Here is a 72,089-nt window from a genome sequence, read left to right on the forward strand (position 1 = left end):
AGCAGGTTTTATTAATAACTGCACAGACTCCACTTTGTGTAGCTAGTAAATAATCCAATGCTAGTCTTTTATTGAGAATTACATTTGCCACATTGTCAAGGGACTCTTCAATTCCCTTTAATGCCTGATTTGTGTTTGTGGCTAAGGATTTTAGGGTTTGAGTTAAGTTTTCTTACGGTTGACTCATGGTAGGCAAAGCCAACCCAAGGTGCTACTAGTCCTATTGCTGCCCCAATTTCTGCCAGAATTAATCCAATTCTTCATTTACTTCTGGTATTCCTGGGTCCTGTGGGGTTAGACTTTGACCCCTTGAGGGGCAAGGGTAGTCAATGTAAATTCACCTCTGTTCCAAGTTCTTTATATACAAGGGAAAGCTACTCCTAAAAGAACAGGTGTCTCCCTATGTAGTTGGGAGTGGTTACAGAGTGTGAATTTTTCCATTCAAGGCCACAACAAAAATGAGCACATTTGAAGCAAAAATAGAGGCCCTACAGGGCATGATGTCTATCTATCACTGCCAAGTTCAGTCTATATATTCTTTCCCTATTCCAATTGGGGTGGTGGAACAATCTTTGCTTTCCAGAAGGGTTTGGTATGTCCACCATCTAGATTAGGCAATTATTTTTTTCCCCTTTATGTTCAGATCCAGGAGAAGGCACCATATATGGTCTTCTCACTTACAAGTGGAATTCCATTTACTTTGCTGCAGCGTTGGGAACTTGGCAACTAGAGTTGGTTTACAGCATCACAGAGAAACTCCCCTTTTGGGTCATTAACACAACAGTGGGTGCAAAATATAGAATCATTAGTGCACTTGTGTATTAGTCCATTTTCACACTGCAATGAAGAAATACCCAAGACTGGGTAATTTATTAAAAAAAAAACAGGTTTAATGAACTCACAGTTCCACCTGGCTGGGGAGATTAATCATGACAGAAGGCAAAGGAGGAGCAAAGTCATGTTTTACATGGCGGCAGGCAAGAGAGCATATGCTGGGGAACTGCCCTTTATAAAACCATCAGATCTCATGAAACTTATTCACTATCACCAGAACGGCATGGAAAAAAAACTGCCCCTATTATTCAGTTACCTCCCATTGGGTCCCTCACATGACATGCAAGGATTATGGGAGCTACAATTCAAGATGAGATTTGGGTGGGGACACACAAACCATATCAAGTGGAGATATAGATACCCAACTTCCCAAGTCCAGGTAATAGAGGCAGGGGGTGTTCACATGGAATCCATTAAGTGGAGGTGAGTTCTATATAACAAGTGTGGGGGTTTGGGTACTTTGGGATCACTATGGTTGGCTAGGAGGTCTGGGGAGTTGACTGTGAGATTTTTGGATAGATCAAAAGATAGAATGTTGATGACAAATCCAGAAACTTTGCTTGCCCTAATAGGTATGGAAGACAGGACGAAGCAGGGAAGAGGATCCCACAGCATCAAGTAAGGAAGGGACAGGGTAAACCATGTTGCTCAAAAGGAGACCCTGGAGTCCCCAAGCTGCCATAGAGCTCACCCAGCAGTGAAGACACTGAAGAAAAATGTTAAGGTGGCCACTTCTTTGCCACTGCGAGAAGCTGTCTGTCTCGTCAAGGGTCCAAGACCCCTTTAAACTTACTTGAGCAAGGTAGCTCTTTGGGGCCAATGTAAGAAGGTTAACTGTAGTATTAATGGGGAGTCTTTTTCTCTCTATCACAGGGAACAGTTAGGACAGTCTCATTGTCGATGGTCCTTTTGTTTACAGTAGGCACACTGATTCTGACCCAGTGGTCACCAAGTCAGGGGCTCCTGTCTGGGTCTCCCAAATGCCAATCTCATAACACTTTCTTGGGATGGGTAATTCTGAGACGGCAGGGGGTTTAATGCAACTGCTAACAATTGTGCTTTTTGTCTACCTGTTTTAATTCTTTTTTTCACCTTTTTTGCTCTGTCTGTATTGTTGTAAACTTTTTTCTCTCTCTTTTTTGAGATGGAGTCTCACTGTGTTGCCCAGGTTGGTGTGCAGTGGCACAATCTCAGCTCCCTGCAACCTCTGCCTCCTGAGTTCAAGTGATTCTCCTGCCTCAGCCTCCCGAGTAACTGGGATTATAGGCACATGTTACCATGTCCAGCTAATTTTTGTATTTTCAGTAGAGACAGGTTTTCACCAGGCAGGCTGGTCTCGAACTCCTGACCTCAAGTGATCCACCTGTTCGGCCTCCCAAAGTGCTGGGATTACAGGTGTGAGCCACTGCACCTGGCCTCTTATTGTTGTAAACTTTAAAGGCTATGTTTAAAAGTTGACAATAGGGGTTTGAGGTCCCATTACTGCTTTTCATGGCTTTCTCCTAATGTCAGGGGCAGATTGTGTAACAAAATGTATAACCAAGAGAGCTTGCCCTTTTGGAGAGCCTAGGCCTGCGTTAATATATTTCCTGAGTGCTCTAACCAAATGACCCTGAAACAGGGCAAAATTTTTATTTTTTCCCTCAGTTATTTCTCTAACCTTGTCATAATTGACTGGCTTAATCACTCCTTTTTTAATTCACTCTTTTCTCACAGCACAGCAAGTGGATGAAATATTAGTAAGTCATGACAAGTTAAATTAAAGAACATGGTCAGCTTAAACTCCTCCATAAATTTTTCTAGACCCTCTGAAAGCCGACCAAATTTTTCCTTTTATAAAGCCAAATTAGAGAAAACGGCACATGTACTCTGAGTGTTCCCCCATTCCTATCAGCTACCTCCCTCAATGGACACATGGGCACAGGATTGACTTTAGGGGTTGATATGGGGTTCCACTTCCAGTGGTACTGGTTGGGCTTACTTTCTCAGACAGAGGCGGTATAACATGGAGCTAGTTGAATAAGGAAGAGGTGTGCCTGACAATCTTGGGGTGGGATCCTTCATTAGAAAATTGGTGGGAGCCCCCCTCAGTATTGGGGATCTGAGAAGACTCTGGGGAAAAAGTAGGCCTTCTAGGGGGAGCAGTTAGGAGGTGATCTCTTAGGCCAGGGGTCCCCAACCCCCAGGCTGTGAACTGGTACCAGCCCTTTGCCTGTAGGAACCAGGCCACGCAGCAGGAGATGAATGGCAGGAGCAACAGGCAAGCATTATGGGCTGAGCTCTGCCTCCTGTCAGATCAATGATAGCATTAGATTCTCACAGCAGTGCAAACCCTATTGCAAACTGAGCGTGTGAGGGATCTAAATTGTGCACTCCTTATGAGAATGTAACTAATGCCTGATGATCTGAGGTGGAACAGTTTTATCCTGAAACCATCCTCTCCCAGCCCTGGTCCATGGAAGAACTATCTTCCATGAAGCCAGTCCCTGGTGCCAAAAAGGTTGGCGACTGCTGCCTTAGGCAGAGCTTCCTGGTGCCTGGAAGTAATGTGAGTCAGTAAAGGACCATAAAAAGCCTATACATAAAAGACCTCCTCCCATTTTTCCTTTTTTTTTTTTTTTTTAACCAAGTAAGTTCAATTGCAAAATATCATCATAACATATAGAACCATGTTTAGGCTAAATCTGTTGGTTTTCTAAGTTGTATTGAACCCAAATAATGATGCAATAGAAAATTAATTCCTTTTCTTTAAGGTGAATTTTAAAAATTTGCTCCAATAGCATAAGAGACACGGTAGTAGCGAGTTTTCTGAGATGCTTGTCACTGTCCCCATGACTAATAGAGATTTTTCTGGACACAGAAGTTTTTCTAAATGTAGCAAGAGGGAAAGCAACTGGGCCCCTGTTATTTTTCCCTTTTAGATTTCCACTTCCCAAAGAAAAGGTGTAAGTATAGGTAGCACGGTGTTAACGATTATAAGGATTATAAATGTTTGTCAGGGAACAAAATATAACCAAAGACGTATTTGTATTAAGCAAAGTATAGAAGGAAGAGTAAATAAGGTGACAGTAAAAAAGAACATGCTGTTACAGAAAATAACAACTTCATGGTGGAAAAAAAGAAAGAGCAAGACCAGGATTCTCCTAGGGTGGGCCTCCAACTCAAACCATCATAGAAGGAATGCCAGTGCCAAAAACCCTAGAGCATCTGGAGGGCAGCCAACAATACCAAATGGCAACAACCCAAACTATCTGAGTGTTAGTCAATGAGGGTCCCCACATCAAATGCCAGAAATCCTGGTGTACCTGGGACTGACCAAATGCAGAAAACTCAGGAGCATCTGAGGGACAGCCAACAGCGAACCACAGAGGACTGGTTGAGGACACAGAGCAACGTGAATCTGGCATCCCAGAATCAACACAGCAGGGGACCTCTCACAACCAATTGTCCTGCCTTAAACAGTTGCCCATGGAGTGAAAGCAAAAATAAAATAAAATAAAATGACTGTGAACATAACATACATTTTAAGACTAAAAATAAAATGGTTGTTGGTTGTTGGACCACTAAAACGGCGTCAGAGGACAAAGGACCATGGAAAGGAGTGACAAGGACATGTTTTAGGGCACTCAAATAATGAGGGATTATTAAATGACCACTTAGCCAGAGGCTTTTATACCCTAGCCTACCCCATATTGTGGGGTTAGGAGGAAGACGAGACACTCACCCCATCTGCAAGAGCCAAAAGAGTGCTGACCATTCTTCCATGTGGGACTGGGGTGAAGGTCCCTCCAAGTTTTCTCAGCTCGAGGGAGCTTGGCTGCCATGTGGGGGTCCAGCATGGGGACCAGAGATCTGCAGGCCTGCTGGTAGGAATGACAGGTCTCATACAAGGTGGCAGTATGATGGCTCCTTGCCCTTTCACTCAGCTCTGCTGCCCCTAGGAAAGGTGATGGCTCTTCAAAGAGCCTTTGGCTAGTGTTACAGCTCTGTAGTGTTAGCAACTCGTCAGCGTTACAGCTGTGCCACTTCTGATTGTTGTCTCATTGTCTCCCTCTCTCTCTCTCACCATCCTGTTGTCTCACCGCCTCTTGCTGTCTCACTGTCCCACCACCTCTGTCTCACTCTAGTTGCTGATTGCCACCATCTTTGCTGTCTCATTGTCTCATGTCTCCACTGATGGCCACTATCTCTGCTGTCTTGCTCCCTCTCACTTGCTGTCTTCATCCCTTTGTGGTTGCCAGATGACACAGGGTAGGCAAGCCCCCAAATTGAGGCTGGCTTATGCCCAGAGGGTTCTTGGCTTCACCCAAAAAAGAATTCAAGGGTGAGCTGGTGGTGTTAAACAGCAACTTTTATTGAATCAGCAGTGTACAGCAGCAGCAGAAGTACTGAGCCTTGTGGAACAGGGATACTCCATAGGCAATGTGCCCAGAATAGCAGCTCAGAGGCAGTTCTGCTGTCACATTTATACCCACTTTTAATTACATGCGAATTAAGGAGCAGATGATGCAGATATTTCTAGAAAAAGGGTGGTAACTTCCAGATCATCAGGCCATTACCATGATAAAGGGGCAATAAATTTTGGGTTTTGCCATGGCAATGGCAAACTGACATGGCATTGGTGGGTGTGTCTTATGAAGAGGTGCTTTTGCCTCTTCCTTGTTTCAGTTAGTCTTTAATCTGGTCCAGTGCCCAAGCCCCACCTCCGTAGTCCAGCCCTGCCTCCTACCTCAGTAATGAGTAATGATCTCACTGAAAGTTAAATATATGTTCAGGGAAGGGAGAGTCCAGAATTATCATCTGGGAAAAACTCACAGGGGTTAAGACTTAAGTCTAGCTATAAAGGATGAATAAGGTGTAGAGAAGTAGAGGGAATTTAGGCTAGGCAATAGAGATAAAATAGGATGTATGGGAGCAGTGATTAGACACATCTAGGGTGAAACACTCATTCATTTAATTTTTTTGAGATAATTTATTGAATAATTATCAGAAGCCAGACACTGTGCTCACTCACTCTGGGGATAAAATGATGATTTTAAACTGGCATGCTCTTACTTTCATGGCAATAGGAGATGCCATGTTGCACGTTCTGTGAAAACATGAGAGGGCTAGAGTCGGATGTGAGAATCAGGGTAAAACACAATAAGCAATGAAGCTACTATGGTAGCTCACTCACTCACTATCACAAGAACAGCACCAACAGAGAAATCCAACCCAATAATCCAATCACCTCCCACGAGGCCCCACCCGAAACACTGGGGATTACAATTCAACATGGACACAGATCCAAACGGTGTCAGGATCTATTTTATTGCTCCCCTTAATCCCAATCCTAGAACCCTAATCTTTACATTTAAGGTCTTCTACGTTGTCAGCATTCAAACTCCAAACTCCCTGTGGTGGACACCAGCTAAAATTTCTGCTTAGCTTTTGAAGTCATCCAATCATTGCTTTTTTTGTTGTGCTCCTCGTCGTCTTCTTTGCACACATGTAGTTTTTGTAGCAGACAGATATTTGAGAAAAGTTTATGTGCAAATTTGTGATTTTTCCCTTTGTTTCTCCCTTTTCAGGACATCTTTCTCAATTTCACCCTTTCTGGCAGCCCAAATAGCGTTCTCTGATACCTCGAGTCAAAATGACTGTAGATTTGTATATAAATTGTAGCCATCCCCATTGTGTAGACTGGAAAGAGCCTTTATGGAAAAGTGTTATAAATTTAGTACTTATTCTACAGATTTCCTTCCTTTTACTGCTCATAGTCCCTTTAACTTCATTTATGTTTTTAGTGCCTTCAAAACATTTTTAAATTTTTTTTTCAAAGACTGATCATTTTTATTTATGTGAGATTTAGTTTCTCCATCACTGTCAGAATCACAACTTCTTCATCAGTAGCTCTTTTAAGTATAAAAATGAGGCTTCTAATGTTAGGAGCGAATGGATGCTGCTACTCTAACACTTCATGAAGCTGCCTCTGGATCAATTGACACAGTTGGTCTGTTGCTGAGTTCAGGCCAATTTCTACCATGGATGTTTCCTTTGTGATTTGTTTCTAAAAACCTCTAACTTATTCTTCGTCTCCCTCATAAAACAAGAAGAACGCTATCAATATCCAGCTGCTCTGTAGCTCTTTTCTGACCATGTAAATCACAGTCTTCAGTCTTTTTCTAAGTCCTCTTGATCAAGGTCTCAGCCATAAACAAAGCAGAGTATGCTGCCTTGCATGAAAGCTCATGGTTTTTGCTGCCAGGACTCTCTTCCTACTACATCCTTCTCCCCATATATTTCCTGCCGTGTTTATTTTTAATAAACACTGGTGGGGGGTCATGGTATTTTTATCATGTAATAATTAGCCTTCACAGCTCTTTACATTTGTAACTAGAATGCATTTTTTGGAGCACTTCTATATTTTATGAAAATTTGAGAAATAACATTTTTCATTCTCACAAAGTTCTTTCATATATACTACAGTACTTCAGAGACCATGTAGTATATTGGTTATGAGTACAGGAACTAGATTCTATGATTGTATATCTTGCTACTTGCTAGCAGTTTGACTTTGGAAAAATTACTTAATTTCTTCCTATCTCAGTCTGTTCATCTGTAAAACAAGAATGATAATAAGCAGTACCACTATTTGATCCAAGCAGGTAAAGCCCCTGCCTTGGGTACTGCCTTGTAGAGGGTAGGGAGGAAAAAGGTTCCTTAAAAATTTTTATGTATCCTTCCAGTACCTGCACCTAGCCAGGGCTGGCAGTGCTATCCAGGCAGGGGACCCCAAATCTAGACCAGGATACATATAACCCAGAAGCTCCATTTGTCCCCATAAGAGAGCACTCAACCCCTCTACCATGCATATGGGGTTGACCAGATACAATGCAGACCTCTAGGAATTTCACCTATGAGGTCATCTGGGCCTCCATTTCCAGAAGTATGGCCTGGCATGGAGATTGCTTTTGCTGACGTGAGCAGTGTTTATTTCATGGGATCCCATGATACTGGGTCACCAGTCTCATGGGCTATCTCCCTGACCTCCAACAGAGGACAAGTTAAGGGCTCGAAACTGTGGGTGGTCTGTTGCCAACCCTTGGTTTTAAGTTCTGTATGTGGGCATATTAATTGGTTCTTGCCATTTGGATTCTAATCATGATGCCACCTTTGGTCTATAGCACCCAAGGGGGTAGTGCTAGTGGCAGACATTTTTTATTCTGTGTATCCCTATTGATGACATTCAGAGCAGTCAGCCCATCCCCTCTACAGTCTTCACTCCGTATGTCAAATCCTCCAGGGATGGTCATGGCCCTCTCATTTTGTAAGGTCATTCCTCTGCAATGCCAGTGGGTCCTTCCAATCAATGTCCTTTCTTTCCTCCAATTAATGTAATGGTGTCATGCACATCTACCAGTCCTAAGTCATTCCAGATGAGGACTGACCATTCCTTGCATTAATACAAATGGGACTGCTCTTATCAGTCTGTGCATAATCCTCTTCCCTTCCTCATGATATGGAGATGGCAGAGATGCAGTCAACATTGAAAGAGTTTGGCTGGGCACGGTGGCTCACGCCTGTAATCCCAGCACTTTGGGAGGCCAAGGTGGGTGGATCACTTCAGGTCAGGAGTTTGAAACCAGCCTGGCTAACATGGTGAAACTCCATCTCTACTAAAAATACAAAAAAAAAAGAAAAAAGAAAAAGAAAAAGAAATTAACTGGGCATGGGGCTGAGGCAGGAGAATTGCTGGAACCCAGGAGGCAGAGGTTGCAGGGAGCCAAGATCGCGGCACTGCACTCCAGCCTGGGTGACAGAGCAAGACTCCATCTCAAAAAAAAAAAAAAAAAAAAAAAAGAGTTCACAGTCTAGGGATGCATTGATTACAACCTAAAGATTTCAAGAGGAGATAGAGTTGGAAAATGTGTTTTGTACATTTATGCTAAAAATCTCTGAGTGTTAAATGAACATAACCAGAAAATGAATTATTATTCACATGATTTTTCTGCATATTCTGAGTAAGACTTGTATTTGCAATCATCAACAAAGAATGATAAGCTTTTAGAGAGCTACTGGAAATAACTATTCTTGGGTAGCACATGGATGATGCATGGTTATAAATGATTATATAATCAGCATTAAATAAATGACATTAGGAAAGTATAGTGGTAAGAAGGTCTCTATTGTTTTAATATAAATGGTTCCAAAGAGCTATGGTGTTGGAGGCAGAATTCTGAGACGGCCCCCGCAAGATTCCTGTTCCTGGATGTGCACTGAGACTGTGGAAATGATCTATTTTACCCCTGTGATTAGGTGATATTACATGACACGTTTGACTTTAAGAGAGAGAGATTATCTTGAGTGGACTAGATCTCATCAGATGAGTCCTTAAAAGTCTGAGTTCTTCCTAACAAAAGAAATCTGAAGTACAAGACAGCTTATGGAAAGGAGTGATATAGCAATAAATGGGTGGCCTCTAGGAGCTATGAGCAACCCCTGTGTGACAGCCAGCATCGAAATGAGGACCTCAGTCCGGCAGCCACAAAAAAATACTGTTTTGGAGTGATCCTCATAACAACTTGAAGGTTCTTGGAAGCAGGTCTGTCCCATAACCTCCAGAAAGAACCCTCACATTGTCTGATATTAGTGATACTGTTCAGTTGTTTTCCCAACCAAATCTCGTCTTGAATTGTAGCTCCCTTAATTCCCACATGCTGTGGGAGTGACCCGGTGCAAGGTAATTGAATCATGGGGGCAGGTGTTTCCCATGCTGTTCTCTTGATAGTGAATAAATCTCACAAGATCTGATGGTTTCGCAAGGAGGAGTTCCCCTACGCAAGTTCTCTCTTGCCTGTTGCCATGTGTGCCTTTCACCTTCTGCCATGATTGTGAGACCTCCCCAGCCACGTGGAATCGTGAGTCCATTAAACCTCCTTTTCTTTATAAATGACCCAGCCTCGGATATGTCTTTATCAGCAGCATGAAAATGGACTAACATAATTAGGTTGGTGCAAAAGTAATTGCGGTTTTTGCCATTGAAAGTAGTGGCAAAAACCATTGAAAGTGATGGAAAGAACCGCAATTACTTTTGCCCTAACCTTTTATACCACAGTCAACATCCTGATTGCAGTCTGTGAGACCCAGGCAGGGAACCCAGCTATGCCTTGTCTAGACTTCTGCCCTAGAGAACTGTGAGCTAATACATGGGTGTTGTTTTAAGCCACTTTGAAGTAATTTTTATGTAGCTTGGAAAACCAATGCACATGACATTGCTATTTTTTTTCCTGTGGTGGGAGATATTAAGTTGCCAAGAGTAGTACATTTGATAACAAAGGACATGAAGAGATTCCTTTGATTCCTGGACCTGCCTGAACACTACAAAGAACCTTCACATTGTCCGACTGGGGAATAGACGATACGTATGTTCCTATTCTCCGCTCCTAATTCTAAATCTTCAACTATATTCTTCACATTCTTCATGAACTTTGTAATACAGCTTTAAACCAAATTGGAAATATTTTCCAGAAGCCCCACATACCCTTGGGGTTATGGGGATATGATAATAATAGTTCTTACTTTGTTGAATTGTTACAAATATTAAATGAGGTAATACATTTAAAGGGTTTATCACAGTTTTTGACAAATCCTAAGCACTCAGTTAATGTTAGCCATGCCATTTGATCTTAGAAACTACCCCTGGATATAGCAATACAGAGATTGTTCTATGCATTTTACAACTGAGGAAACTGAGTGTCAAGGACTGAATAACTGAATAACTCATTCAGGGTCACACAGTTAGTAAGTGTAAAACTTGGATCAGTCACAGATCTTATAGATTTACTTTCTACTATTGATTTTCTGTTTGCAGAGACTCTTCATGGTAAAATGGTGTCAAAGTTCTTTATCTCTAACAGACAAATATGCAGAAAGTCATATTTTTAGAGTGGCACAGTAACTGGAGGCCCATGATGTAGAGTCATAAACCAGTTATCACTTTAGACCCTTGCTACTTGAAATGTAACTGCCCAAACAGTAAGCATCTGCCTATTGGAAATTGACTATGTTGGCAGGGCGTGGTGGCTCATGCCTGTGATCCCAGTATTTTGGAAGGCCAAAGCAGGCGAATCACCTGAGGTCAGGAGTTCAAGACCAGCCTGGCCTACATGGTGAAATCTCGTCTCTACAAAACTACAGAAAAAAAAAAAAAATAGCTGGGCATGATCATGGGTGCCTGTAACCCCTGCTACTCAGGAGGCTGAGGTGGGAAAACTGCTTGAACCCGGGAGGTGAAGGTTGCAATGAGCCGAGATCACACCATTGCACTCCAGTTTTGGCAAGAGAGAGAGATTCTATCTAAAAAACAAAACAAAACAAAACAAAAAAACAGAAAAAGAAACTGACCATGTTAGACATGCAGATTCTTGTACCCTACCTAAGAGCTACTGAACCAGCAATACATTTAACAAGACGCCCGGTTGTTCATATGCACACTAAATTTGAGAAACACAGTTTAGAAGTGTTCATCCACTAATCTACTTAATTTTGGCCTCCTTCGTTACTCACTTGGGGTCTCCAAGTGAGTTCAGCTGGGTTCAGATATTTCTCTAGGCTTTCTTAGTGCCTGTTTACATATATTCCACTGTTTTAAAAATAGAATTCCTTTATTCTGGTCACTAATAGTATGCTTCCAATTTTTTTGAACATTTTCCAAAGAAGGAAAGAGTTGGCTTCACTCATTATTGATTTTTTGTGTATTTAATATATTAAAACAAATGCAAAACAATTCAACGTTTACAAGCATTGTTTTATCCAAATCCATATTTAGGACATCCTAAAACACCGTGTCTAATAATAAAGTATCACCAAATACATGTCTAGATTGACTCGGGAAGAATTACCTTAGAATGAAGCTCATCAAATTGGTTTTATTCTTATCCTTTAGTTAATATTGTCAGCCATCTCTCTATTCTAGCCTCTTCTCAGCTCTTTCTAATGGCCAATTATAGATCCCCAGGCTGTTCTGTCTCCCAGGGCCAAGGAGAGACTGGCAGGAGGACGTTTCACACCTCCACCCAGAATCCAAGGGGCATTAGGCATAGTTGTGTTTGTTCCGGGCCATGGGTGATAGCACCAGATTGCACTCAAGTTGTAGCCAGGCGGTTCTCCGGTCTCCTGACGTTGGATGTGTGTGATCATTGTCCAAGAAACCAAGTCCCGATACCGCAGCCAGCTGAGTGGAATGCACTTCCAATACCAATTACACGATGCAGTTTATAGAAATGAGTGCCAAAGTGTCCCTCCTGCGTACAGCTAAGACCTTCCCTTATATCTCTCTGATAAGGGAAAATGGGCTTGGCTGAACAAAGGCAAGTGTTCTGAGTGCCCTTTAGAGAGAAGACAAGGTTTTCAATGAAAGAGAGATGAATAGGACATCTCCCCAGCTGCCACATGCAAACACACACACACACACACACACACGTGCACACACACACATACACACACACATCAGGCTTTCTCAAGATAAGGAGGAATGTTTCTCTCAAATGTCCCTCTCAAACCTTCCTTCCCTTCTTGAGACAATATCCCTAGGTCAGGTCACAAAGGGGTGCTATGCCAGTAGCTCCAAAGCTTTGAAGCTCATGCAAATACATTAAAGATGAAAAAAATCAATAATGAATGAAACCAACTCCTTCTTTTCTTAGAAAATGTCCAAAAATTTTTTGAAACATACTACCAGGCATAGGATAAAGAAATTTTATTATTAAAGAGTAAATATGCATCCATAGGATGTGGTACTACATGTTGGCTTATTTAACTCTGCTTGCCAGTGAGCTGGTGCCCCGTTTTCCCTGCCCTTGTTTTCTCTTTCTCTATAGGGAAACAATATTTGATATAACAGCTTACATTTGATACCCTTTCTGTTTCCAGGTTGACCCATCCATCCCACATACCCAAACTAAATATTCATGCTGAATCGCCTTCCAAACTCCAAAAGGCATTAGCAAATACAGGGTGTCTTCTCTGACCTCCCTTGACTCTAAGTAACTGTGCTTCCTCTGTCATCCCAAAGCATCCTCCCTTTTAACCTGTATCATGGCTGTATTCTGCATTTACCAGAAGATATTTGAATTGTTGACTTGTACATCCCTCTCCCCTCCTAGAACATGAGCTCCTAGAAAAGCAGAGCCAATGATTTCTTCATTTTTTGGAGACTTGTTGAATGAATTGGACTGCCGAATCCCTCCCATCTCCATCCTTGCTCTCCAGGACCTATGTCTCTCCCTCAGTTGCCCTAATAACTCCTTCTCAATCCCCCACACTGGCCTGAACTTTGCCCAGTTTGCTGGAAGACCAGCACAGTGGGTATCATGTGTGAACAGCTTGCTGGGGTAAGTCCTGGCAAATCACCTTGAGACATAGCACAGGGTTTGTCAGATTTCAAGAGCCATCGTTTTCAGCATGTTCACCTGCCTAGTTCCAAACACTTACTGCCTCTAGGCCATTGCATGACTTGGAAAGTGAATTTGTCACTCGCTGGTTATGCTATTGCAGGATGGTCTGCTCTGAGTTCTTCCGGGTCCCCAAGTTCCATTTGCTTTTGGGGTCCTACACTGTAAATTCCTTTCTCCTGACCTTCCACCATCTCTCTACTGATGTTCCCTTCTTGGTAACAACCTTGCCTAATACGTCACAGCTGTGTCCTTGGCTGGAGTGCATGGCTGGGGACAAGTAGCAACAGGTTTTATTTGTTTGTTTGAACAGCTCAAATATCTGTTAAATGGTCTCTTTGTGTGTCTGTGGCTCATGTATATGCAAAGACGTGGTGTGATTTCTGCTGAGTCTAGGCAAGGCACAAATGTTCAGGAACAGGAGCTTCTCAAATGAAGGAAGTGTGCAATTAGCGCAATTTGGTGACCCTTTCTTTCCAGAGTAAATTTGACATTCTGTTGTTACTAAAGGTGTTGCCTAGTGACAGCAGAAGCTGTCAGCGTCCCCTCTGCTCACCTCATAGGTTACCAGATAGGTTCCTTTCTGGGTATAGGATCTTGCTCGGCCAAAATGAACACAGGGTAGGCAGAAGCAAGAGAAATTAATGCCCCAGGGGTGCCCCTCAAGCAGTGACAAGTTTTCTAGCTCTGTTGCCTCCTGGAAGTAAATTTTGAGTTATTTTCTACACAGTCTCGTAGAAGATCCCCAGTAGTACTGAACCCCAAATGTCCAAAGCAGTGACCCACTTATCAAGTCACCCTCTATTGATTTTCCTCCTTTCCCTCTCTCACTTCTCCACTCCTCAAATAAGCTTGCACTGAAATCCTTGATTCAGGATCTGCTTTTAGTAAGCCAAAATTATCCATGTATGTCCAAAGCTATGCACTCTGACTAACCACTCACTATTGATGATTTAGCAGGTTGTGGTCCAGCATTGTGAATCTTATTGTTAAGGGAAACGGGTTAAACTTAATGTGCCCATCTGTATGTGCTATCGAATGTGCCAGATGTTTTATATACATACGTGGTTTTATTTCTTCCTAATGGTACTTTCCTCTTGGATTCAATGTAAGAATTAAATGAGGTAATATAAAGTGTTTGACATAGTGCCTGGTCATTTTTATTTTCGTTATTGTCATTTACTTTCCATAAACAAATTTAGGCTCAAAGAGGTGCAATATATTTGGATTTGTTTCCATACAGATAATATGCATTGGATAAAGGATTCAAACCCAGCTTTGTTTAATTCCAAAGTTGGCCACACTCTCTCTATGCTGCCTTCCATTTCAATGATGGTTCAATCAACTTAATTTACAAATGCAAATGCTTTTCCTCTGAAGTGTCAGATACTCCTAGGCTCCTTTCAGCATTAAAATAATACCTTGTCCTCATTTAAATAGGCTGGCACCCTCACATGAATCATCACGCAACATGTTTTTCTTTAAGATTTCCACTATAAAAGAGCAGCCTTCACCAAATTCTCCACTGGCAGGGATATATTTTAAAATGTCAAATCTCTAAGAGAAGAAAATAGATTCATCTCTATTTCTGTCTCCCGTCCTAACAAAATCCAATTATGGTAACAATAACCGCTCATCTGCTTACTACCAAGATCAGCCAGGATTGGGCTTTTAAGATGACAGATGACTCAAGTGTCCCCACATCACCCTTAGAACAGGGCCTACCTTTCTGGAGAAATTTTTGGCAAACTTTGAATAATTATTTTAAAGACATTGCAATTCCCACCAAAACTTATCTACATTTTTAGTTTTCATCTGACAGAACACAACTAAATTGATCTGATAATAACGTGCCCAATGTGTTCTTTTTTCCTATGTTGGTAATAAATTTTTTATTCTTATTTAGAGACTCTACTAGGGGAGAAGAGTTAATCCTATATCCTTAATCCAAGAGATCCCTCTTCTCTCTAGGACTGCGGGCCTTTGATTAAACCCAAAACTTTCAGAGAAAATAATGCATACCTAGCTAGCATTGGGATTTAGCCTTGGGATCACAGTGATGTTGCTACTCAAGAAATAATTCTCATTACAAAAACAGTATTGGCTTATTAAAGAGCATTTGGAAATATACTGTCCAAAGAAATAATAGACGGAGTGGAGAAGGGGTTAATTTCCTATAACCTCCATCACCAAAACACACTTACTTAAAACAGTCTGACTTGCCCCCAGTCAACATGTTCATGCATTTTTGTAATAACAATTACTTTATGTATTCAGTTTTATGTTTTGCTTCTTTAACTCAACCTTGTATCATAAACATTTTTGTTATATATTCTTTGAAACATCATTTTCAAAGTATTTATAGGATTTAATTAAGAAGATAGACACAGTTTACTCAATGATTAACCTGTGATTGGATAGCTTGGTGGCTGCCAAGTTTTTGATATTATCCATGTAGTGGTGTGAATGTTCTGTAGAGTTATTTTGTTAGAATCCATTTTTAAAATAGAATTACTACACCAAAGGCATTAAAAAGTTTAACTTCTTGATACATATTGCCAACTTGTCCACAGTATTTGTATAGATTCTGTCGAAGTTGCCAGCTTCTCTTATGTCTCTTCCAAAACCTTGGCTTCTGCCTCTCTCTTTCTCCGTTGCCCCTGTGTCCTATTTCCTACCCTGACTCAGTTCTTCACCATGCCCCAACTTGCCGATTGATCTCAGGTTAATCTCTGTCTCCCCCTCCATACCCGCTTTCCTTTGTGTTGCCTCTCCTGATTCTCTTAGCAGTCTTGGATCTCTTTCCCTTGAAAAACTGCTCTTCCAAGGTATTCATGCTTACATGACCTCAGGTATTACCCCTGTCAGATATTTCCATTTCAACAAATACCTTCTATATCAAAGGAATATGGAATGTGAGAACCACATACTTTGTGGTCAAAGTAGCAGAAAAGAAATTTAGGACAAGAATCTTCCTTATGGAATCATTTATATTATGCTATATAGGAAGTTGTCCAATTGGTCTATGGGTTATGAGATATCATCTTTTTTAACAGGCTACTTTTGATGAATATTGACATTTTCTCAGGGTATCTGGTCTCATGGGTGCATATCAGCAGCATTTAAGCTAATGAAAATTCTGATTCTTCAGGTGGGAGACTGGGAGGGATACCATACAATATTATCAGTCTTTTTCCCTTTGTAGTTTATCGATAATATTCAATGATTGATGTGGCTGTGAAATTATCTGAACTGGCTTTAATTCATAATGTACTATTGATAGGTTTCTAAGCTTGCTCAAATGTCAGGAAACCAGTTGGTAGCTATTAGTATTTCTTAGCAACTACTCATTTCTTTTTTCCCTAACATGAAGAAGAAAATTAGACCAGGGAAATGTTGAGTCAACCTCTAAAATTTGTTATTATACAGCTAAAGTTACTATCAGTGCTAAAAAGGGGAAATAAAACATACTAAAATGTTAGGGTAAATTTCAGACCACAATATTTGTCAGTTAGACCTTGATTAGAGATGATTTCCTGTCTATTCCTCAATCTAAACTGTTTTTAGATCAGTTTACAGTCTAAAATGTTAACGAATGAAACAGAAGGCCAAACTCAAACTGTAAATCATCCATTAAAGATAGAACATCCTGTGCTTATCAGATCTAGTTGCTAAGTACCCACTCTTTATGACTCAGGGGCCCACACAGACCCGAGGCGCCAGCTGCAGTTTGAGATAGCAGATTGGGGAGACAGCAATACTAATGTGTTGGAAATGGATGAGGGGAAAACTGTCCCGGATTTTCAGGTGGTTCAGACAAATGAGGTGAGGAAAACATTCAACAATGTGAATGGTGTATTCAACACTGGGATAGTATGAGGCAATAGCCCATCAGGAACAATCTAGAACTTGTCTTGAGCTGCCAGAGGATATTTCAGGCATAAAGCATTCATGCCTTCTCCATGCTGTGCAACAACATTTTTTTCCCTCCCAAATCCCACCCAACATTTGTTTAAATAGAACCCAAAATAAATAGGTTATTTAACTTGGCATATTTTTTCCTATGCAAAAAAAGAAAAAAGAAAAAAGAAAAGAAAGAAATAGTTACACCTAAGCTGGAAATCACAGTGGTCTCAGGATGACTCTAGAGCTTTGGCTCAGAACCAGTCACTAGCTGTGGGGCCTCAAGCCAACTGGTTAGCGTTCTGTGCCTCAGTTTCTTCGTCTTGCAAAACAGGCTCTCTCAAGTGTGAGGATTAAACAAGAAAAAGTATGGAAGGCACTTGGCCCAGTATTAGGGTCATAATATGTGTGTAATCAATATTAGTGATGACAGCTATTTCTTTCTGGAGGTGTATGGGCAATTATCTCAACATAGAGAGGGTATTTTCTATTGCATTCCGTTTTATCTCCCTAAACTCAGGCAGGAGGATTATAATGAAGATACTATACCTATTTACTATATTGAAGAACCCATGCTTTAGAATGGCACTCTCCTCTTCAATTTTATCAGAGAGCTTTGAATATGAGTTGTTAATTTTCAGATACTTAAAAGGGATAATGTTGTGACTAACAGCTGTGTTTCCAGAGTCCTGTAGAGCTGAATCTAAATCCCTAATTTTCAACCTACTACTTGGGCAAATTAGTTCAATTCTTTGTGCTTCAATCTCCTCATCTGAGAAGTAGGGATGGTAAAGATACCTCCCTTATGGTGTCTGTGGAAATGTCTGAAATTATGTATTTAAGTGGCATAAGGCATGGAACCTGGAATATAATAAATCCTTCACAAATGTTAGCTGTTTTTATATTAGGAATTTAAGAAGTAAAGCAGCAGAGGTTAAATAAGCAGAGCTATTTGAAAGAATTGCCCTCCACTGTTCTTTTAAATCAAGACTGTCTCTCTCTTAATTGAAGGATTTAGCAATATAAAGTCATCACAACTTTGGTCAACCTGTATATATTTTTGTCACTTTAGTTTGTCATGTATTGAACTTATTACAGAGGAGTCCCATCTTCGGATGGTCTGTTTTAACAAAAAGTGTTGTAATACTAGTCAAACTAAAAGCTTTTATATACACCTTACCAAAGGAATTGTTACATAACTGCTATTATATTAAATAGCATCAATATATAATCATCCAAACATTTATAAACTCACTTTTTTATTTTGTCCCCACCAGTGTCTTAAATTTTTGTGAATAGGTCTGAACTCATATAACCTACTAGTATTTTCTACTTGCAAGAGTCTTTAATTCTTTCAATTCTTGCAGGAAGAAATAAAAGGACTTTTCTGGGTGAATTCTACTTTAAACTAACATCTGCTCCAGTGTTTCTGGCTTCTTTGTTGTCAGGCTATTGAATTGCTTCTTCCTTCTCTCTCGACCATCCACTTTTATTTTATATACTGTCTGTATTTTTAAGACTAAGCTGTGTTGCTACTGGTAGAAAATCTTTAAGAAACTTGTGGGCTTCCTGTGTATATCACAGAGATTCACTTCATTAGATGAGAGGCTTCTCTACAGATCTTTCCTAGATAATCCCATCTCTGTTTTTAACTTCTTCTGAGATGCCTGAGGAGATAAGTAAGTCATACATTTAATCTCTTCAAATAGCTTTTTTGTAACTGAACATTCTGACATTTTGCAATATGAATAGGCTGAGAATTTCATGAACATCAATCCTGGTTTCTCAGTTTAACAGTGTACTTTTTTCTTCTTACTTTTTAAAAAATTTTTATTTTAAGTTCTGGGGTACATGTGCAGGATGTGCAGGTTTGTTACATAGGTAAATGTGTGCCATGATGGTTTGCTGCGCCTATCAACCCATCACCTAGGTATTAAGCCCAGCATGCATTAGCTATTTTTCCTAATGCTCTCCTTCCCCCCACCTAACCCCTCAACAACCCAAATGCCCACCAATGATAGACTGGATAAAGAAAATGTGGTACATATATACCATGGAATACTATGCATAAAAAGGAATGAAATCATGTCCTTTGCAGGGACATGGATGGAGCTGGAAGCTATTATCCTCAGTAAACTAATGCAGGACCATATGTTCTCACTTATAAGTGGGAGCTGAACAATGAGAACATACGGACACAGGGAGGAGAACAACATACACTGGGGTCCTCTTGCATTTTACTGGAGGCTGCAGAAGTCACCAGGCCACACCTTTAATGCACTATTTAGAATTTCCTCAGCCAAATGTCCAATTTTATCTTTTATAAATTCTGCTTTCCACACACCTGTAGGACATAATCCTGATAAGTTTTTTACCACTATACAAGAATCCCATTTCTTCCAGTTTTCAGTAACATGTGCCTCTCTTCCTTCCACACCCTCACTAGCAGAGTCATGAACATACAGACTCATATTTAGTGTGTTTAAGGCAATCCACGCATTTTTCTATCATCCTCCTCAAAATTCTTCCAGAATCTTCCTGCTGCCCAGTTCCAAAGTCACTTCGACATTTGTAGACATGTGTTCCAACAGCACCCCAGTCTATTCATTTTAGTTTCCCATTGCTGCCATAACAAGTTAGCACAAACTTAATGATTTAGTGTAAATTTGTTATCTTGCCATTTTGTTTGTCACAAGTCTGACATAGCTCTCACTGGGCTAAAATCAGTGCATCTGCAGGACTGCGTTCCTTTCCAGAGCCTTTGGTGGAGCATCTGTTTTCTACATTTTCTAGCTTCTAGAGGCTGCCTTTACTCTTTGGCTCATGGTCCCTTCCCTCTATCTTCAAGATGAGCAATGAGGGTTTAGTACCTTGCACATTGCATTACTCTGACCTCACTTTTTTACTATACCTCCTTGTCTGACTCTGGCCCCTCTGCCTCCCTCTTCTACATTTAAGAACACTTGTGATTCCATTGGACCTACCTGGATAATCTAGGATGATCTCCCTCTCTAAGGTCAGCTGATTAGCAACTCTAATTTCATTTGCAACTTTAATTTTCCTTTGCCATGTAACCGAACATATTTACAGGTTCCAAGGATTAGGACGTGGAAAACTTTAGGGGTGGGGGTAATTATCCTGCCTACCACAACATCTGTTCTATCAAATTCCAAGTCATGAATGCTCCAACTTTCCAGGCCTCCATGGGGGTACAGTAGAATGTTTTCAACTGACAATTGAGGGCTCCAAAAGACATCTTCCCACATTTAAGTATCTCCTCTCCAATCTCTGTTCTGGTTTCCTGGAACGCGTATGCGTAAGTGTGTGTGTAACGCAGAGGTTAGAAACATTTAGACAAAGGAATTACAAAGCTAAATTTTGGCTAGCAGTCAGAGTGAAAATTCTGGTGTTTTAGAGAAGCACACTTACCAGATTTCTTAAAAGGTCAATCCTCAGTGATTGTTGTATCTAATATAATTTAATCTAAATTGTTTTTGTAGCAATCTAAATGCGTTCTCTCTAAAGGTTGATGGTAAATTAGATGTTTCTCTGCCTTTGTAATTTTTCCCTCTCTTCCCAGGCAAATGGTGGATACTTATTGCAAATTTGGTAGGTTAACAGTAAAGAGAGATTTTTTTTTTCAAAAATATTCCTATTTCTATTTGGTTCTACCCTACATTTAAAAACACATTAACTGACACAAACAAACAAAAAAGCAGTAATAGTATTTAAAAATCACCTGGGCCAGGCACAGGGGCTCACACCTGTAATCCCAGCACTTTGGGAGGCTTAGGTGGGTGGATCACCTGAGGCCAGGAGTTTGAGACCAGCCTGAATAGCATGGTGAAGCCCCATCTCTACTAAAAATACAAAAATTTGTCAAACATAGTGGTGGGCACCTGTAATCCCAGCTACTCTGGAGGATGAGGCAGGAGAAAAGCTTGCTTCACCTCTGCGGAGGTGGCAGTGAGCTGAAATTGCGCCATTGCACTCCAGCCTGGATGACAAGAGCAAAACTACGCCAAAAGAAAAAAGAAAAAGAAAGAAAGAAAGAGAAAGAAAAGAAAGAAAAAAAGAAAGAAAGAAGAAAAAGAAAGAAGAGAGAAAAAGAAAGAGAAAACGAAAATGAAAAAGAAAATCACCTGTAGTGCAAAAGTCCATAAATTCAGAATATGTTAGGTTCAGAATGTGTAATAGTCAACTGGAACCAAATTTGGCATACTGTTGATAATTTAGCCATGATTACCCACTAATTTCAACTAACCCAAGTTTGTTTATATGCTCTGACACAGTATATTTCGAATAGACTTAGTCATGTTTTAAGATAACAATCAAATTTAAAAGTGTGTGTATTTACCATGTCTTTGAGTAATATCATGAACACATCATGTGAGCCAGCAGCTATTCCGTAATTGCCAAAGCTTTAAGAAATAGTTCAACCTTTTAATCCACTGTTTTATGGTTAGGCGTATCCCTCATAAGACACTACATTGGTTTGTACTGGTGCCTGTACAAGCTTTTACCTACTTGCCAAATCCTAACAGCAAGTCAATTTACATTCTATAATCATGTCCCATTCTCATTTTAAGTATCCTTTTTAGATCTCGCCAATGTGAAGAAATATATGAACATTCATCATACAGTCTTGGATTTGCTCTCTACCTCTCTTTGAAAGAGGTGGAAGCATTAAGACTTATCTTACTAAATTGCAGGTAGCTACTATTGGAAGATTTTTATTGATGGCTCTAGATTAATAAAGTGCAATTGTATTTTGATTTTATGATGACATCCATTTTCATTCCTGGGATGGAGAATGCTGTCTATGTTTTCTGCTCTTTCTCTCATTAGCACATTGATTTGTTTTGATTATTGAAGGCAACTCATTTCTCTCTTGCTTGTTTCTATTTGCATGGAAATAAAGAAAAAGAGCCTTGAGGCGTTTATAGCAGAGGCATTTAATCTTGGGGCTTGCAGACTCATGGCAGTAACTTTGGGAAAATGGTTATGATTCCTATCCTTGCGTTTCCTCACTTTTGCCTTGCTCTTATACTTCCTACCCATCTTAAATTTATCACGAAATGGCCCACTGCAGTTTTACATTATGAACTGGAGGGAATAGAAAATCCTTACTCTATAAATGCATTTTACTGCCATATAACCTCTGGTAAACTTGTAAATAAAAATACCCTAGATTCAACACTGCCTTTCAAAAATGAATGTCTACTACCCAACATTTTAGAGTTTTTGAGTATTGGATGAGAAAATTGGCCTGCTTACCCACTGAAACACTAGAGCTCCCAAGCTAATTAATTTGTACCAGCGCATTGTTTAGGAGTTTTAGAGTTGCTTCATTGATTTTAGCCAACATGTATTTTCTATAAAGAACTCAGTAAGTGAATAGAAACAGGAGATCTGAGTCAGAGTGGGAAATTGCAATTTTATGTTCTCTAAAACAGAACAGATTTTTGGATTTTCCCCTTGAATAGAAATGCACAGGGGGAGAATCTGGTCTAAGCTACTTAAAATACAGTTCCATGTGGACTGAACAAAACAGTCATCACAATGTGGTTAAATCATTAGTCTTATTCAGATTAATTATTAATAATAACCACCGACTTGTGTTACCCAAAATAGATTTTACTTCATTGTCAAACAAATGTCATTAGATATTTACTTTGCTATGTTAATATATTAATTACTGTTAATTTATAAGTCTAAGACTATAGCTTTAGGAACATATATTTATAGAAATACATATATTAATATTAAAAAGTAAATGAGAAAATCATATACTTTGTGACTTCTGCTTTGAACTCTTTAAGCACTAAGAGTCAACTGATCTCAGAACCAAAATAACAAAACAAAATACATTAGCATCAAAGGATTTGTTCATCAAATTGGTTCACAGCTGCTCTGTAGAAGGCTATTGCATCTATAATGGAGGAAGATGAGTAGTTAACTGGATACTTCAGTGATTTGCACTGATTCTTTTCCCCACCAAGTGAAAAACTGCATAGTTTACATGCTGATGAATGACCACAGACGATGAATTATGTTACAAAATACTTTTATTGCATACTTGTTATATATAAGGACTCATATTTGGTGCTAGGGAAAATATAAAGATTAATAAGATCAAGAAATTAGTAACCTGGGCCTGAATTTGAGCATATGAAAAAAGATAAATTAGTCACCATGTTTTTTTCTAATTCAGTAAGTATAAAAAAAGAAATTAATAATCAGAGTCTCCAAAAATAACTCTAATTCAAAGTAAGGGGAAGTGCTTAGCATGACATTGATGTACAGATTTTATAGCATGGGCCTACATCAAAGTACTGAAATAGTGAGGTAGCAAGTTTGCATGAATCTTGGAAGAGAAGGTACAGTCTAATGAAATGACTAATTTTAGACTTCAACCCACAAGCAGCAAGTTGGTGTTAAAGAGCAATGCCCAAAGTGAATTAAGGATAGATAACAAATACTCGATTCTGTCAAGAAAATGATAAGATCAGTACTACCCTAAATAGTAGTAGAAATATAAATCCATTGAAACATAATATTGAAACCATTTCTGAAAAGCAGTTTAGCAACATATGTTGAAATTCTTGACGGAGTTTATATTCTTGGACTCAGTAATTCCTCTTCTGAGGATATAACCTCATGAAATAAGCTTAAGTGGTCAAAGATTTATAAAGCTGTTTGAGGCCATCATGGTATTATTTGGGTATGGAAAAACTAGAAACAACATAAATATTGAATAGTTAGAGAGTGGTTAAATAAATTATGACACATCCATTTATTGAAATATGATGAAATCGGCTGGGTGGAGTGGCTCACGCCTATAATCCCAGCACTTTGGGAGGCCAAGGAGGGCGGATCACAAGGTCAGGAGATTGAGACCATCCTGGCTAACACGGCGAAAACCCATCTCCACTAAAAATACAAAAAATTAGCTGGGCGTGGTGGCGGGCGCCTGTAGTCCCAACTACTCAGGAGGCTGAGGCAGGAGAATGGCGTGAATCCGGGAGGTGGAGCTTGCAGTGAGCTGAGACCACGCCACTGCACTCCAGCCTGGGCGACAGAACGAGACTCCATCTCAAAAAACAAAACAAAACAAAACAAAATGAAACAAAACAGAAATGTTATGAAATTACTAAATAATGTGTACTTTAAAAATGAATCAACAAAATTAAAATGCTCAAAATATAAATAAGATTACAAAATGCATATATATTGAGTGTGATCCCAATTTGGCAAAATATACACACAAAATATATGTTTAGGCTTTGTGTCCCTACCCAGATCTCATCTTGAATTATAATCCCTATAATCCCCACGTGTCAAGGGAGAGACCCCAGGTGGAGGTAATGGGATCATGGGTACGGTTTCCCCCATTTTGTTCTCGTGATAGTGAGTGAGTTCTCACGAGATCTGATGGCTTTATATGGGGCTCTTCCCCCTTCATTCAGCACTTCTCCTTCCTGCCACCTTGTGAAGGAGGTGCCTTGCTTTCCCCTTAGCCTTCTACCATGATTGTACGTTTCCAGAGGCCTCCCCCCAGCCGTGCTGCACGGTGAGTCAATTAAACCTCTTTCCTTTATAAATTACCCAGTCTCAGGCAGTTCTTTACAGCAGTATGAAAGTGGACTAATACAGAAAGATATACCAAAATGATAAAGGATGCTGTTCCTAGAGATAGACTTTGCCTGCGCAGAGATTTTCTTTGGAATTGATCTATGGGATTAGTCATCATGGAAGAGAGGGAAGCAGGACTGGGCAGAGGGAGAAGCTGTGCTGCAATGTGATTGCAATGGATGCTTCAGACAGTCCCACAGGGTGTTCCAGAATGGGAAAGGCCCTTCAGAGTTTCTCCAAATTTAGACAATGAAGCCAGAACTTTTTTTTTTTTTTTTTTTAAAGACAGAATCTCACTCTGTCACCCAGGCTGGAGTGCAGTGGCGCCATCTCGGCTCACTGCAACTTCCACCTCCCCGGTTCAAGCAGTTCTCCTGCCTCAACCTCCAGTGTAGCTGGGATAGCAGGCGTGCACCACCATGCCTGGCTAATTTTTTGTATTATTTTTAGTAGAGACGGAGTTTCACCGTGTTAGCCAGGATAGTTTCAATCTCCCGACCTTGTGATCTACCCACCTCGGCCTCCCAAAGTGCTGGGATTACAGGCATGAGCCACCACACCCGGCTGAAGCCAGAACTTTTATAACTACACCAACCAGCCATTAACTGGAGCAATAGACTGAATGTTTATATCCCCCTCAAAATTTGTATGTTGAAATTTTAACTCCAAAGATGATGGTATTAGGAGAGGAGACTTTGGGAGGCAATTACATGATGAGGGTGGAGGCATCATTAATAGGATTAATGCCCTTATAAAGGACCCCCCGGAGAGCTGGTTTGCACCTTCTACCATGTGAAGACACAGCAAGAAGTTGGCAGCCTGAAACCTAAAAGAGTGCCCTCACTAGAATCCAACCATACTGGCACCCTGATGGACTAAGACAGAGTGTGAACTTGGTGAAGCAATACCCTGCAGCTAAGGGCAATTTCCAGTTTGGAGCAAAGCTATGAGCTGTCAGCAGCCAGATTCTCCACAGCTGCGGCATGGGTGCATAGCCATGGCAGAGGGTTCTGAGCAGATTACTATAGTGTCTTCTACGAGCACTCATTTCTAGAAATTACCAGTGATTTCTATTCCTCTCACCCCAGACTCTCTCTCTCTTTTAAAAATACATTACAGTACACTCCTTTTTCTAGTATGATTTTGTTGTACAATCAGAATATGATTGCTAAACGTTAATATAAAAAATATTAACTTAGTCAAGCCTTTGCATTTGGAGCTCTTACTTGAATCTCCTTAGTTTTATAAAACACTGGGACAAAAGAGATCAGAATTTGGCTCAGTTGTCTTTACCAGACATTATTTTTACAGTGGCACAAATAGCTTTCTTTTTCATAATGGCAAGAATGACACTTTCTGAAACATGAAAATGAGATTGTTATAATGTGTTTTGCTTCTAATGACTAAATACTCGTTGCAGATATCATTATAAAGCTTTTCACCATTTTCTTTTTTTTTTTTTTTTGAGACGGAGTCTCGCTCTGCCGCCCAGGCTGGAGTGCAGTGGCTGGATCTCAGCTCACTGCAGGCTCCGCCTCCGGGGTTCACGCAATTCTCCTGCCTCAGCCTCCCCAGTAGCTGGGACTACAGGCGCCCGCCACCTCGCCTGGCTAGTTTTTTTTTTTTTTTTTTGTATTTTTTTAGTAGAGACGGGGTTTCACCGTGTCAGCCAGGATGGTCTCGATCTCCTGACCTCGTGATCCGCCCGCCTCGGCCTCCCAAAGTGCTGGGATTACAGGCTTGAGCCACCGCGCCCGGCCGCGCTTTTCACCATTTTCATCTGAGAGTCAATCAGTTGGTCATCCATTCAAGATTATGGCCAATAGAATGAATGGATTTGGGGTGCCCTTTCCTCTCCCCTGTATTTACTCAAATAGCTCAGCCTCAAACCCTCCTCTCTGAGGTTTTCCACAAGTACTTGTGCCCCATTTAATAACACCTTTCAGTGGACTCTTATGGCATTTAGTTCACATAATTCTATAGCCAGTACTGAAAGTAGACAGGTTGTCTCTCTTACAAACCAGGCAAAAAATTGGGAATGATGAATGAAGGACAATGAACACATTTTTTCATTCTACCTGATTTTGCTAAGGATGAACCCTAGTAGAAAAGAGGCATTATGTTGCCTCTCAACAAGAGCTACTCAAGAATTTTATGATTCAAGAGGGAAACAATGAAAAGTTCTGAATTAGCAATGATATGAGAACATCTGTAGTGCCTCCTACCTCCTCTCTATTTTCCTGAGGGGCAGCAAGAGTGGCCCAGTTAGAAGGTGTGGAAATGACAGTGCATGTGGACAGTGAAGGTGAGTCCGGTACAGGAGGGTATGCAGCATCTCCAGGATAGGTAGCCGGTGTGATATATTCCTCCTTCCAGGAGATCTCCACTTATGCCATTTTCTAACATCGCTAAAAAAACAGCAACAATTGAAGACGGTTGATATCAAAAGAGACCGCACATCTAGCGTAATCGTGGAGTCTTTTTGACACTCTGTTTTTCCTCAATATTTCTAAGGGCAAATGTTAGAAATATTTCTATTTCTAGCATTTATGTGTGGGCAGGTTTCTGTTGGCTTCATCTCCTACTGAGGGTAGGAAATTCCTTAGGCCAAGCATAACTGATACTGAATTGTCTTCTTCTTGTTCCAGGGAAAGGAGGACATCTTGTAGCAGCAGTGACCAAAATGAGGGTGAAAGCGGTCTACCATAGAATGGAATAGCTATATAATTCCTGACCTCATGTGAGTTCCTGAGACTGAATGCTTCCTTCTCTGTATTTCTCCTTCTAAAACTCTACCAGTCAGAGACTAGTGTTAACTCTGAAGAATCACCCATCTTTGTTTTCATTTTCAGTCTTTATTTAGATGGAAGTTTGAGCCTGTTCTTCCTCAGAAGAATGTTATGTGATATTGTGACATATAAAGTGACCTTTTCCAAAATGTCACACACTAGAAGAGGAAAGAATTTCAATATTCTCAAGCTCTGCTTTTATGTTGAATAGTAATCAAGAGACATTCTGTCAAGTACAAAATATCTACCTGATAGTCCTGATTCTTATCATAGGTGATTTAGAGCTAGTGGAATCAGGTGACTGAAAATTCACCCACTCTTACAGAGCCTTGTTGTATATAACTCGTTTAGGGAGATTTAATACTAGACATTGCTGGGTGCTACGTTCTTATTTAATATCTGAAATTGTCCATGGTATTTTATACATTTTTGCGTGTTCAAACAAGTTAATGCAGCCCGAGGCTAAAAAATTTTTTTTTCAAAAAGCAATTTCAGTGGAAGGACAATCTAATTTTGGGCAAATCTAAATGTCATAGACTAGAATTACAAGCCTCTAAACTACACAATCAAAAATTCAGTCACTATTGGCTGTTTGCTATTTTTCAGTTAGAGGCTTTAAAAGGTGAAATTTTTGATATAGTTGATTCAATTAACTTAATATTCAACAGACAGAACCTGAAAAATACAGAAACACCCAGTAGACGACAGATCCAAAGAGTGAATTTCGGTGAATGGCACATGTTGATCCAATACTAAGGAGTATTAACAGCCAAACAAATGGAATATTTATGAATCAGATCATTAAAGCTGTTCTTTTATGATACAAGCTCTATAAAAGTATTTTTAATACAAATTATATTACATTGGGGTCAGAGGATTCAGCTCTATCAAGGCTGAGTGCATACCAGGGAGATGATAGGGATAACAATTTGCATTTTTGTGATGTTTTATAGCTTCCAAACTGCTTTTTGGAAAAAGAGGAGACATAAAGGCAGAAAGAGAGTATATTAGCCAATTGACTGAGATCAGACATGCCTGGGTTTGATTCCCATCCCTGCCACCATGACAGAGACAATTGGCCGATATCATCAAACCCTCTGCTTCCTCAGCACACAACAATGCTACATTTCCTGGCCTCCTTTGCAGGTAAGTGTGACCATAACTACATTCTAGTCAATGAAACATCAACACAAGTGCGGTGCAGCTTAGCCTTGCCTGTATAACATATGTAATTCTTCACATTCTTTCTCCTTCTGCCTTCTTGAGGCAGAGAAACAATGGTGGCCTTGGAGACCAAATGTGAAAAACTGTAAAACCGCAATAGAGAAAGATCCTAAATCTTTGCATCACTGCTTAGAGGAGGGCTTCTCACCAATTAGAATCACCCATTTTGGATTTTATGTGAAAAATAATATTCTATTACATTAAGCCACTAAGAGCTATGGGTTTATCCTTCATAGCAGCACACGATATTATAATGAATATGACCACTTTCTTTCCTGAATTTTGGTCAAGTTACTTCTCTATGCCTCAATTATTTCCTCAGTAAAATAGTGCTATTACTAGTCCTACCTCAAAGAGTTGCTGGGAGGATGTGGGTAAAGCACTTTCACAGTGCTTGCCATGAGGTAAGCTCACAACAAATGGCAACTGTTATTAATCACTTTTGCTGGTGCTTAATTTTTGTTCAGCATCGTGCTATATATACACATTGACACACACATATGTTCTTATTTAACCCTCAAAAATGACACTGCAATGCAGGGACTTTCATTCCTACTCTGTCCATAATAATAAATGTTATTTTAAAAAAATGGGCATTTTCTGCATGGTCAGTACTGTTCCAAGCACTCTGCATGCACTGATACCACAAGCAACTCTATGCAGTATGTATGTATTATTATCTTCATTTTACAGATGAGGAAACAGAGACACTGAGCTTATTCTTTGTCCCCACGCCCGTATAGCTAGTAAGTGACAGAACCAGGATTCCGCTTGGGAAATCCAGCTGTAGAGTCAGATTTAACCACATTCTAGAGCCGGCCATAACTGCAATGCTGGTCTCTTAACCAGCGCTGGTCAGTGAGGTGCCTGAAGTTCATCAAGATCAAGTGAAATGCCTGAGATCTAGATATGAGTACCCATGGTCTTAGAACCTGAGGGCTCAAATCGGAAGTGAATGCAATTGAATCAGCCCATCCTAACTGAGGAATTTACTAGAGTATAAATCTACTAAAGCAGTGCTGGTCCTGCATGTTGGCCTAGTACAATAGTTAGGAAGCTGGTGGTGTTTACGCGGAGCTATATAATGCTGCTAGCTCTCTAAACACTGGTATCACTTAGAGCTTTGTTTTAATCTTAGAACATATTCCAAATTCACAAACTCTTGCTGACCAGGATACATGAACGGCATTGCCGGGTACTTCAGTTTCTGTGGATTTTTGTGGTTGGTAGGATTTTTAACCCAAGTGCTGCTGGTAGGTTGGTCCAGCAGCAGGACTGGAAGCAGGTACAGTGAGACCAGATTTTTGCCTTCTGTGTCTCTGTCATTGAGTCTAAGATGAGTCATCACAGAAAGCCTACAAAGCAGCCTGGTTTCTGGCTTTCTTAGGGAGATTCTAGAACATTAATGATGCTTAATAATTTAAGTGCAAATGTTGCATGGACTGTAAATGCAACCAATTAGCTGAATTTAATTTTTCTCATGAGGAATATTGTGATGCTGCAACAGTGGTGAATCTGCTTGCCTTACAGCTCTTGGATAAAAGGTCTGTTTTACTGGTAAATGTTTTTGCTTTTATATAGGCAAATAAGGTTTCCTTCTGCAGCAAACTCTGCATTTAAATTATCCATTGAACATTGCAGAACAACTGATTCATTGTCTAAATACATGATTGAGTTTTATCACTTTAAGGGTAAGTTCATTATCCGCCTGCTGCTCAAACTCAGTGATAAAAATAGTGCAAAGAAAAAGATGTGTTGAAATATAACACTATATTTTTCTGCTCTTGAAAAGCACTCTGCAAAATTATCTCATCAGTCCTCCAAGACTTATACAGCAAAGAGCTATTACTCTATTATCAATTAAAGGTATAGTCAAGCTCTAAGTTAGATAGAGGATGGCTCTAGAAACTATCTAGGTCACACAAACTGATTAATTAAAGGATATATAAAAATTAAGGGAGAGATACTTGGGGCCAATATATTTTATAAATGCCTTTGTTTTATAAAATAGGATTATGTACTAAATACTGCAATATGTTTATTATGTTTATCTAAGACTGTGTTTACCATATAAAAATCCAAAGCATTTTAAATTAGTGAAATATATGCTGTTAATAATGATACCAAGTGTCTCCTTGGAGAACATAGTAGAACACGAGGGTGAAGCTTGGTCTATGCAGCCTGTGCAACCTTGGGCAAGCCAGCTGGCTTCTCTGTGTCTCAGTCTCCTCATGTGCAAAATGTGGAAATACTATCTCCTGCATAATGTTGCTACAAGATGAACTAAGTCAATGTATATAAAAGTTTAGGGCAATGCATAGCCTAAAATAACTGCTTGATGAATGCAAAAAGAATAAATGTTATTTAGCTTTTACAGTTTCAATCATAAGATAAATAAATTCTGGATATCTAATGTACAGTATGATGGCCATTGTTAATTATACTTTATTGTGTACTCAAAATTTGCTAAAGAAAAGTAGATCTTATCAACACATACACACGCATGGTAACTATGTGAGGGTATTTGTTTGTGTTCATTAATTTGTTTATGGTAAAATCATTTTACAATGTATACATCAATCAAATCAAATTGTATACCTTAAATATATATAACTTTTATTTATCAAATAAGCTGGAAAAGTATATTAGCTAGCTTTTCCTGGGGGAGCATGCATTGCTTTTTTTCAATAAAGATTAAGAATAATTTTATTAAAAATTAATGCCAAAAGAAGATGCTTCAATTCCAAAAGGTATGAAAGAGATAATTGAATGTTAAAAATAAACATTTCCTACCTTACCTACTGAAACTCTGTATTAAGAGAAATTAAAACTGGGATGACAAAGAGGCCAATATTTCCATTCATTACTTGTCATTGTCCAACCTGGAAGTGTTTTGGGGTGAGGAGGAACACTCTAGGTATCATTCCCAAATTCTAGAAATTAAGATTAATTTGGGTGGTTTCCATTTTTAATGCAACTTATCTCTAGGAGAATCATTCACATTTATTCAGAACATACTTTACCTGTTCAGTTTGTTTTAATGAAGCCATTTGGAGAGTTTCAGTTGTTAAGGAATATAAACTACAAGTTTATAACATGGGAAATTTTAGGTGAAAATTATGAGAGAACATCTCAGTGAAGCAATTTGGATAGTATGTCACTTATCTCCTGCTGCTTAAAAAAAACAAAAACAAAAACAAAAAAACCTCCCCAAAACTTACAAGCATGAAGCAACGACCATTAGCCCAGCTTATATATCTTTTGGGTGACAAAGTAGATTGGGCTCAGCTGGGTGATTCTTCTGATCTGGGCTAGTTTGGGGGCATTCTTGGCTGTCTTAGGTCACATTTCTGGAGGCTTGGCTGGAACAATTCAACTGACTTCTCCATATGAGCTCTCATCATACAGCAGGCTGGCCTGAGTTTGTTCAAATGATGCATATGGGGAGCCAAGAGCAAGTGGAGGCCTGCAAAATATTTTGGTTCTAGGATGGGCACTGGAATGATTCCACAGCATTTCTTGGATCAAAGCAAGTCACAAGACCAGTGCAATCTCTGGGACTGAAGAAATAGACTCCACCACTTGATTGGAGGAGCTGCGAAGTCATGTCATAAATGATGAGGAGAGAGCCAAAGGAAGGATTAGTGGTCTAAATGTGCAATCTATCACAGGTAGCCAATGTCATTCCTATGTTAGCAAGAAGAAGGCTGAAGAGGACCCCATCAAAATCAGAGAATCAAAGTGCATTTTGCAAGTTGGCTGGGACCCTCATAGCCTTAAAATGGATGAAGCTGGAAACCATCATTCTAAGCAAACTATCACAAGGACAGAAAACCAAACACCGCATGTTCTCACTCATAGATGGGAGTTGAACACTGACAACACATGGACACAGAGTGGGGAACATCACACACTGGGGGACTGGGGGAGGGATAGCATTAGGAGAACTACATAATGTAAATGACGAGTTGATGGGTACAGCAAACCAACATGGCACATGTATACCTATGTAACAAACCTGCACGTTGTGCACATGTACCTTAGAACTTAAAGTATAATAATAAATAAATATTAAAATATATATATAATTTCTATTTTTCTGACATCTTATTTCATTCTATTGTCTAATGTGAAGCAAAATTTCATGTAAGTGGAATTACTGGCCAGACCAAAACATTCATGTGTGTGTGGTTCAGGCTAATTCAACCCATATGACTGGAAAAGCTGAGAGATCCTTAATTTTCCTACTATTAGGTGAAAATTAACAATTCTTTAAGAATATAGATAATAAATTATTTGCATATCATTGCTTTTGCTTTAGTTTTGTTAAGTGTGACAGACAACTTTTCATAAAGTACTTCCCCACATTGGAGAGGGTGGAGAGAAGGGCAGCTTCAGTAATTCAGTGCATTAATCCAATGACCTAGTATCATTAACTAAGGCAAAAACACCTTTGCAACGGATACCTCTGGAACTCTTCCTTTTGGTATTATGTAATTGTATTGTAAATTTAACTAAGATTTATTTTTAGAATGTCAGCATTTTAGCAACCACATCTATCAGTCCACCAACTACAAAGCCAAGACTCTTTTTGAAAAAGGTCTCATGAATACACGTTAAGAAGTTGCTAATGCTTTTAACTAAACAGCATAAATACATAATGCAAACAAAGATAATTCTTCAAGATGAACATAGAGAGAAAATATAACCTTCAAGGTTTGGAAAATGTCAGATGCTTTAAAATTAAATGGTATGAGAAATAGAAAAAGCTAGAGGTAGTCCAGAAAAATAGGAGAAATAAACAACATTTGTTAAAGTAATTAGAGATGATAGTATTAATTAAAGTAATTAAAGATCATAGTATTAATCTTACAGTTTCCTCTGGCACAATAAATGTGGATTACATTCTCTTTGTCTCTTCAGACCAAAACTATATAGAGGAGAAAGCAGGACAACTTTAGAAGTTTATGTGATGACATGAAAATGAGACATGAAAACAATCCAAGTAGGTAACTTAACATCTTGAAGTGTTATAGCTGAAAAGATTAATAGAGATAAGATTACATAATCCCTCATTTTAAAGCTGAAGAAACTAAGTTGTTTGCCCAAGTTCGCACAGCTAACAGGTAACTCATCTACTCCCCAATAACTGATTTGACTATACTTGCCTTAGAGCCTGATCATAATTGCTTAGTAAGTTCCCAGTCACGCTCATCCAGTTTTTATGACCTTATTTTAACATATGTGAAAGATTTTTAAATTAACTTCTGAAAATTTTAGCATGCTGGAGAATGATGGGCTCGTAGCTAGAATAAAAGACTTCATTGAGAGATATTGTTTGGATGTGGGTTCCCTCCAAATCTTATATTGAAATTTTTACCCCCATGTTGGAGTGGGGCAATAGTAGAAGGTGGCGGTGATGGAGGCAGATCCCTCATGCTATCCTCACAGCAATGAGTGAGTTCTCACTCTATTAGTTCATGTGAGAGCTGGTTGTTTAAAGAGTGTGGCACCTTCTCCTCTCACTCCTTCTCTCACCATCTTCCCCCTTTACCTTCCACCATGACTGGAAGCTTCCTGAGGACTCACTAGAAGCTGAGCAGATGCTGGTGCCATGCTTATACAGTCTGCAGAACCATGAGCCAACTACCCAGTCTCAGGTATTTTTTATAGCAACACAAAATGGATTAACACATTGAACTTCTAACTTAAATCTAAACTCACCCCATCACTGGGTTTTTGCAGATGAGATATGGGTAAGTTGGGTATCTGGAAAAATGTAGGAAGGGCTTCCACTTCTATAAACATGTTCAGCTACATCTCTCTTCTCACTGAAGGTCCAACACTGCTTCAAACTGGATAAATAAGCTATGACTCAGGCAATCAAGTGAGCAGAGGAACCTTAAACTTTTCATTTCTTTACAGCATAAATAGGCATCAAAAGAGGTTTTTTTTTTTTTTTTTTAGAATCACTTGAGTTGTTGACACTCTAAGGACAAAGTGTTGCCCACTAGAAGGAAGGACCATGGGAAAACCATACCTAATTATATCAGACATCTCAAACCTTGGTAGCCCCCATGGCATAAGTACTTCACTCTCATAACCCACAGAAGTACAGTTGTTCTCTGTAGTAAATATGTCATGTAAATTTGTGGAAATAGGAAAGGATGGAAGAAAGAAAGGATTCGAAAAGGAAGAGGGAAGGGGAGAAAAATAAAAAGCAAGCATCATTTAACAGGAACTTTGGGTGTTCTTGGGTGGGCAGAGAAGAGGAGCTGAGAGTTAATAGAGAGAAAAAAAATATGGCTACAGATGAAGGAGGTGAGAGGATTCTAGAGTGAAGATTAATGTGATAAAGGGGGCATTACATAATGTGTTGATGGGTTATAAATTAGTCCTCTTTGTCATTATTTTTAAAAAATAAGTAAATAATGCAATTATTTCTATTATTATTGCTTGCCTGATAGTACTTCTTTGTATCCCACAAGGCCTTGACTTTTATGGAATGATATCACCTGTTTCTTTCTGAGTTTTCATCAATTTCTAGAGCTGTGTTTTCCTCCACAAAGCCTCTTGTTCTTAGTAATGGCTACTCACTCTACCTCTGGCTCTGCCTATAACTCTGTTGGCTCATGCTGCCAGATACCTCTCTGTTGATATGGAGAACTGAGAAACAACAACATGATAGTACAGCTTAAAATAAATACTACCAGAGAGGGAAAAAAATGTAAAATATAAGGATCTGGGGAGAAAGTACATTTGTGGGAAACAAAGAAAATGAGAAGACTATGAAGTGTTGCTACAATTAAAATGTTGATTCTAAATCTGTTTGAACTTCAGTTTTTCTTCTCATTATTTTTCTGAGCGATCAGATGACTCATATTCTGAATGTGTTAGCTTAGGCATTCAGCTTAAAATACACGTTGATTAATTCTGAATTATTCAGCGTTAATCAGGTATTGCTTCAAGTTTTCTTCTTTGTGCTTCATGTCTCCAAAGTCACAAAGTTGAGCTTAAATACTTCTGAATAAAGTAATTCTTAAATGAAATGTGAGCTTGGCTCTACCAAATAGGAGGCGTATTAGCTATGCAAGGCTGGGCCGCCAAAGGGCAGTTTGGAAAGAAAAGGAAGCAGCTTCTCAAAAAATGGATGGAATCGACCTCAGGATATAATCCTGTCTGTTTAAAATGAGTTAGATGGCACAGTGCTTAAAGGCAGCATTGCCGATGGGCTCTGGGACCAATACAGTGTTCCTGAGAGCTGCAGAGAGCTATGGGACTCTGAGTATTATGATATCCCAGCCTTGGGATAATGTTCGGGAAAGAATGCCCTGGTGAAACTGATAATGTTTGCTATTAATGAAGGGGATTGGGAAAAGTACCTAATGCAGTGGAGAAAAAAAGTGTGATTTAGGTATGGATGGCCCTACACCCAATCCTGATTCTACCTTTTACCAGTCATGTGGCTTATTCCATCTGAATAACTAAGCTTCGGTTTTTTATATTCCATTTGGCACCTAGTGGATATCCAAATACTGGTAACTATTAATATGACTTTAAATATAGGTTTCAGTGCATAGAGCAATGGTTTGAAGTCACATGGTTCTCCCACACTTCTTTGGGGTTGGCCTTTAATGCATGAATGAGCTCACCTGATTGGAAGGGGACACAGTTTCCTGCATAAAAATAGGAATTTCATCTCCAGCTCCTTCTAACTCAAACTATCCTGCATCATAAAGGGATAGAGATGTGGTATTGGTGACTCAAAGATACCACAGCAACATGGAGGTGTCCTAGGGAGGAAGGCTTGGCCTCGGAGCTTAGACATGGAGACATGCCTGAGATCCAACCCCTTTACTTTGTCCCTGCACTGATGAAAACAGCAGCAAGCTGGGTCAGGAGAAGCCAGTGCTGGAAATTGTGCGGCCTATGAAGAAAGTCAGTTTTATTCAAAGTATTCATGCTCTTATCAGATTCTAAAGTTGACAGAATTGGCACGAAATAAGATCTGCATGTTTATGTCTGAGAATGTCTCTTCTGGGCCTCTAAACTCATAAAGTCTTTAAAGATCAGATTTGACTTTAACTTTTTTTTTCCATTTTGGCCATGCAGTTTATCCAGTGGAATGTGGTAAAATGTGAACTAAATTTCATGGGCCAAAATAAATCTCTTTGTTAAAGTTGTGCCATTTCTAACCTATTCTTTCCAAATGACTTTTTTTTATTACTTCTTAGTATTTCTTGGTTGGCCAATTTAAACTTGTCATCTTAATCAAATTTGATTTATTTGGTTATATTTTTTAAAAGCAGTGTACTCTTTCCATCACTTCTCCTTCCCCAGAAATATTTTTTTAATGTTTTTCTAAAAAGCAAAACAAAAAAATTTTTACTTTTTACTCCATCCATTGGTTCACTCCCTGGGCACCACTTGTCCAGCCTCCTATTTATTTCTTAGCATCTCCCTACCTATCCCCCCTATTTTTCCTAAAAATGCTTTCTTTGGGAAAGGAGCATCATCTGCTCATCAGCTATACAAACTGAAAGGCTCAAGTTTCTTCTACTCTACCTTCGCCTTCCTCCTCCACAACCAGAGGACACTAAGATCTGTCCATTTTACTTGCTGAATGTCCTTTTTTAAAATAATGGCATTATAGATACATAATTCATATACCACAAAAATCACCCTTTTAAAATGTAGTCAAGTGGCTCTCAGTATATTCAAAGAGTTGTGAAACCATCACCACTCTCTATTTCCAGAACATTTTCTTCATTACCCCAAAAAGAAATCCTGTACCCATTAACAGTCAGTCCCTGTATTCCCCCTCCCAAGTGCCTACCAATTGACTTTTTGTCTCCAGGATTTGACTATTCGGAATACTTCATATAAATGAAATCATACAATATGTGGTCTGTTGTGACTGGCTTCTTTCACTTAGCGTAATGTTTTCAAGGTTCATCCACCTAATAACATGTATCAGTTCTTTATCCCTTTTTATGGCTGAATAATATTCCACTGTAGGGAGGATATACCATATTGTGTTTATCCTTCCATCTGTTGATGGACATTTAGGTTGTTTCCACTTTGGGCCATTATGAATACTGCTGCTGTGAACATTTATATGCATGTTTTTGTATGGATGTGTTTTCAATTCTATTGGGTGGATACTTAAGGAGTCAGATTTCTGGATCACATGGTACTCCAATATTTAATATTTGAGCAACTGGCAAACAGTTTTCCAAAGTTACTGTGCCATTTTACGACCCCACTGGAAGTGTATGAAGGTTTGACTTGCTGAATATTGAAATTTCTGCACCTTCCTTTCCATCATACTATCAATATCTTATTCGGGTCCTCACCATCTCTAACCTGAAATATGACCATCAACTGATTGACCTAGCCATTTCTGCCAGGCTTCCCAATGCATCTTCCCCACTTCCACCAGGGAGATTTCTTTGTAACACACAAACCTGGCCAAATCACTTCATGTTAAAGATCAAAGATATTTCACATGACCAAAAGGACTAAACATAATCTGGTGCCAGCTGCTCAGCCTCTGTTTCCTCTCCTTACACCTCACACATCCTTTATGCTCAGCTTCTAAGACTCTTCCCTTACAATGAATTTATTTGAATTTTAGGAGCAACTTGAGAATATATATTTCACTGGGAGCATGTCCTCTGCTATCCATAGCTGTCATCCAGCAAATATTTATTGAATATCCACTACTCTATTAGAAAATGATCATAACTCTGCTCCCTCTTACATTATCCATTATTTGGACCTGAGGTAAAGTGTTGAATCGATCAAAAGTATTTATCACATTTTTGGTCTTTATTTGATGGAAAATGCTCAATAAATTGGACTATTCACTGGACTTGAGCTTAAGATCTATTATTGATTGATATTATTTCATGTGTTCAAAAAATACTTATTGAGCACTTACTATATGCCAGATACTGTTCTAGACACCTGGGATACAAAAGAGATGAAATTATCTGTTGTCATGAGCTTCCCTTCTAGAAGGGAACAATAGGCAATGAACAAATAAGTAAAATACCTCATTTTAAATGACAATAAGTGCTACAGAAAATGCAAAGCAGGACTGGGGAAAAGGACTGCTTGGAGAAGGTTGTACTTTTAAATAACGTGGTCAGGAAAGGCCATATGGACAAAGTGATGTTGGAGAAAAGATCTGAAAGAAATCAAAGTTTGCACCACGTGGGTATCTGTGAGAGGCGTCGCCCAGGGTGAGAGGACCCTGAGGCAGGAGGGTGTTTGATGTGTTCTAGTAACGGCCAGGAGGCTAGTGCCCATAGAACCACAAATAACAGTATGTGTTGAATGAGGAGTCCAACTGTTTCGTGATAAAACTCATCATTACATGGATCCACCTTTTTACAAAGCAGGCAGCCCTAAGACCTCCTCAGAACAAGAACCTAAGAAGCAGTAGGAGAAGAGCAAGCCAGGCTCTGTTGCTGTTTAGTGAACACCATGACCACTTGGGCTAGAACTTACTCTGAGAGATGCTTAGAGCCCAGTCATTTCCCTAACGTTGGTTATTTTTGTCATTCCCCATCTGCTCTCTGAAGAAGGGAGATATAAAAAGTCCAAGACGCCAAAAGAGGTTGCTTGCTTACTTCAGAAACAGCAGGGAGGCAAGAAGCTGGAAAGGTTTTCCATGTGTTCTAGCAGCCACAGGGCAGTGGGGGCTGCTGATCTGGAGAAGTAGGTGGCAGCAGTGAAGGAAGAATTGGACTAAATTCCCATGTGTCCGGGTCAGAAGGCAAGGAAGATGAGATGCGGGCTGGCCAGGGAAGAGGACCGCACTCCAGGGTTTGACTGGCAGGTGTTCATGAGCCCTCTGGCAAGTTTTGCGACTATTTTGCAGGAGGACTCCAGCTCACTGGTTACCATGCATGCCCTTCTGCAATAGAAGCTATTTCCTGCCCTGAAGAATTTAATGATTAAAACCTAGATTGTCAGATTAAGTTACTGATTTGTGTTTCTCCAGAATATTACAGTAAAAGAAAATTGTGCATATCAGAAGCCAAACAACTGCATTTGTCTTTGCTTTTTTAAGCATCCATTTTTAAAGCAAAAATAAAACATGCACATGGCTTCTAAAGTTAAGTTCTACCAGGTTTATGGTTGGGGAAAAAAAAATCATCTCTTTTTGCCCCACCCCTCTTCGTTGACATTCACTGTCATTTTCTTTAGCTATTTCTTTAAATCTGCATCTCAAAACTTTCAAATAACACAATCACATAGCTATTTTTCCAGTTTTATAAGTTATCTATTAAATTCTTTCTTAGAAGAAAATGGGAAATGTCCCTCTTCCTAGTTCTCTTATTATCTCCCATTCTCCTAAAACAGTTATATGACTCTTTTGGGTTAAATTGATTCTCAGTGATTACTAATTATAACGACTCAAGTTTTATTCCCAGGTAAGTCATGAAGTCCACTTTCCTCTCCCATCACTTTCCCTCAATCTCTGCCTTACACTACTGTTTTGATTGTGGTTGATGATAATGAAGTTTGTTTTGTTTTGTTTGTTTTTAAAGCTTACATTTCCCTGTCTTCGATTCCTTGTGCACACTCTTATGTCTCATGGAAAGTTCCTCTCCCACCCTCTCTCAACCCTCCACTCCTCAGTCCACACAGGTTACTCAACAGTTCCGTCTTGAACTCTCCTGTCCTCTGGGAAATCTTCCTTGACACTCCAACCTAGGTTAACCTCCTTGGGATACACCTGTCACACTTCACTTCTTTAAAACACTCATCCTAGACATCAGGTTTCATAAGGATGGGACTGTGTTGGTTTCCTTTCTCAGCACCAAAACACTTTCAGACACATAGTAGACTTTAAATAAATATTTGTGAAAGAAAGGGAAGGAGGGAGAGAAAAGATAAATGAAGGAGGAAGGAAAGGGCTCAAGGAGACAGAAAGAGAAAAGGAAGGAGAAAGTGGGGAGACTTACTATCCAATTTAGTGACTATTCTCATCTCATTACACATTAAGTACACCTTTCTAAGGATTTTGGTCAGCTATGGCCACGATGAGGCTAGATTAAACAATGTATAGCAAAATGTAGGGCTTACATATGTTACATAAAGACAAACTTTATTACAAAAAAGAAATGTTATGTCTTTTGTATCCCAAGTGACTAGAGCAGTATCTGGCACATAGTAAGTGATCAATAACTATTTTTTGAATACATGAGTCTAAAGGATGGATAAAAGGGTGCTGCATTGGGCTTCAGGTCACCTGGGCTTGATTGAAAGCCCTGGGCTGGGTTCACATCTGCTCAACATGACTCTTCATTCTCATCGAAACAGCAGCAATGCAGGGTATGTCCTGGTGACAAATCATAGAACGCAGGTCTCAACCTGGCACTGCCACTTCCACTAACATTGTGTTAGCTAAAGTAAGTCACAAAATCCGGTCCAGCATCACTGGGTAGGAAAACAGATTTCAACCATATTGGTGGGTGGTTCTGCAGAGTCACACTGCAATGCACATAGATACAGAATTTGGATGCAGGGAGGGCATAAAGAATTTCAAACAATAATTCAATCTTGAATATTTAGCTTCTTGTTATGTCAAGTTCACATTTTAAAATCTGTGGTTTGGGCCGGGCACCGTGGCTCATGCCTGTAATCCCAGCATTTTGGGAGGCCGAGGCGGGTAGATCACCTGAGGTCAGGAGTTCGAGACCAGCCTGACCAACATGGTGAAACCCCATCTCTACTAAAAAAATACAAAATCTAGCTGGACATGGTGGCTGGCACCTGTAATCCCAGCTACTCGGGAGGCTGAGGCAGGAGTATCACTTGAACCTGGGAGACAGAGGTTGCAGTGAGCTGAGATTGCGCCATTGCACTCCAGCCTGGATGACAGAGCAAGATTCTGTCTCAAAATAAAATAGAATAAAATAAAATAACTGTCTGCTTTTCTTAATTTCCTTTGGTTTCCAGATAATCTTGGATATGCAGATAACCATGGGAGCCAGCCACCCTCCTGAGTACCCCTAAATAGGTTGAGAAGGACTGGGGGCAACACATCAGACCATTTATCTTTCATGAGGACACCATGTCATGGCTATGATTCCACTCTGTCCTGCACAATTTCCATGAGGTATGTTTGCCCATAACTAAGTTACTATCTTTATTGTTTTGTCCTTCTTTCAGCACTACCTGAGGGAAGCTGTTTATGTTTTTGTTTTTTTGGCAAATTTGACATTGCCAGTATAACGAGCCATCTCGCAGTGAGCATGAAAATCCCTACTGCCTTTATTAATTAGAGACATTCATGAATAACACATGCATTGCCAATTCTTTAGGGAAATTAGGGCATCTATACATGCACATCAGCCTCTAAGTACAATAGAGAGGCGGGTAGCTGAGCTCTGCCAGGTCCGGGGCCCCGGTGCCTATGGAAGATGGAGCATAGTTCTGGTTCAGTGTATGACAGTATTCCCTGTGTCTCATTCTCTTGTTTTAAAGATAAGGAAATAAAAGTCCACAGAAGTAGAGTTACTTATCCAATGGGGTCATGTCTGGATCAGAATTCAGTCCCCTGACCCCGAGTTTGGTGACCTTTGAGTGAGCATAAGGTGCTTTATGCCATGATGCTTTATGGTCAGGAGGAGAAGAAGGTAAAAGTCTGATGAAAATTAATGCACAAGCCATGAAAACAGAGATGTTTCCAAGGAAAACAGTTTAACTTCTCACTTCTGATAGTAATTAATTAGCATGTGTCAGTAGAAGATGCAAGATAGATTATCAAATTTTCCTAAATCAAGGGCATGTTTTTAAGACTGACGCTTCTAGTTCAGGGAATTATTTGGCCAAATAGCCAACAGATTTTTGGCAATAGTATACATTTCTGAGATTGTATAGAGAAGGTTAGGTAAGATAATAGGGAAAGAGAGAAGAGAAACAGTGCAATTTTCACATTAAACAAGTCTTCACTGGAGTAGTAAGACTATTTCTTTCTAACATAAGCAACAATAAAAGCTTTCTTAGGGCTTTCAGCCTCAGTGTTTTTCATCATTGTGTAAAGGAAGAATCTATAAGCTGCTTTTCTTTAATCGTAAGAGCACCCATAGAGATGATTAGAACTTACCTTCATTGACATTTCAAAAACGGCATTTTTCTAATCTAAAAACACTGAGTTTATAAATGACCTGTGCTGTTACTGCCACCTTTATTAGCCAAGCCCTTATTGATATGGCCTCAAGGAGCCAAAGCATTTCTATACTTCAGAACCAAAGGATTCATGGGACCCATGGGCTTGCCAAGTTCCTGTTGCCAGATGGAGAGAAAAACAAACAAACAAAGTGGTTGGTGAGCCTCATTAGAGTACAAAAGACTGCTGGGGCTTGTATTAGTCTGTTCTCACACTGCTATAAAGAAATACCTGAGACTACATGATTTATAAAGAAAAGAGATTTAATTGCCTCGTTGGTCTGCAGGTTGTACAGGAAGCATGATGCTGGCATCTGCTCAACCTCTGAGGAGGCCTCAGGAAACTTACAATCCTGGCAGAAGGTGAAGAGGAAGCAGGTTTGCCTTACAGCGCCAGAATAGGACAGAGAGAAAGGGCAGGAGGTGCCTCACACCTTTAAACAACCTGATCCCAGGAGAACTCACTATCCTGATGACAGCACCAAAGGGGATGGTGTTAAGCCATGAGAAATCGCACCCCAGGATCCAATCACCTCCCACCAAGCCCCACTTCCAACATTGAGGATTAAATTAAACATAAGATTTGAGTGGGGACAGAGATCCGAACCACATCAGGGCTTGTTTAGCTTTGTATGCTGTGAGAGGCCCTGGACACTTGCTTTCATGCTTTCTCATTGCCCTCGAAAGAGCAGGACCCCAGGGCTGGTCCAACCTCACAATCTCCCATGCATCCCAGCTTTACCAGTCATTCCCATCTTCTTCTCAGTGGGCATGTAAGAGGGCCTCCCTCCAGGGGCATCCACTCAATTCTTTCCTTTCTCACACGGCCCCGTACTTTTTCAAAGTACACTGTCTCTACCAATGAACCCTGTATTTATTCATTGAAATCCTCCTCTTCTGCATAAAGAGTAAGCATGAAAATGTAGATAAAACTCAAAAGACAGGGGAAGGGCTTTATACCTACATCAGAATACACTTTTACTAATTTATCCACTATCCCTAATTTTCACTCCCTTCTGTAAAGTCATGTTCCTGGCCCTAATTCCATTTCATTCCTTTATACTTTCATTAATTTATCCAACACATATGTATTGGGTACTTATTATGTCTATGCAGTCTGTAGTTGCAAAAATATAGTCTCAAAAGAGATTTGGGCAGAGTCTAGAGCATTTGTCCCACAAGCCCCAATTTTATTTCTGTCCCTATCTCTACCTCTATCTCAATAGATAAATAGATAATCTTTAGAACAGCCACATTATGGATTAATTAGATGTCTGTGGGTTGGCCTGGGTACACAATCATTCTTTATGATGGCAGTCCTCAATCTCTGCTCCCATACAACTCTGAAGATTCATGAGTTAGTCCTGTCTCAATTACAGTGAAGAGCTGAGGGAGAGAGGAGTTGAATCTATACTCTTGGAATATATTATCAATTTAAAAATTTCTGTGCCAGGTGCGGTGGTTCATCCCTGAAATCTCAGCACTTTGAGAAGCCAAGGTGGAACGGTCGCTTGAGCCTAGGTGTTTGAGACCAGTCTGGGCAACATAGTGAGACCCTGTCTCTACAAAAAAAGTAAAAAGGGGAAAAAATAGAATTTCCCTCATTAATATTTCTTAAATCTTTGCCAACCATTGCTTCTTATCTGCAAGTAAGACTAACCGATGACAGAAAAATTACCAATGATGAATGAACAAAGAATCTATAATATAAATGGAAAAACTATTTTCATAGACATGTGTGCTCTTGGTTATGATTTGACATGACATCCATAGACTTAATACATATTTTTGATTAGTTGAATGTTACTACTTTCTGTGATGAAATTAAATATGTCAGTATTTCATGGTGTTCTGCGAAGAGCACCATGCCATTCATGTGTGCCACCATCTGAATAAATTTGAAAATCTCTTCCGTATAGTACATTTTCAATAAAATAATAAATATTAATAAGTAACAGTTCTGCTGTTAATAAATAACAAACTGAAAAAAGGAACCTTTGGAGGTTAACTAGTTCACAGTAATAAAGCCACATAATATTTGTTTGTGCTTTCTAGTTTCTAGACATTTCACTTGCATTATTGCATTTCAGGGACTACAATCTATCTCCATATTCTGCTTGAGGAAATCAGAATACGAGAATTTAAGTGGATTTTTCAAGCTCAGACAATTAGTGCCAGAGGTAGTGTTCAACATCTGTTCATTTAATGCCAAATCCAGTGTTCATTTCCACAGTTTAAATCATTATTTTATTTACTATGAAAGAAAAGACTGAACAATATCCCAAGTACTGTACAATAATCAAGCCAGGAGAAGAAATAGTAATGCACCAAAATCAAGCCCTAAAATCATCAGAGCCCTTGAAATATTGGAAGTCACAGATCAGCTTACAGTAATTTCAACCTTGTTAACATTTTCTCTAGGAAGGAAGAGATATTAATACCATGAAACAACATACTGAATAATAGAATCTTGAAGTGCTAGTAGAGTCAAAAACCATTGCAGAGAAGCATTCTATACAACAAAGCAATTTTCACATCTAAAGGAATGATGCAAAGAACATTGCTTTGTTGAATTTTTTAACAGCAAATTCTACCCAACAAATACTTCTGTTCAGCAGGAGTTTTCATTGATTCCTGTTTGTATAATAGTCATTCTATAAAGGGAAAATAACTTGGTTTTTGTGTCTTTGGGGAAGAAAATCTAGGTTAAATTAAAGTTTTATTTTTTTATACTGTCTTAAGTTCATGATCAAGGAGAAATCATTCTAACTCATCTCACATTTTTCCTCCACAACACAAGCCAAGGAATGACCATCCAAAGGGCACACTGGTGAAAAAATTCAAATCTGATCCCCTGCCTTCCCTTCCCATGGGATTCAAAGCACTTCTTTAATTTTAAAATAATTTTGAGGAAGGGGCAATACATTTGTTTCAGTTATAGAGTTTGGGCATTTATTTACATGGAAGAGACTACTTAGATAAATCTTGTAGGTTTCTGTGAAGTTCTTTATTTAAAAAAATAAAATATGTTCTTATTAAGCCACAGGTTTAGGAAACATTTACCAAGTCAATCAAATGGTCTTGAGAGTCAGAAATATTTGTTCTGTCCCCTTTAAAGGTTAGGGTCGATTAATCATTTTCACTTGCTTATTCTAAATGACAATATTTTAATGATTATACCTATTATAAAAGCAATGACATGCTTAAAAATTAAGTAATTAGTCCCCAAAGCAGAAAGCAAAAATTCCTCTTTATTAAGAGGCAGGAATATAAAGCAATGTTGGCTTCATTTTGGCCTTCTCCTAACTAAGCAAAGAAAAATTTTATCTTTGTTCCAGCACTCATTTGCTTCCTATTTCCAATCCTTTTTTCTCTTTTCTTAATAATTGTCAATATTAATATTTAGTATAAAGAAAAAAATTGTAATGACTGATTTGGATCAAAGATAGTCACTGTTTAACTAGGAAATAAGACCACATATATCTTTAGATGGTTTTTAAAAAGACCCATATAGAAAGATCAAAGTTCCCACCACTAGGAAATGGTCATCACAACAATGATGAGTCCATAGGAAAGTGGACATGATAAGGGAACTACCTGGCGATAGCTTTGTTAGCAGGGAATAGTGATTAGGCCATGCATCCTAAAAAAATGTTTTGAAAGAGGGGGATCATGGATAGGTGATATCTATTAAATGATACCATGCAGGGAAGCCAGAAAGTAAGATAACAGAGAGCAAGATTCTGGATGAATGAAGCACAGAGTTTCCCTGCAGGATTTGTAAGTGTCCCTGAAGAATTTAAAAGATGGTCAGTGACTCCAGGGTTCCTATTACTGACATATGAGAGCATTGTCCTTTATTATACATGGTGATTAGGCAACTAGAATCTTTACTAGGAGGAGGACCCCAGGTTATTGTCTAGATTTTGGGATGGACTTGTATTTGCTTGGCTATTGGCCAAATGAAGATGCATGTGAAAGATCTTTGTAAACTGAAGAATACTGTAATAGTATCATTACTGGAATGTCAATGTTTTGGGAATCATTGGCATGGGGATTATGTGTAAAGCTTTTGGCTGATACACGGTCCTTGAGCTTCTCGAACTCTTGATAAACTCATCTCCATCTTGTGAAACTCCTGTGCTGTTTCAGGTTCATCAAGAACATTATGCCAACTCAACTAATTCCATTTTGTTAATGTTCCAGTGCAATACCATGGATATTAAGTATTAGATTTCTACGTGACTGTTGATGTGGTCTCAGAATATTTTCATGAGCAATATAGAGCAGCTTAGATTGACTCGGTGAATACTTAACCATTTGGACATTACTGCATGAGTTACCTAACATATTAGTTTCAGCTTAGAAATGACTTTCAGCTTGCCCACCAACAATAACAAATATTTATTGGATATCTATGGGTCCGGCACTATATAAAGTGCTGAGGATACAGTGGTAAACAAGCTAGAAATAATCCCTGCCCTCAAGAAACTCAAAAGCTAGTAAACAAAACAGGTAATAATAAGGAAGCAAATGATGGAATTACAAAATTTCGGATTGCTGCTGCAAAAAAATCACATGGGGTGATGGAGATGGAGAATAACAGAAAAGGAGTATCTAAACTGTCAAAATATTTATACTTGGTCTTGCCCATTTTTTTGTTCATTTGTTGTTTTAACTAGTTTTAAATTGCCTTATTGAGATGTAATTCACATACCTTCAAATTCACCCATTTAAAGTGTACAAGTAAACCCTTTTTGATATATTCTCAGGGTAGTATAACCCCCATATCTAATCTTGAAACATTTTTAATCACCCCCGAAAGAAACCCCATACTCATTAGCAGCCACTCCACATTTTCCCCCAACTGCCCCAAGAAACTACTAACTTTGTTTCTGTATCCATAGATTTAGCTATTCTGAACATTTCATATAAATGGAATGATATAATATGTAGTCTTTTGTGTCTGACTTCTTTCATTCAGCACATGGTTTTCAAGGTTCTTCTATGTTGTAGCATTTATCAGAATTTCATTGCTTTTAAAAGCTGAATAATATGTCATTAAATGTACATACCACATTGTGTTTATCCATTCATCTCTTGATGGGCATTTGGCTTGTTTTTTGGCCATTATAAATAATGCTGCTCTGGACACGAGTGTACAAATATTTTCATTTTTTGTGGACAAATAATATTTCATTATGTGAATATAGCATTTTATTTATCTGTTCATCCGTGGATAAGCATTGGGTTGTTTTCACTTCTTGTCTGTTATGAATAATGTTGCTATGAATATTCCTGTACCCATTTTTGTGTGGACATATGTTTTGTTATTTATCTTGGATATATACCTAAGAATGAAATTGTTGAGTCATATGACATCCCCAGGTTTAAAATTTTGAGGACCTGTTAAATCGTTTTCCAAAAAAGCTGCAATAATTTGTACTCCCACAAGCAATGTATGAGGGTTGCAGTTTCTCCATATTCTCTCTAATGCTTGATATTGTTTGACTATAACCATCTTAGTAGATGTAAAGTGGTATCTTGTGGTTTTGATTCACATTTCCCTAAAGGCTAGTGAGCACTTTTCATGTGCTTATTGGCCATTTGTATATTTTCTGTGGAGGAATGGCTATTCAAATGCTTTTCCCATTTTTGAAATTTGGTTATTTGTGTTTTCATTTCTGAGTTCTAAGAGTTCTTTATATATTGTGAATATAAGTCTCTTATATTTCCTTTCCTTCTATACTTGACTTTTCATTTTCTTGATACTGTCATTTACAGCAAAAAAAAAAAGTGTTAAATTTGAAGTACAGTGTATCTACTTTCACTTTTTTTCACACATGCTTTTGGTGTCATATCGAAGAAACCATTACCCAACCTAAGATCATAAAGATTTAATCCTATGTTTCTCCTTAGACCTTTATAATTTTACAGTTTTTTAAATTTTTATTTTTATTTTTATTTTGAGACAGTGTCTGGCTCTGTCACGCAGCCTGGAATACAGTGGCACCATCTTGGCTCACTGCAACCTCCACGTTCTGGCCTCAAGCAGTCCTCCCACCTCAGCCTCCTGAGTAGCTGGGACTACCGGCATGCGCCACCATGCCCAGGTAATTTTTGTTTGTTTTTCTGTAGAGACTGGGTTTCACCATGCTGCCCAGGCTGGTCTCAGACTCCTGGGATCAAGCCGTACATCCGCCATGGCCTCCCAAACTGCTAGGATTACAGGCGTGAGTCATTGCTATAATTTTAAATTTTACATTTAGAGTTGGGCGCAGTGGCTCACGCCTGTAATCCCAGCACTTTGGGAGGCCGAGGTGGGCGGATCACGAGTACAGGAGATAGAGACCATCCGGCTAACACAGTGATACCCTGTCTATACTAAAACTACAAAAAATTAGCCGGGCATGGTGGCACGCGCCTGTAGTCCCAGCTACTTGGGAGGCTGAGGCAAGAGAATCGCTTGAACCCAGGGTGCAGGTTGCAGTGAGCCAAGATCGTGCCACTGCACTCCAGCGTGAGTGACAGAGCGAGACTCCGACTGAAAAAAAAAAAGAAAAGAAAAGAAAAAAAGTTACATTTAGGTGTAGGACCCTTTTTTGAGTTAATTTTTGTATGTGGTGTGAGACAGTGGTCCAGCTTTATTCTTTCGTATGTGAATATCCATTTACAGCACCACTGCTCACTAAAAAGACTGTTCTTTTCCTCTGTTGAATTCTCTTGGCACTCTTGTTGAAAACTGATTGACCATAAATGTAAAGATTTATTTCTGGACTTCCAATTTTATTACATTAATCTATAGTCTATTCTTAGGCCAGTAACATGCTGTCTTGATTACTGCAGATTTGTAGTATGTTTTTATATCAGGATCTGTGCGTCTTCCAACTTTGTTCTTTTTCAAGACTGTTTTGACTATCCCGGGTTCCTAGCATTTCCAAATAAACTTCAGAATTAGATTGACAAGTTCTGCAAAAAGCTAGATATCATTTTAATAGGGATTTTGTTAAATCTGTGTATCAATTTGGGGCATATTATCATCTTAATAACATTAAATCTTTTGATTCATGAAAACGAGGTGTCAGAAGACTACATAGAAATATTTAGATATTCTTTTTTCTGTCAACAATCTTTTTAATTTTCAGTGTATAAGATTTGCCCTTCTTTAATTAAATTTATCCTTAGTATTTTATTCCTTTCAATGCTGCTGTAAACGAAATTGTTTTCTTAACTTCATTTTCAAATTGTTCATTTTTATTGTATGGAAACACAATTAATTTTTGTATATTGACTTTGTATCCTGCAACTTTGTTGAACTTGTTCACTACCATCAGTTATTTTTGGTGGCTTCTTTGGTATTTTCTATATAAAAGATAGTATCATCTGTGTTGCCTCATTTTTCATCTTTAACTAGTGATACAGATATAGAAAGAAAAAGAATTTAAGAAATTATAAGCAAATTTTTGAAGTAAATTTATTCTTTGTATCACCAGGGACCAATTTTGTGATTACTAAATATGTCCAACTTAAAGAAAAATATATTTGGGTGCAAAGTCAAGAAAAATGTTGTAAATTAGCATAATTATTCAACAACCGAGTAGGCTGCCTAGCAAGGTAGTGAACACTCAATAACTAAAGGTGTTCACTCAACAACACAGTTGTTCAGGGTGTGTTATAGAAGGGATCTGAGCATCAGGAAATGGACTGAACTGCATGATTTCCAGTCTCTTCCAATTTTGAATGTACATTACTAATTCATTATATTTTGCTAAATACTTTTATGTAGATATTTAACCAGAAAAATGCTATGAACAAGCATCAGTAAGATTTCCTATTTAATAATAAAAGCAAGACCATAGTGTGTCTCTGTATACAGTTATGTGTTTTCTTCTGTGGGTACAAAAGTCGTTTCTATTATCAACCCTGCAAGGTCTAGGTTATGTAGCATTTCAGTAGGTCTTAAATTTTCCAGGAGCAATTCATCCCTGGGAAGAATTATTATCAGGCACCTAAGGTATGTGAATACTAATATTATGCATCTCCTTTCAAAGTGCTTTCACTCTTAAAATATCTCCATGAGCTTTCAAATAACCCCCACTCTGCAGGGAAACTTAGAGCTCATTGCAGAGATTTATTCCTGCAATCTGGCTATATTTAACGTCCATAGTGGAACGGTTGTGGTTCCATGGTGGAAGTAACAGAAATGGACACTTAAGCAAAAGGGAAGTTATTGGAAAGAATTCAGAGTCTCACAAAATTGATGGAAGTAGGAGAACCACATAGTAAAGGAACATCAGAAGGCTAAGACCCAGAAGCATACAATTGTCTCGTACCAAAATGTATATGGTTATTACTCCATACTTGCCACTATAAAGAATTCTATTCAGCTATTTCTTCTTCCGCCCTTGCTTCATACTTTCAAGTTTCGAAGTCTTAAAAGAAAGCCCCCAGTCAGTCAAGGTTAGGTCATAAGACTATTCCATTGAAACGTCAGAATGAAGAGAAAAATGCTGTGGACCTCTCAGCTCTATAAATGGAGGCATGCAGAAGGAATTAACCTTGCACACACACACAAAAAAAGCAGAATAAGGGAAAAGTAACACCCCTAAAAGAAATTGAAGTACTATTGAAATTAGATGTTGGGTATTCAACCAAAGAATGCCAAATATTATCTCCACACATGCAGTGCTCTTTTGGATTTATTTAAGATCTACTGTAATTGCAATCCTGGCAACCTCAGAGATCAGATTTTTCTCTATTATCTTTTCCACAGTTGAGATTTGTTGTGGCACTCTGCCATTTATTATTTTTTGTCTATAACACAAAGAAATAGAGGCAAGGGTTTTGCCCCAAAAATGTTTTTCTTGTGGTAGGACCTTGTCTTTATAACCCTCACCCCAGTCTCAATCAAGTGGCCCAGTTTCTGTTTTAGACCATTATTTAAAATCCTGAATGTTCCAATATACTAATGAGGCACCATTATCTGAGGGCTGTTTTTCAACTGCCCTGGTTTCTTGTTTGTATTACTACTGTCATCTCTTGGCCTAAATATTTTTTATATTTAATGATGCCTTAGTGCTTCTATCCCAGGCTTTTTAGAAAAGGCAGTTAATTTAAAAATCAAATAAATAAGTCTTTCTGGACTTCTAATTTCTAGCTCAAGGCCAGAGTTACTAGACAATTAACTCCTTTAGATTTAAAACAAATAGACTATGAAGTTTAATCATGTATTTAACATAATTCAAAATACAAATGATCATAATAACTTGAAAGTACTTGTTTTGTTGTTCCATGGGATCACAACAATTAAGAATCAAAGTTTCTTTTTCTTTAACTTTTAGATAAGAAGAAAGACTTCTTAATTCCCAAGGGTAAAGTCCTCATGAATCATTACTTAAAAGCCAGTTTCTTCAACACCACGCAGGACTACGACTCAAACCTTGTCTTTATTTCATGTTGTGATTCCTTAAGAAGGTATAGGTTGGCCAACAGAATTCATCTGTGTAAAGGATGTGAGCCCCAACATAATCAATATAATCACTATTTTTGTCAGCTCTGCCTTTTGTTTTCTTAGCATCTACTAATCAGAGGAAGATGGCTGTTTATTTCCACTGGTTCAATCAGCATTTAACTTTCTAAGGACTTACTATTGTGAGCCAAATTTGACTCACTACTTGCGGTTATTAATACTCTCCATAATGCTACTTCCTGATTGGCTTGTGACCCTGAGCTAACATGGAATTCAATCAATGTTTCCACACCAGAGTGCATTCATAATTTCAGCGAATGTATTTTGAAGCAAGGAATGGAAACCATATATAAAGCGTAAGAATCAACAAAACTATATTTCCTTGGTCTTTGGGTTTGTTTATGTCCCTTCTCATCACAGAAAGAATTCATAGTGCTTCTGTGGCTGTATTTAAATCAGGGTCCTTATACAGGGAACATGAATTCAACCATCCACATTGTCTTTTGAAAAAGGGATTAAACATATCTCTCAGAACCAGTGCATTCTATATTGAAGCAAAGATCACAAAGACTTGTTTCAAAGCTGAACAAGTTTCCACAACTATGCTATCGTCAGGCTACTTCCCATGAACCACGCTAAGGTTTGCGCTAGCAAAAAGCCAGCAAAAGCAAACCATGTCCAGCTTTCTCAATACAGATTCTCCAACCAACAGCTTAAATAGATACCATCTAAATTTTATTACTTTACAAATGTAGATCGAATACATCATAGTATATTTTTAATTTCACAGTAAGTAAATCAACAATTACTCTAATTCTATTTATATGTGAAATTATTTTAAAATAAAGAATTTTTGACCAATCAATTTATATTTCAGCTTTATTTCTTTCTTCTCCATTTCACTTTAGTATTCAGATATCTGGTTCAATTTCTGAGAATAATATTACATAGTCAGATTTTATGCCATCATGGCCAATGGAGAATAAAACATACCAAAACGTTTCTATAGGATTGCTCAGCAAATGAATTACCTATAAAAATAAGCAATAGTATTGCTTTGTCCTAACTACACTGTTAAAATGTGTCTTTCCTCATTCAATAAGGGTATTTTCAGGATCATTATTTCTGTTGAATAATCTAATTCCCTGTTTGTGCCCCAAACTTAAACTCAGACAAATGATGTTCTATTGAAGGCATTTGAGGTTACATTGTGATGGGAATGTGAAGAGATAACAACACCAATCAATATTTGAATGTTGCTTTATAATTCACAATGCTTTTCACAGACATTATGCAATATGATACTCTCAAATTATATGATTTTAGCCCAGGGAGAAACCTTAGATATAATATGGTCTAACCTCCTCATACTGAATCCCAGAGAAGTTAGTGATTTGAACAAGGACTCAAGGTGCATAAGTATGAGAGCCAAGATTGGAATCTACATTTTAGCATCCTTAACTATAAATCGTAATCTCACTGAGGTGTCGTGATGATCGTATATTCTATCTGTAGTATTTTCACATGTTGTGACATTTGTTTCAATTATTCCAACATAGCTGTTGGTTTCTTTTTTTTAAATAAGAAATTGTAACTAAGTGCATTGTAGGAATATGCTTAGCCATGATGTTTGAGCCTCAGGTCCCTCATCTGTAAAAGATGGCTAATTTGAACATATGCCCTCTCAGGACATGCTGGGCCTTCGTAGCTCGTGTGCTGGTGTCATTTCTTTCAGTCCATTTTGGTGAAGTATATTTAGTTTACTGACGTAGACTATAAAAGATGCCCAGATGATGGAAATAAAGAGACATTCTTTCCAGATCCAACAGGAGGTGTTATCATCAGAAATGGGAGGTGATTCTTCAAATCTATCTGCCAATATCTGGTTTGATCTCACTTTTGGTTTAGTACAGGCAGATAAAATAGTAGAACAGACACAAATCTCTAGGTCAGAGGCAGAAACTCTCGAGAAGGCCATATGGTTATTCATACTAGTAAAAGTAACTAATGAAGTACAAATAGCTTTTCTTGTTTACCCTGAAAATCCCGTCGTTAGTTGATCTCAGATTGTTTGGAAAGTTCAAGAACCAACACAGTCCAAGTGCATTAATAGATAGTGGTGGCAACAGCCAGGGTTGAAATGCTAGTGTGCTCTTTGAGTGACTGAACTGTGCTTGTCAAGGGGGGAAGGGTTGTGGAGACCCATTCACCCATTGACTCCTCCACCTGACCTTCTCAGGAGATATATCTGGGCCCTGTCCCCCAGTGAAAATTCTGCTTAATCCCAAAGTCTTAAGATGTGAGGATTCCTACCCACTGACGTTTGGTGTCTGTCATAAGGTAGGCACTGAAGCCATCCCCTCAACACACACCCAGAGTGCAGGTATTCCCCTCCTCTAACTTTCCCGCCAAGAGTCTCAATTTACCAGCAAAGAAATTCGACAGGGGCCACATGGCTGATTCATGATAAGAAATGTTGTTCAGGAAGAAGCCTCTCCTTACTGTTATTCAATAATGTGAAATTATAAAACTGGAGTCTAAGAAATCATGAATGGCAAGGCCCAGTATATAAATCAGTCCCTGACTTCCATACCTGTGCTGTCCCATAAGATATCACCAGCTCTCTTGTTGCCTGACATTTACCACTCACAGAGCAATGAGTCAGACAGGCAGGAATAAAACATCAGGCACCTGGGTTTCCTTGTTAACTGCCTGGTAATCATTTGAAACACCACCTCCAGTACCAAGAAACAACAGTCCCTGATGGTGGAAGAATTGGGGCACAAAATCATGGTGTGGAGCATTATGTTAAAATCCCAGCCTTCTATCCCCATATGAACAGTGACCTTAAAAAGAAAATCATGAGATTGAGTCATTATTAACATCCAAGTCTTATAAACTCTTATTTATTAAAAAGAAAATCATGAGATTGAGTCCTTATTAACATCCAAGTCTTATAAACTCTTATTTATACTTTCAATTCTAAGCCCAGTAGCTTAATCACCTGTTTTTAGATTTAGCTGTCAGCTACGGAGAGCTTAGAGATAGTGTAGTTTGTTCAAGCAGCCCTAGTAGATTGAATGCCACTTGTCATCAGAGAAAGATTAAGAGAGATACAAAAAAAAAAAAAGAAAAGGAGAGAGAGAGATTGGAAAGAGAAGTAATTGTTGAGTTTACTATTTATATTTCCTGACATTAATTGGTAGCACCATAGAAAGTACCAAAAAGTCAACCATGTACTGATGTTAGAAACAAGATTTCCAAGTCTAAGTACCACAATATTCTGGATATCTTTTGTTTCAATGGACGTCTTCAGAATTATGCAAGTGATTATTGATTATCAGAAAGGCCCAAAAGGGTACCCATCTTTTAGTCCATTAACTTTTGTTTTCAACTACCAGTTATTAAGTGCTCACTACATGCCTAGTACGGTGGTGAGAAATTTACTTCCATAATCTTACCTAATCCTCACAACAATTCTTTAAGATAAATATTATTATCTGACTTATTTATTTATTTATTTATTTATTTATTTTTGAGATGGAGTCTCGCTCTTTCACCCAGGCTGGAGTGCAGTGGCGCAAACTCGGCTCACTGCAAGCTCTGCCTCTCGGGTTCACGCTATTCTCCTGTCTCAGTCTCCCAAGTAGCTGGGACTACGGGCGCCCACCACCACGCCTGGCTAATTTTTTTGTTTTTTTTTTTAGTAGAGACAGGGTTTCACTGTGTTAGCCAGGATGGTCTCGATCTCTTGACCTCACGATCCGCCCACCTCAGCCTCCCAAAGTGCTGGGATTACAGGCGTGAGCCACTGCGCCCGGCCTATTACATGATTTCAAAGGAGAAAAAGCGAGACAACTTTCTGATCTCACACAGTAATTAGGAATTTGAACTCAGATTTGTCAGATGCCAGAGGCTACCCTCTAAAGCAATATACTAGACCTCTACCCCAAAATGAACCTGATATTGATAGAATCTCAGTTATTGCATTCTGACGTTATTATCTTTGTAAACACTTTTATTATTTTCACTGCTTTTTACTAGTTATTAAAGAAAATCTTGATGCTGATGAAGAACACTGCACTCTAATTTGTCACTGAATTAATTTCCTGAGTAAGGAGGAGAAGGCAGTATTATTTTCAGGACAAAGATTAGCTTCATCGCTGCCAAAAGCTTGGTGTTACACTAGGATGTTAAGGATGTGTCATTTTGGAAGTGAATCACGGACATAATCAAATTCCACTTCTGGCAGCAGAGAAGAGAATACAGCTGTGTATAACTCTGAGCTGGTTCTCTTATTCACGTACACCATCTGCTTTCTGTTGCTTTAGATAAAATTTTTTATTTCAGGGTTTAAAAATGCTTTAAATTCAATAATTATCTAACTAATGAATCATCTGGAAAAAAACAAGATAGAGAAAGCATAATGCTTTGTCTTCTAGTCTCTTCCAGGCTAACGGTATCTTAGTAATGAGGTCTAGATACATGGTGACATAACAGGTATCCCTTTTAATTATCATCCTGAGACAGAGTAAGAATGGGACTTTCCCCCAACCACGTCCCACCAAGGACTGCAAGCTGGTGAGGGGAAGGGCTCCTGGCCAGCAGAGACCCCAATCAGATCATTCAGACCCTGCATCATAATCTTGTGCACGGAGCCATAACCACTGACTACAGGACCTTGAGGAAGCTAAAATAAGCAATTTCCACTATAAATCTTACTCAAGAGAGTCCACCCTAACTCCCACATATGCACAAGGCCAGGAGAATGACCAACCCTTAACCTCAGCTTCATTAAAATACTAAAAAATCACACCCAGGGGTAGAGACTTAACATGCAAATAAGACATGCGACCTACGAAGAAGCATGCTCTCAAACTGCCCAAGTGCTAACAGTTCCCTGCCTTTACATGCCCAAACACCACTCCTTTCCCTCTTCAGCCCTTTTAAAACTGCCTTTTCGTCTCCCTCTGGGGAGCCAGCCAGAAAATTCTCTCTCTCTCTTGTGCTGCCTCCTTTATGATCTGGTGTAAGTTCCAATACAGCCTTGTCTGGGAAAACTCTTTAGGCCTCATGTCAACTTATATTGCATTGAAGGTCCAAGAATGCAGGGTTGGTAACAGACCAGCCTTTAGAGTCAGTTGCTCTGGCAAGACCAAGCATTTTGGGGAAGACCTTAACTCTTTCAGTTCAGTCCTGGCAACTCCTTGGGATATTCACATAAATGGTTCAATGCACTGAGCACAGAGATAGCCTGAGCCAGGGGGTCTTCGCCCTGGCCACCTGTAAGGTTATAACTCACAGTTTAAAGTGAGTGTGAGACTCTCTCTGGCCAAGGTTGGTTTTATCCAATCAAGAAGAACATTCAATGGAGATCTCTGGTCTCTACCAAGATAAATTCAGGGCATTCAGAGCAGTTCAGCAATTTCAGGAGCAAAAATAATCAGGCTAGCTCTAGCTCCTAAAAGATGTGAACTTCTGCAAGGTATTTCATCTCTCTGGGTCCCAGTTGCTCATCAGTGAAATGAAAACAATACCTTCCTAAACTTCTTATGAATTTGGGAGGCTAAGATGAAATAATAAGCAGGAAACAGCTTTGAAAGTGTTTTATTCCAGGTGATGATGATATCATTAGTATTTGTCTATTTGCCACTCATGACCATCCCCTTATAGGCGATCCCTGGACAGCTGTGGATTTTGAAAGTTCATGATATTCTCCCAAGGTTGCAAATTCAGGCAAACAACCAATATGCATTAACTGGTCACAGGCAAAGAATCTTTTTGGGCAGCAGCTTTCAATCTGCTCACCATTCTGATGTATGTATCGGATGACTTACATTTTACACGTAGCTAGATTCCTATAGATATAAAACAGCAACCTAGTTGTACACACATACATTTCTTTCCCACTTAGAAAAGTAAGTGGGTGAAAATGAATCCATCTGTGATACTGTGAAATATATATATTTGGTCTTCTTTCTTATTTCCTGGCATACAAGTTCTAAAATCCTTGGAATCCCCCAAGTGCTATCTTTTTATATGCTAATGTTGACTGATAGCTTTACATGAGGGCTGGTCACAGAAAAAAACAAAAATATGAATGGGAGATGGGACTGACACCTCCTTAATTTCTCCTCTGGGGAGAGGGGACTGAAAGTCAAGTTGGTCACCTATGGCCAATGATTTAATCAATCACGCCTAACTAATGAATCCTCTTTAAAAACTCAAGAGGACAGGGTTCAGAGAGCTTCCAAATAGCTGAACAAGTGGAGGTTATTTGAGGGTGGTGCTCCCAGGGAGGACACAGAAGCTCCCCAATGTACTCTTCCATTTCTACTGAGAGACATACGAGGCAGAGAAATTCTAGGCAGACAGGGGCAGATCCCTGGCGAAACCCCCCCTTCAAACCAAAAAGCCTGAAACCTGCTGCCTAAAGTGAGAACTTCTCTCCCTGTTTGGCTGCTGTCTCCTGACTGGTTCTTTCTAAATAATGTCTTTCTACCAATCAAATGTTACCTTTTCCAAAACTACCTATGACCTGCCCCATCCCCCATCCTGTGCCCATAAAGACCCCAAATTCAGTCAGTAGAGACACAGAAGTGGCTTGACTGGAGAGAGGCAACTTGACTTCAGAGGGACAACTGGACTTTGGAGGAGAGATGGTTTAACTTTGGAGAGATGGCTTGATGTCAGGGAAGAGCCAGCCAGAGCCAGCTAGACTTTGGGGGAAGATTACCTGCCCATCCCATCCTCACTCCAGCTCCCCTCTCCTCTGAAAGCCATTTCCATTGTTTAATAAAATTCTCCACCTTCATCATCCTTCAAGTGTTCCAGCAACCTCATTCTTCTTGGACGCTGGACAAGAGCTCAGGACCCACCGAGTTCAGGTACCAAAAAAAGGCTGTCGCACTGGCCCTTTGTCCTCACTGGCAGAGGCCAGCTGCCCCATGTGATGAGACAAGGGGCCCACTGAGCTGATAACACACTGCTGTCCACAGATGGTGGAGCTAAGAGAGCACTGTACATGTGCTCTGGGGTTTCAGGGGTTGCAGACACCTCCACCTGGGTGCCACCACGGGGCCCGCACAGAGCTTGCTTCTGCTAGTGCCCAAAGCAGCCAGCTAGATCCCACAGTCTCTCACTCACGAGCTCCCTCCTGCAAGGGGTTGAGCGTGATAGGCCACGTAGATGGGGTACCCCCATCACAAGTCCGACAAAGGGATTGAGAAAAACCATGCATTACTACCTCTCCATGTGCAACACTTCATCTATATCCTTTGTAATATCCTTTATAATAAAACAGTAAAACATAAGCATTGGCCTGAGATTTGTTCCAGCAAATTAACCAAATCCAAAGAGGAGTCATGGGAACCCCAACTTGAAGCCAGTGGGTCAGAAGTTCCAAAGGCCCAGAATTGAGACTGGTGTCTGAAGTGAAGAGGGCAGTCTTGCGGGACTGAGCCCTCAATTTGTGAGACCTGATGCTATCTCCAGGTAGATAGTGTTGGCACTGAATTGGAGGACATCCAGTTGGTATCTGATGCAAGATTAATTGCTCACTTGGTGGTGGAGAGAAACCCTCCCACGCACACACATTTGGTCACAGAAGTCTGTGTTTATTGTGTGGTATGAGAGCAAAGAAAAAAATTTGAGTTTTTTTCCAAACACCATTCTATCTATATTTTTAAAAGGAAATACTTCAACAACTTTAACAGTTATTAACAGCAAATTATTTGTGGCACTATTGTGTTATTAACCCTGGGATAAGAGCACTGCTCTAGAGAATAAATTGAACTTTCCTGACTTGGAAGTTCAATTGTTTCTTTCTAATTAGGAGGCATAAAGTCTAATTTAATGCTAAATTACAGTAATTTTGTTGGCTTGGGCTTTTTTCTGTTTTCACTTTTCCCTCTTCTTCATGCTTCCATAACTATTTTAAACAACTTACTATACATTCATTTTATTATAAATGACTAGGATCTCTTTTTGAAAAAAGGTGGGATTTAAATCATAGCTGACAAATATATATATTCTGAGATCCTCCAGTTTAATAGTCCAAGCAGTTCATTTACTGCAAATGACTTACAATACAAATCATGTTCTCAAGTAGGAGAAATAGCTAAATTTGAAATTTTCCACTCAATATGTTTACCATAGAGGAACATAAAATTGACCATTTTCAATTACTTTGAAAACAATGAAATGGAAATAATAATGGCCTTCTTAGGAAGGGAAAGAATAAAGTGTACACTTTTCACTGTGTTTATGTTGCAACTGTGAAGTATGCCCCATGTGGCTCCTAATGGAACTCTTAAAATTTCCCCTGAGTCATCCCAAACTTTATAATTTTAAAAAATGCAGTATCTTTTCAATTAGAAGTGATAGAAAACAACAAATAGTAACCTTACAGAGTAAGAAGCTTATCTCCATGGTTTCCATATCTAAAAAGGGCAAGAAACTAGAATCAAATCATGGGAAAATGTTTTACTGTGTACATGGAAAGCCTAAGAAAGACAGTAGTCACAAATTGTATGGGAACAGAGGCCTAATTGTTCAGTTATTCCTGTGATAGTAAATGGTTTGCAAAATGACCCCAATCTGATTCTGCCCTGTGTCAACACTCATTTCCAAATGATTTTGAAACTTCTCTAGTCAAGAATGGAGTCTTCTCTTCCTATTCCTCCAACACAGGGAAAGTGGTAGGGAAGCAAGTGGCTGTAGAGATAACGGAAGAAGAAGAGAGGGAAAGTGGCATAGCAGAAAGGGAGGGCCCATATTTGAATTTGAATTTTGGCAGGCAGTAGTGATAAAGGCTACAACCAGCAGAAGTGACCGTGACCAGGAAGAGGTAGGCTAAGGGTTGGAGTTGAGATTATCAACATAACACTGGCTGGAGAATCTGGGCTGGCTTGTCATATATTTTGCCCTCTACAATGAGGAAGAAGTGACAGGGCACTAGTTCTGAGTCAAGGCCTCCAAAGGCCTTGATTCTCTTCTCTCCTTCTTGTTCCTCTGTCTTTGAGGAAACGAGCCTGTTGGAACACAAGATCACACAAGGAACAGAGCTGAGTTGTCCACCTGAGATCATCCTAGACCTTTCACAGCTGACCATAGACCTATGAGCACGCCTAGATGAGAGCAGCTGACCAGCCCGCTCTTCAACTTGTTAAAAATAACAAATTCTGTCATTTTGTATTTCACACTATCCAAGAGTTAAGAATGGCAGAAAATCATTACACTAATTGCTGACTTCAAGAATTAAGACTCAGAAGTGGTGGAGTTAATTTCCTAAGGTCTGAGCCTACCTGTGACTTAAGCTCTGATCTTCTAGCTCCAAGAGTAGGACCTAAGTTGAAACATGGACACACTAAACTCATTGCTGTTTCCCAAATGCCACTGCAATAATACCTTTAATTCAAAATATGGAAGCCTTTTTCTTAACAGTTTCCTTGGGCTTAAAATTCTATAAAAGACTCCAAAATGATTTAAAGAAGCTTAGATGGGAGAGCTATAATGGGTTGTTCAGGGAAACACACCTGTTAAGGCAATATTTTCTGCCTTTTGTCATAGTTATCAGAAATTAAATGCCATGTTGAATGGATCATGGCTTTCTCCAAGTATGAGAAGGGTCGAGCGTTTTTATACATTTACCTCTGAGCATCAGGTAAACGATGTGAAATATACTTCCAAAAGAGCAAGTGAAATGCTTCTTTTCAAAGCAACAGAATCCCTTTCAGAGCAAAATGTTGCCCTAAGACCAAGAATGATTTTGCTCATCAAAAACACACTATCTGTTTCTTAGGTTAGAGCCTCAAAGTTCTGTAAAGACTGAGTGGAAGTCTATATAAAGTTAGAGTGAAGTCCATAAAGTTTAGAAAGTCTACAAAGTTGGAGTGAAGCACGTCTTTGTAGATAGGCATAAGTACTGACTAAACTGCAAAGATTAGCTTCTACTTCTTTTTTTCTTTCTTTTTGAGATGGAGTCTAGCTCTGTCGCCCAGGCTGGAGTGCAGTGGCACAATCACGGCTCACTACAAGTTTCCAGGTTTACTCCATTCTCCTGCCTCAGCCTCCCGAGTAGCTGGGACTACAGGCGCCCATCACCACGCCCGGCTAATTTTTTGTGTTTTTTAGTGGAGACAGGGTTTCACCGTGTTAGCCAGGATGGTCTCGATCTCCTGACCTCATGATCTGCCTGCCTCGGCCTCCCAAAGTGCTGGGATCACAGGTGTGAGCCACCGCCCCCGGCCAGCTTCTACTTCTTTTATTACTAATATCACTTTTGAATCCCACCTTACCTATAAATCAGTTGAGCACAGATGCAACTTCTCAGGAATGGAGGGTGAGCAGTCAGCACTGTGGTGCACAGAAACAAGATCAAGTTGGGAATTGGAAACATGTGCTTCCTGGATCTTACAGATTGAACTGTGTCCCCTGAAAAGTCATATGTTGTAGTCCTAACTGCAGTATCTAAAAATGTGATTTTATTTGGAGATGGGTCCTTTAACGAAGGGATTTAGTTAAAATGAGGTCATTAGGATAGGCCTATCCAATGCTACTGGTGTCATGAAAAGAGGAGAATAGGACATAGACATACAAAAGGAAAATCAAATGAGGACACAGCAGAAGTTGGCCATCTATAAGCCAAGGACAAAGACCTCAAAAGAAATCAACCCTGCTAACACTTTAATCTCAGATTTCTAGCAACCCAGAACTGCAAGAAAATAAATGTCTGTTGTTTAAGCCACCCATTGGTACTTTGTTCTGAGTTTGAAAGAATACACTGAGGAGATGGTTTATTCAACCACAGCTTCATAATGGAAACACTTAAGGTGTGTAGGTGCAAGTAAGTTTTTTAAGCAATCAATGTTCTAAGACAGACAAAGATAAAGTGCTGTGAGAGTTTAGAGGAGGGAGAGGTTGGCATTTTTCCTTTACCTAGAAAATTAAAGCCAAAAGGATAAATTACAAAGAACATGAGTTTTCAGGAATTGTTCAACTTGACTTGGAGTATTTTAACATTTTTATCTACAGGGCTGCCACCTTCAGCATTTCTATTTTAAAGTAATTTAGAGGGCTCGAAAGACGTGGCATTTGGGAGTTGTGCATCGCATTGCAGGAATTCAATATAGGAATACATTTGCCATAAATAGTGAAGTGTGGATGCTAGATGCTAGAAATATAGGTTGGTGCAAAAGTAATTGAGGTTTTTGACGTTACTTTTAATAGCAAACACCGCAACTACTTTTGCACTAACCTAATAGAAAGGGGTCTTGAAAGGGATCTCACTCACGAGACCCCTTAGGTTTGGACGGGTAAACTGGAGTCCAGAGATGTTTAGTGACTTGCCAAAGGTCACTTAGTGAGTCCAATAATCCAGGGCCAGAACTGGAAACAATGTAGCTTAGGTTGTTAGAAAAACAAGGTATAGAGTCAGTTATTCTATATGATAAAAGCAAAATGAGATATATCAATTCACTCCCCAATATAATTAGCAGCCCAATATCTTCATTGTCTCAATCAGAATAAAATTAATCTCGGTTTACTACTAGAGTTTCCTACCATAGCATTTTCATTTGTTCAACAATTAACAGTAAATTATTCTTTTGTTCGACCATTAATAGTAAACTATTTAGCTAATGTCTATAAAAAATACTGCAATGCCTTCTGCTGTTAAAAATCTTACTCTGTAGTCTCAAAATGAATTCTTTCTTCCTTGACGTAGCACCAGTTTCCTCCTTTCCAGAAATACTGGAGTAGATTCATGAGTCAGACATAGCTTTAGACTATGGAGCTCAAAAACCTGGTTACAAAACAAAATGCTTTTGTATGTTTCCACTTCCTGCAGATAATCCTTACCTCTTCACGAGATACAGTATGTATAATGGTTAGTAGCATGGGCACTGCTACATACCAGCTATGGAAACATGGATCTACTTTTTAAGGAGGTGATGATGGTAACAATGATGCCTTCTTCAAGGAATTTGTGAGGACTCCACTCTTTTCTGGATTCCTCTCCTACATCGCTACTTCTCCTTCTTAGAATTAATAAATGGATATTCCTCATTTCTTTAGCCTTTAGACTTTGGAGTACTGTTAGCTCCATTCTGAAAACTTCTACATCTTTCTTCAATCCGTAAGTGAGCTCACAACATTCATGTTTGAAATGTCGTCTATATACTGACAATTCTCAGATGTATATGATATGTACAGTCTTGGCTTCCCCCTTAAACTCCTGATTCAAATCCTCTACTCTCTGCTTAATATCTACTCAATATTAGTAGATAGCTACTAATCTGCTTATACCCAATGAACTCTGGTCAAACTCCCGATCCCTCCACACCCATTCCTTATACAGTTTTTCCCAACTGAGTTGTCACCTACATTCAGTTATTATTCAAGGCAAAAGCTTTGCAGTAATTGTTGGTCTTTTTGTTTCCCTCACTTGCCCTATCCAGCCTATCAGCAATCCCACTGGCTCTACCTTCAAAGTGTGTCCAGAATCTGACCCCTACTCACCGCCTTCATCACTGCCACCCAGGTTTAACCCACCTTCACTTCCCCCTTGTATTATTGCAAAAACCCCCTGACTGCTCTTCGTGATTCTGTCCTTGTCTTTCTAAAATCTATTCTCTAGAGAGATGTCTTAGAAACATAACTGAGACACAGTGACTTTCATACTCAAATCCTCCAGCAGTTCTTATCTCACGAAGAGTAAAACCCAGAGTCCATCAAATGGCTGGAAAGGGTCCAGCTCCCAATCATCTCTGACCTCAATCTCTTCTCATTTATTCCTGCTCATTCTGTTCTACTGTACTGGCTTCCTTGGTCTTCCTTGCATGAGTTCCTGCCTCAGGGCCTTGGCATTTGCTGGAATGACATTGGCTGGACTGACTTTCCCTCGGACATATATGATTCACACACTCTGTCACTTGTTTCAGCTCGTTCACCAAATGACATTGACTCTGAAAGGCCTTCCCTTACCACAATCTTATCTAAAATAGCACACTTCTTCACTCTGCTGTCTTGTGTCTATTTTCTCTTTGCTTCTTATCTGTCTCCTCTCCTCTCTCTTTGAGTACAAGCCAACAAGGGCTTCTTTTTAAACTGCTAAATCAAGCATGCCTGTGATCAATGCACATAGTAAGTACTCAATAAATATTGGTAAAGTAAATAAACAAATAAAAGAATCCTCTTATTCCTGATGAGAAACTTTCAGTGACTTTTCATTGACCATAAAATGACATCCAAACTGTTCCCTTTAGCTTTCAAGGCTTTTCATAATTTACAATTCCAATTTCATTTCCCCACTAGACACCAAACCTCAGTCTGGCTGTTTTCTGAACTCTAAGCCTCTTCTCCTGCACTCTGCCCAGATGGTTCCTCACCATCTCAACATGCCCTTTGCTACCAGTCCATCAAAGCATGGCTCACCTGTTATAAACTCCTTCGAACCTTCCCTGATTCCCACAGCCCATGCTCTGGAACAGATGTTCATGACATGTTTTTCCTTTTTGAACAGAGACTCTTCCTAGCTACTCCTCTCATCCATGCTCAGAGCTGGAACTCCAATTAAAAATGAGCTCATTAAATAAATGATTTCTAGCTAAGATTCACTTTAGCCAAGAATCTGACAACCTTATAAGCAACATTATGGTTTCTAGATATTTTTCTCATTCCAGTGTTGTAAGAAGGATTTGAAATTTTATTTTTCTGAAGATACATTTTTTTTCTCGTTGTATACACAAAAAGTGGCTGGCCCCCATATTGTAGGTTGAGGAAGCTTGTTGAATTAAAATGGGATCATAAGGTCTGTTTTAACTGACTGGGAAGTCAAATGTTAGGATTAAATCTACAGGGAAAGACTACAAATTAAAGAGCCATTATCCAGATGTTTCTGAATATCTGTCTCTACCTATGTCTTATTCAGCTGGTCATTTAGTAAAGTGAAGAGTGCATGTGGCTTCAGCTTTTGACTACTGCTATCTTTCTTTCTCTAAAGGAAGCCTCATTGAGTACCCAGGCCGCACCTAGCTCCCTTATCTACTCCACAAATAGCAAGCAATACCTCCAACCCCATAATCCCAGCACTGCTGGAAGGTGGGCTGAGTGGCTCACTCAGTGAGATTGATAGTCTGTCCTGCCCCCCACAGATGGGACTACAAACCAGGCCATGTCTCAGGTGATAGCCAATTTCCAAATGAGGCCAAGAATATTTAGAAGTGGTTACAGTTCCGATTTGGGATTCGTCTCCTGGAGATGCCACAGTGCCTTTTTAATTTCCTGACATTTTCAGACATGGAGAAAAGAATCTGGCTGATGAGTCACCAATATTAATGGGGTTTTGAATCCTATTTGCTATGGCAGCTGCTTCTCCTTTAGTTATTCACACACACAAAAAGAAAAAGACTTTCAGGAAAACTCAGAGAAAGAAGCAGTGTTGGCAGCCATTCAATTGTCATGTGCATTGTCAGACCTTGGCCCCTGTTTAATGGCGAGGGGAAGTGTTTGTTTCTTTGCCTTGTGTGTGTCTGTTTGAGAAGCTGAAGATAATTGTTGCACACATACTACCTTGGTGGAATGGGCTTTGTTTGTTTGATGGACAGAAAACACCTCCAGAGCTCAAATCTTGTGATTCTGCTGAGTCATAACAGAATAGAGGGTTATATTATATTACAGCACTTCTTGTTTTCCTGGTTCCTGAATTTTGCGTTTACCTGCATACCCTGATATGAAAAAGGCAAAATACAAAGTGAAATGTTTGTGTTTAGAGTAGCTAATTGTATTTCACAAACTTCCACACAAATCCAAGGTTTGAAGCCAAAGTATTAAAATAGTTACATCCTTGCTACCTTTAGGGTTCTCCAGCTCCCAACATCCCAAGTATATTTTAAAAGCAGCTCTAGCTGGCTCCCAACAATGCCTGTGAGCTTGCTAGATAACCAAGTCTCTTCTTCCTAATGGAAAAATATAACATTGCCTATCCCTCTGCAAGTATGTGGTGAGAATTCTCTATTTCCTATTCGTCCTGTGCTCTTTAGTCTAAAAGGGGTATATGGGTCAAGAGGGCCCCCTTTGTGAATTAACAGAGGACATTTTTTTTCTTCACAGAGCAACATTTCTTGAGTTCTATCATAAATCATAAGACCCATGCCAGGGTCCAAACTACTTCTTCACAATTAATGTGCACAAAAAAACACCTGAAGAGTATTTAAAAAAAAATTTTTTTTTTTGTCATTATACTTTAAGTTCTAGAGTACATGTGCACAACATGCAGGTTTGCTACATATGTATACATGTGCCATGTTGGTATGCTGTACCCATTAACTCATCATTTACATTAGGTATATCTCCTAATGCTATCCCTCCCTGCTGTCCCCTCCCCATAATAGGCCCTGGTGTGTGATGTTCCCCTTCCTGTGTCCAAGTGATCTCATTGTTCAATTCCCACCTGTGAGTGAGAACATGCGGTGTTTGGTTTTCTGTCCTTGCGATACTTTGCTGAGAATGATGGTTTCCAGCTGCATCCATGTCCCTACAAAGGACACAAACTCATCCGTTTTTATGGCTGCATAGTATTCCATGTTGTATATGTGCCACATTTTCTTAATCCAGTCTGTCATTGATGGACATTTGGGTTGATTCCAAGTCTTTGCTATTGTGAATAGTGCTGCAATAAACATACGTGTGCATGTGTCTTTATAGCAGCGTGACTTACAATCCTCTGGGTATATGCCCAGTAATGGGATGGCTGGGTCAAATGGTATTTCTAGTCCTAGATCCTTGAGGAATCGCCACACTGTGTTCCACAATGGTTGAACTAGTTTACAGTCCCACCAACAGTGTAAAAGTGTTCCTATTTCTCCACATCCTCTCCAGCACCTATTGTTTCCTGATTTTTTAATGATTGCCATTCTAACTGGTGTGAGATGGTATCTCATTGTGGTTTTGATTTGCATTTCTCTGATGGCCAGTGATGATGAGCATTTTTTTCATGTGTCTGTTGGCTGTATGAAGGTCTTCTTTTGAGAAGTGTCTGTCCGTATCCTTTGCCCACTTTTTGATGGGTTGTTTGTTTTTTTCTTGTAAATTTGTTTGAGTTCTTTGTAGGTTCTGGATATTAGCCCTTTGTCTGATGAGTAGATTGCAAAAATTTTCTCCCATTCTGTAGGTTGCCTGTTCACTCTGATGGTAGTTTCTTTTGCCACGCAGAAGCTCTTTAGTTTAATTAGATCCCATTTGTCAATTTTGGCTTTTGTTGCCATTGCTTTTGGTGTTTTAGACATGAAGTCCTTGCCCATGCCTATGTCCTGAATGGTATTACCTATGTTTTCTTCTAGGGTTTTTATGATTTTAGGTCTCACATTTAAGTCTCTAATCCATCTTGAATTAATTTTCATATAAGGAGTAAGGAAAGGATCCAGTTTCAGCTTTCTACTTATGGCTAGCCAATTTTCCCAGCACCATTTATTAAATAGGGAATCCTTTCCCCATTTCTTATTTTTGTCAGGTTTGTCAAAGATCAGATGGCTGTAGATGCGTGGTATTATTTCTGAGGACTCTGTTCTGTTCCATTGGACTATATCTCTGTTTTGGTACCAGTACCATGCTGTTTTGGTTACTGTAGCCTTGTAGTATAGTTTGAAGTCAGGTAGCGTGATGCCTCCAGCTTTGTTCTTTTGGCTTAGGATTGTCTTGGCAATGTGGGGTCTTTTTTGGTTCCATATGAACTTTAAAGCAGTTTTTTCCAATTCTGTGAAGAAAGCCATTGGTAGCTTGATGGGGCTGGCATTGAATCTATAAATTACCTTGGGCAGTATGGCCATTTTCACAATATTGATTCTTCCTATCCATGAGCATGGTATGTTCTTCCATTTGTTTGTGTCCTCTTTTATTTCACTGAGCAGTGGTTTGTAGTTCTCCTTGAAGAGGTCCTTTACACGCCTTGTAAGTTGGATTCCTAGGTATTTTATTCTCTTTGAAACTATTGTGAATGGGATTTCATTCATGATTTGGCTCTCTGTTTGTCTGTTACTGGTGTATAAGAATGCTTGTGATTTTTGCACATTGATTTTGTATCCTGAGACTTTGCTGAAGTTGTTTATCAGCTTAAGGAGACGTTGGGCTGAGACAATGGGGTTTTCTAAATATACCATCATGTCATCTGCAAACAGGGACAATTTGACTTCTTGTTTTCCTAACTGAATACCCTTGATTTCTTTCTCTTGCCTGATTGCCCTAGCCAGAACTTCCAACACTATGTTGAATAGGAGTGGTGAGAGAAGGCATCCCTGTCTTGTGCTAGTTTTCAAAGGGAATTTTTCCAGTTTTCACCCATTCAGTACAATATTGGTTGTGGGTTTGTCATAAATAGGTCTTATTATTTTGAGATATGTTCCATCAATACCAAATTTATTGAGCATTTTTAGCATGAAGGGCTGTTGAATTTTGTCAAAGGCCTTTTCTGCATCTATTGAGATAATCAAGTGGTTTTTGTCTTTGGTTCTGTTTATATGCTGGATTACATTTATTGATTTGCATATGTTGAACCAGCCTTGCATCCCAGGGATGAAGCCCACTTGATCATGGTGGATAAGCTTTTTGATGTGCTGCTGGATCCGGTTTGTCAGTATTTTATTGAGGATTTTTGCATTGATGTTAGTATTTTTACAATGCATATTTTCAAGATACACCCCCACTAGTTTTGGTATAAAGATCAGAACTCTCTAGTTTAACTAAGACACTGGTGATTCTTATGAAGGTGTCCATAGGCCAGAGTCTGAAAAGCAGTGGTAAACCCAGTGCAGTCTTTGGCATTGGCACTGACAGGATAAGATAATCCATTTTCTAGATGGCACTTCCTTAGCCACAAAGCTCTCACTACTATCTTAACTAAGAAAGGGGAATGTCCTATTGGAAAGCCTAGATTGAGAACTGTCTATCCCCACACAGAATCCAAAGCACCTCCCAGAATTCCACTCAGGACAAATCCAGAAACAGATAAGACAATGCCTCCTCTGATTGTGTGAGGACTAAATGTTTCTATTCTCAGCTGACCTGAAGACCTACATTATCTTCATCTTGTTCTTGGCTTTCTTGTGTTCTACATGATCTTGTTGGAAATATGCAATGCCTCCTTCCCTCAGCATTGATTACAAGAGCAAAAGACACTTCTTTGAGTTCTTCTAGCTCCTGCTATGAGCATCTCCAAGCACTTCTACCACCCTAAAAGATCTTTTACAACCATTTTCCATTCCCACTACCAATCCTAGGAGAGCATTAATCTACTTTCTGTCTCTATAGATTGGTCTTTTCTGGGCATTTCTTGTCAATGGAATCATGCACTATGTGGTCTTTGTGCCTGGCTTCTTTCACTTAGCCAAATGTTGTTTTATCCGTGTTGTAGCATATTTTAGTATTTCATTGCTTTTAATTGCTAAATAGAATTCCATCACACGGATACACCCACTTTGTTCTTCCAGCTCCAGATTTTCTTAGCACTCCATAGTTGTAGGAGAGAGAAAGCGAGAGCATCCACTGTAGTTGTAAGAGAAAAAGGAGAGAGTACTAAAGCAATATAGCCTTGCTGGACTGAATTTTAACTCTTTGCTAGTGGCAGTGAACACTCTATTCCCAATTTCCATGGCCATTGCCCATGATGTCCCAGCAGAGGAATGGGGTGGTTTTCTCTAGAGCAACAACTATTTAAATTGAATTAGATATACTCTTCTCCAGTTACATACTCAAAAATTGAAGCTCGTACCAAATTTTTCTTCTACAAATGGTATCATTCTTTGCAGTAGCATTTGAAGGACTCTGTATTCAAAATATTGACCTTAAGGAGGGCTCTGGGCTGCAAGGAATGGCTCAAGCCTATAATTCCAGTGCTTTGAGAGACAGAAATGGGAGGATTTCTTGAGCCCAGGAGTTTGAAGTTACAGTGAGCTGTGATGGCACCACTGCACTCCAACCTGTATTGATCATTGTTTTGTTTTGGTTTGGTTTGGCTTTTAAGAGATGGGGGCTTGCTGTATCACCCAGGCTGTAGTGCAGTGGTGCCATCATAACTTACCGCAACCTCAAGCTTTTGAACTCAAGTGATCCCCCCACCTCAGCCTCCCAAAGCACTGGGATTATAGGCTTGAGCCACCGCACCCAACCCAGAGCCCCCTTTAAGGTGAATATTTTGAATGTGGACTCCTTCAAATGCTACTGCAAAGAATGACATAGTTTATAGGAAGAGTTTGGTATGAGCTTGAGACTTTTGAATATGTAACTGGAGAAGAGTATATCTAATTCTATTTAAATAGTAGTTGCTCTAGAGAAAATGATTATAACCTGTATGTATATATTTTAAAATTCTGTAAGAGTTTTGGGATCCTCATTTGGATAAAAATTATAGGAGAAAGGAAGCAATTTTCTTGCATTTTAAAAATAAAGGGTAATGAAGGCAATATCTTACAGGATAAGAATATAGTTTATTTCATTACTAATTTTGCAAAAGTGTGTTTTCGTGGCACATTGGTGCCTGTGTGCGCACACACACACACACATACACACTTTTCTTTGTTTAAACATGTTAATATCTTTTACTTTCCATTCTTCACCAATTAG

General features: G+C 39.2%; 1 long non-coding RNA gene across 2 annotated transcripts; it reads left to right on the top strand.

The window, feature by feature from the left end:
• Window positions 1-16,983: 16,983 nt before the first annotated feature.
• On the top strand, window positions 16,984-57,538 carry LOC135966455 (uncharacterized). 2 transcript variants are annotated; one of them, XR_010579775.1, is made up of 5 exons: window positions 16,984-17,093; window positions 27,455-27,546; window positions 33,743-33,824; window positions 45,097-45,177; window positions 56,520-57,538. It is a non-coding gene; the product is annotated as an uncharacterized lncRNA (long non-coding RNA). The 2 variants fall into 2 exon arrangements; XR_010579774.1 differs by lacking the exons at window positions 45,097-45,177; window positions 56,520-57,538 and adding exons at window positions 34,393-34,479; window positions 34,657-35,708.
• Window positions 57,539-72,089: the final 14,551 nt, after the last annotated feature.

This window comes from Macaca fascicularis, chromosome 12 (genome assembly GCF_037993035.2).
Source record: "Macaca fascicularis isolate 582-1 chromosome 12, T2T-MFA8v1.1".
Classification (NCBI taxonomy): Eukaryota; Metazoa; Chordata; class Mammalia; order Primates; family Cercopithecidae; genus Macaca; species Macaca fascicularis.